We start from the raw sequence: 72,089 nt of genomic DNA, 5'->3' as shown, positions 1-72,089 counted from the left end.
AACTGCTTTTATAAATGATTGATGAAATAGACACAAATATTCAAAACTACATTCTATGATAGAATTATTTGGATTCAGAGGTTCGATCTAGTAGTTAGTAATGGTGAGATGATTTCGTCATTGCACTACGCTTTAGCTACCGTTTTAACTACCATCGGTGAGATGATTTCGTCATTGCACTACGCGTTAGCTACTAATGTATTATATTATATTGTATTATAGTCGACTTTGTAGTTGGTAACGAAGGGATGATTTTGCATTGCGTACGCATTAGCCCCCGTTTCAGCTACCCTCGGAGGGATGATTTTGCATTGCATACGCATTAGCCCCCATTGTAAGAATTATATTGTATTAACCACCACGGTGAGATGATTTTGTCATTGCACTACGCATTAGCTGCCGTTGGTGAGTTGTTTGAAAGGTTCCGGTGTTCTTCATATGAATGATTTTACAGCAGGAATAGACCTGCACAGATTGTTTTCTAATTATGAGTATCTTGTGGTCTATTAAAATGATGAATTTTATTGTTTACAACAAACTAATGAACTCACCAACCTTTTGGTTGACACTTTAAAGCATGTTTATTCTCAGGTATGAAAGAAATCTTCCGATGTGCATTTGCTCATTTTAGAGATATTACTTGGAGTCATTCATGACATATTTCAAAAGACGTTGCATTCGAGTCGTTGAATTCATCAAAATTATTTTTAAGTCAATTATAGTTGGATGTATTATGAAATGGTATGCATACTGTCAACTTTCGATGAAAAGAAAGTTTGTCTTTTAAAAACGAATGCAATGTTTGTAAAATGTATCATATAGAGGTTAAGTACCTCACGATGTAATCAACTATTGTGAATCGTTTATAATCGATGTGGACTTCGTCCGGATGGATTAGGATGGGTTACGATAGTTGGTATCAGAGCGGTGGTCTTAGCGAACCAGGTCTTGCATTAGTGTGTCTAACTGATAGTTGTTTAGATGCATTAGTGGGTCTGGACTTCGACCGTATCTGCATGTCAAAAGTTTTGATTATCATTTAGTGTCGAAAATTATTTGCTTATCATCCTTAAAGTCTAGACATGTCTTACTGCCTCTATTGCATAGACAGTGTATAGATAAATTCATATCTTAGCGTATCTGTTATTGTTACCTTTGCCTGACAGCTTCCGTAGATTCCTCCGTAACTTATGGGATTTTAGTATTATATATGCATATGTAAATTATGTATTGCAGGGTACTAATCTACATCCTATAATCTATTTCTTATCAAAAATCCTTCATCTGATCGTACAAAATGAATCCCTCAACCAGTCCGAGTCCCTTAGATTCCGATAGCTATTCCGATAGTTATTCCGACAGCTATTCCGATATGGATTTCCACTCGAACTCCGAAAGCAGTGTAACTAGAATGGACCAACTAATCAGCCATCATCTATTCTGGATGAATTGGGGCTGGGTTCATAGCCTACTTAGTCATTAGAGACAAGAAGAAGGTGATCCCTTTCATCTACCATATTGTCCTCTTGGCGAAGAACCTGACGCACTTACCGACGAACCTGTCCGAAACACCATTTTATCTCTAATTTCCAGAGTATCTCGTCATGATTATATACTAAACCAAATTCTAGATTTTATTTATCCACTCGTCCGAACCGACAATCACCCCGGTGTAATAGAAGAAGTCAACCAGCTTCGCGCCCGGGTTACGACTTTGGAGAATATGGTGCAAAGATTTCAAACACCAGCGGCAACACCGGCAACAACAATACCACCATCAGCAGCACCAGCAGCTTAACCAGTACCACCATCCACAACATCCACATCCCATGATTCAACAACACAATCTGTATCTCGAGCATTAACGTCATACACACCATAGATACTAAGGAGTACCAACAACAATAACCGATGAAGTATTGATTCATAACTTCATTGGAGAAACATCCTACGGTGATTATTTAATCTCTAAAGTCTTAGAGATTATTTATTCTAGCTCAAACCGAAAAGCAAATGAGATTAATATCATATTAACTCATTAAATCTATATTACATCTGAAGAAAATATATATATGTAAGTATATTTTCATAAAGATTGTAATTAAAATTTCTTTTGTACAAACTGTTAATGGTGAAAATATTTTAACGGGTAGGTAATACCCGAGGAATATTTAGATTTCACATTAATAAGTTACACTGTACATTTTTTGAACCTGATTCAACGGTCATTTACTATCCCACTTACATCCACAAGATATACGAATCCGTTCACCGCAGAATAATCATTTTCGTTCAATTTCATATTTGGATTTTGACCTATCAGAATCCAACAAGTGGCATAATGAAGAAAACATTGGACAAAATAAAATTTGTTAGAAACAAACAAATTAACTATGAAAAAAAAAATTTGTTAAGAATCCACGCTAACTGTTCCTAGCTAACTGATTTCATTTTATTTATCGCAATTTATTTATCGCAATTTAAATTCTCGCAATTTTATTTATCGTCATTTAATTTCTGTTATTTATTTTACGCACTTTAAATATCGGGACACGTATACAAGGTTTTGACATATCATATGACGCATCTATATATATTATTTGGAATAACCATAGACACTCTATATGCAGTAATGATAGAGTTAGCTATACAGGGTTGAGGTTGATTCTATAATAATATATATACTTTGAGTTGTGATAGAGTCTGAGACATGTACACGGGTCACGATACGTATCAATTAATTCGAATATTATATATTAAACTATATATGAATTATTAGACTGCTAACTGTGGACTACCAACATTGGACAATTAAAATAAATTAAAATATTGATTATAACATATGAAACTAAACATTTCTTCAAGTTTGCCACTTGATTTCATCTCAAACCTCACTTGTATCTTGACAATTACAATCTGCGTCCAAATTTTCATGATTCTTGAAAACACCTCAATCGAGAGGATGAACCAACTACACTTCATCTACGGAAGAAAAGATTGATGCATATAGTTATGCACCTGAAAACACTCAGAACTTGAGTAAACATTTAACACGTATCTGTGCTAATTCCTTTAGTGTTATTATTACCAAAAATAACTTGGTGATTCCTTTCAAATTAGCTAATTTTGTCACAGCTCCAGCAAGTCAACTTCGACTTTCATTCGAATTTGCCTTATTATAACCTCGATATATACGTGTCATTTCACCATCATTACTGGGGAATCTTTTATACCCCATCACATTAGCAGTAAACTTACCAATAAATTTTTGACTTTCCGAAGACTCATTATATTCATTAAAAATCCTATCATACGAGAATTGCCCTACCAAATACTGGGAATCATCAATCAGTATTTTAAATCTTGCAGCATTTCTACATTAACAGTTATATGTATACATATAACATTTATCTCTTAGAATTATGATCTTCCATTCTGAAATTCTAAAAAGCACCCAGTCTACAAATCAATACTTCAAATTCTGAAAAAGCTGAATACAGCAGCAAAAACTGTACACGGCCTTAACAGTCGTAGGTATAAAGATAAAGAATAAGTGTGTTGGCAAAGCTCAGAAAAGTTGGAACTGGAAAACGGATTGAGCAAACTATAAAGGAGGCTGTGGACAAATCACAAGGACTAAACCTGTACTTAACGAATTCAGATGATTCTGTATCTGATGAACTCTTCAGTGAATATCTTGCTCCTTATTCATTCTAAATCCTTGTGAAAGGATTTTCTTCATCAACCTTCGATCTTAGAAATTTCAAAATATTGTCATAAATATCTTCGATATTTTTGAAGATATTTTCATAACTATCCTTATCTGAAATCAGTTATCCTTTCACGTTATCTGTATTACACCATAAAGGAAACTGTTTAGTTTCTATATTCTGTAAACCTTCAAGTTTAAATTATGAATGATTTTGAAGTAGTGTTGGGAACTGATGCATGAGTTAGTATAATATAATGACACTTGATCAATGTGATTATATTACAGTAAGTCATACTGAGTTTCTAATGAAACGTGATGATTCACAGATCATAACGTCATCATGTGCCATGTGACACGACTCTTACATTCTATCTAATCTCTAAACATATCGAGAATGATCATATACATAGCATTGTATATGTATATTTTATTTGCTAAAAGCCTAAAGCAGAATTACGCGAATTATAATGCAAAGTTATGAAGTGTTCGCTGAAAATAAGTATAGCAGCTATATTTCCACACAAATAAAGGATTGTGGTTTAATCCGCTGAGTTTCCGCGGATAGTTAAGTAATTCGCAGACCGCGGATATCTCAAATACTATAAATAGGGAGCTGGACCTCTCATTTGTGGGTGGTTGATTCTCTGCCATTTTGCCTAAGCCTTCGTGATTTCCACTTGTGATCTTGCCCAAGGGATTTTTACATTGCGCAAAGGTGAATTATGCTAATTAACAATCAAGACCGGGTCAGGGTAGTTGATCACTTGATAGTTAAAGTGAAAGACGATCATCGGGGCCCAAAATAATCATCAAACACTCCATCCTCCATCATAATCCTATTGCACTCAATCCGTAATTAAGTAACATCATTAATTAAGGATTGATCATCCTCCATCATAATCTTATTGCACTCAATCCGTAATTAAGTTTAAATTATGAATAATTTTGAAGTAGTGTTGGGAACTGATGCATGAGTTAGTATAATATAATGACACTTGATCAACGTGATTATATTACAGTAAGTCATACTGAGTTTCTAATGAAATGTGATGATTTACAGATCATAACGTCATCATGTGCCATGTGACACGACTCTTACATTCTATCTAATCTCCAAACATATCGAGAACATATCTTCCTGATAGTTCTATCTTTTCTCTTGAATTCTAGTAATCCAACCAATCAAGATCGTGCTATTACAAATTCTTTCTTAGAACATTTGTCATGTTCAATCGAAAATTCATACCTACGAATTCTGAATCATTATTCGCTTGACTTAAAGTCGAGAAGAGAAAACAAAGGATGGAACACCAAAATATAAAGGAAATGAAGGAAGTGGATTTATAGTGAAAATCAGAACAGGGTAATCGGGACAGATTATCGCATTTAACCAAAGAGGATCCTAAATTTCCTTAAATATCGAAGAATCAGATCTTATAGATTTCCAAAGATTTTCTTTTAATTCCCTTGAATTCCGAAATTCAAACGTTACTATGTCAAAAGTTAAGACAAACTTGACTTTCTTCAATTCACTCATTTGTGATAGCTTCACTCCTACTCTTCAAATAAATGAAATGTTTTATCTATACTACTCATTGATGATCAAACTCTATTTATCAACTCATACTCGTCATGAAAACATTTTTATTGTTAACCATGACCACCTCACTCAAATTTCGGGACGAAATTTCTTTAACGGGTAGGTACTGTGATGACCCGGGAATTTTCGACTAAATTTAAACTTAATCTTTATATGTTTTCGACACAATAAGCAAAGTCTGTAATGTTGAGTCTCGAAAACTTTTGAACAGTACATGAATGCATTTGCCCTTTTGACCATTCTCAATGATTCACGAACAATTGTTTATAAATAAACATATATGTATATATATATATATATATATATATATATATATATATACATACATATACATGTAAATGTATGTATTGGAAATAATAAAAGATAATTGATCATTAGAATTAAATATGTAAAATAAAATATAAGGTAAGAAAATTATTATTTAAAATAAATCTATGAATAGATATATATGATTTTCTGTAATAATTATTATCATATGAATATTGGAAAATATATATATAAAATTTAAATAAATAAATATACAATAGTTATATATATATATATATATATATATATATATATATATATATATATATATATATATATATATATATATATATATATATATATATATATATATATATATATATATATATATAAGACAATAATATTTTCATATTTAATATGCATACACATATTATATAAAGTATTTATAATAGATATAAAACACATACTATCATATAATATATAATGTGTAATCTTAACATGTTAAATGTAATTACAAGTTAAAAATATAGTTATTATACTAATAATACTATGACTACTTTCATTAATATTAAAAATCAGTATTACTAATATATAGATATGAAGTGTGATAAATATAAATTGTTATAACATTATTATTACTAATATTATTATTACTAATATTATTATTATCATCTTTATAGTTAATATCATCATTATTATTATTTATTATTATTATAATTATTATTAATATAATTATCATTAGTATTATTATTAACATTAATTATTATTTAGTAAATATAAATTAATTATCATTTTTAGATCACTATCTACCCTTTTTAATTTGTCTGCCTAATTGGAGGATTCTTGTAAAACAATCGATTTATTCATAATACATGACAAAATCAGTTAAAGATCTAAATCAACTTTCTATGCTTTTATCTTTTTCTGTTGTCTCTATTGCAAGTCGACATTCTCCCTTTCATTATATGGCAACCAATCATTCCTTAGTGATAAATAAAAATCATTCGATTCCCCAATATCACAATCACTTATACACTACATCAATCGCTACCAATTGTTAGAATTAAATCAGAAAAATTAGAAACAAAAGCTCGGTACCTCTGTTGTTTCACTTTTAAAAATCAAAAACTCAATTTCAAACGATTTTCAAAATGTATAAATGCCAGGTTGTTAGGAATCCATCACTAAAACTTCCTGTAAAACCTCAAATCCCAATTCGTAGTATCGAGCTTTAATTTTGGAGTCAAAGGGTTCATATAAAAAGTCAACCTTCGTGTTCAACACAAAAATTCTCTTTTGTTCTAACGTTTCTGATAAAATTAAGGATTCAGAAACTTTCTATGAATGATGTAGAAACTATTTCATGTTATAATCTTATACCATTACTCGATCAAATTCGAAAATCATTTTTTTTTTCTTTCTTCTCTCTTAAACAGAGACGGCAGGAGCACTTGTTTTTCTTAAATTTTCTTTTTTTTTCAATCCCTTTAATTACTCATTAGTTGTTTATGTGCCAATTAAACGTTTTAATTCAAGCTTTTAAAAAAAAAAACTCATTTTATGTTAATTCGTTGTCCTCTGATCGAAGTGACCAAGTGTGGAAGATGAACAAAATAAATACGGGTTATAATTAAACAAAGTGGGTTTATATCAGGAAAGCAGAATTGGTTCGATGGTTTAGTGTTGGTGCAGGGGAGCGGGAGGTCTCGGGTTCGAGTCCCGGTGGTGACATTCTTTTTGAACTTCTCTTCAAGGTTGTAACTTATTATTATTATTATTATTATTATTATTATTATTATTATTATTATTATTATTATTATTATTATTATTATTAACTATCTTAATTATCATTAACATTATTATTAGAATAAATGTTATTATTATTATTATGATTAAGAATATTATTATGTTAAGTATTGTCACTACTAACATTAATATTAAGAATATTAGTATCATCAATAAGTAATATTATCATTATCATTATGACTAGCATTATCATAAAACATTATTTGTATAATTATTATTATTAATATTATATTATCACTAACATTATGATTATTATTAGAAATTTATGAAAATAAAAGATGTTAATGATGACTAAAAGTTGAACACATGAAAAGGTTAGCGAAAGTAATATTAAACATTTTAGATAGTAGTATAATCATAAGTACGAAAAATGTAATACAAATGTAGATAAAACCATAACTATCGATAATAAATAATATTAGGAATACGTATAAAAACTAATTAAGTCTATAGATTATATATGTATGTGTAACCCATCTCTTATTATTGAAACTTTATTATAATTTTGATTAAAAATTATAATTATTATCATTACTATAAATATATTAATAATAATACTATTATTAATATTATTACTATTATCACCTCTTAATTATCATTTTAACTTCATTAAAACTATCATTATTATATTTATTAGAATTATCAATACTTTTATTTTTATTATCATTATTATTACTATAATAACTATATTATTACTATTATCAATATTACTATAAATGTTATTATTACTATTACAATAAAAATTAGTCATTTCAAATATACATACAAATTATATATATATATATATATATATATATATATATATATATATATATATATATATATATATATATATATATATATATATATATATATATATATATATATATATAATATATAATTTATAATTTAAGATGTAATATATAAAATTTGTTCGATTACGTTTATACGTGTTAATATATATATACAAATGGTATAGGTTCGTGAATCCAAGGCCAACCCTACACTTGTTCAATATCGTCATATTTATTTTTACTACAAAATACAATAGGTGAGTTTCATTTGCTCCCTTTTACTCTTTACATTTTCGGGACTGAGAATACATGCGCTGTTTTTATAACTGTTTCCTAAATGCTTTTGAGATATATTTTTGAACTGAGAATACATGAACTGCTTTTATAAATGATTGACGAAATAGACACAAATATTCAAAACTACATTCTATGATAGAATTATTTGGATTCAGAGGTTCGATTTAGTAGTTAGTAATGGTGAGATGATTTCGTCATTGCACTACGCGTTAGCTACCGTTTTAACTACCATCGGTGAGATGATTTCGTCATTGCACTACGCGTTAGCTACCAATGTATTGTATTGTATTGTATTATAGTCGACTTTGTAGTTTGTAACAGAGGGATGATTTTGCATTGCGTACGCATTAGCCCCCGTTTCAGCAACCCTCGGAGGGATGATTTTGCATTGCGTACGCATTTGCCCCCGTTGTAAGAATTATATTGTATTAACCACCACTGTGAGATGATTTTTTCATTGCACTATGCATTAGCTACCATTGGTGAGTTGTTTGAAAGGTTCCGGTGTTCTTCATATAAATGATTTTACGGCAGGAATAGACCTGCACAGATTGTTTTCTAATTATGAGTATCTTGTGGTCTATTAAAATGATGAATTTTATTGTTTACAACAAACTAATGAACTCACCAACCTTTTGGTTGACACTTTAAAGCATGTTTATTCTCAGGTATGAAAGAAATCTTCCGCTGTGCATTTGCTCATTTTAGAGATATTACTTGGAGTCATTCATGACATATTTCAAAAGACGTTACATTCGAGTCGTTGAGTTCATCAAGATTATTATTAAGTCAATTATAGTTGGATGTATTATGAAATGGTATGCATACTGTCAACTTTTGATGAAAAGAAAGTTTGTCTTTTAAAAACGAATGCAATGTTTGTAAAATGTATCATATAGAGGTCAAGTACCTCGCGATGTAATCAACTATTGTTAATCGTTTATAATCGATGTGGACTTCGTCTGGATGGATTTGGACGGGTTTCGACAGTCGAAACTTCCTAGCTTAATTGGTATCACATCTATCTTAAATGACATTCCAGCCAAATTCAAAGTGCAATCACGGTAAACCTTATCAGTACTCAATAGATTTCCATTTCCTAGCTCTATAGAGTATAAGTTTTCTAATGACGATACAGGATTCTTAAGATTATGGCAAAAATCTCTATACCCAAAGCATCTATCAGCTCCAGAATCGAAAAGTACATAAACATGTTGATTATCAAGAAGAAACGTACCTGTTACTAGCTTAGGATTATCACGAGCTTCATTAGAGTTAATGTTGAAGGCCCTTCCTCTAGCAAGTTCAGTAGTCTTACTAGCAGTTGGGCAATCCTTCCAGAAATGACCTTCCTTTCCGCATCCATAACACATATTCGTTCCAGCTTTACACTCGGCAGCCACATGTCCATTCTTCTTACACTTATCACACTTCTTCATACAATCTCCCGAGTGATGCTTATTACACTTAGCACACAACGGTAAATTTCTTTATAACCAGAACTAGCATTCGGAGTTGCAGTGTTGCCCTTAGCAGTATCTTGTTTCTTAAAGGGCTGCTGGTTGAAATTCTTCCCTGAGTTGCCATTGTTGTTGTTCCATTTTCTCTTGTTATCATAAGCTTTAGTCTCAGTTGAGGCAGGAGTCTTCCCTCACTGTTCAACCTTGTCTATCAACTCACTAAGCATCTCAACAGCCTCTTGTATTGTAGTAACCCGTCCTAATCAACCTGGATGAAGTCTTCAACAGATGGTCCCATTGCGAGGTTCTGACCTCTATATGCCATGAACGACTCCATGTAATGTCTTTAAAATGAGCAAATGCAAAGCGGAAAATTTCTTTAATACCTGAGAATAAACATGTTTTAAAAGCGTCAACCAAAAGGTTGGTGAGTTTATAGGTTTATCATAAACAATAAAATTCATCAATTTGATAGACCACAAGATTTAAATGTGCATGGTACAAATGGGCCCGAATCCTATACCCACCTGTAATGTACATGCGAATTCTTTTAAATACAGTACACATATCTCGTGTACGAAATCATTTTTCAAAATACTTCATAACCGTACACATTTCTCGTGTACAAAATATCATACAATAACCTGTGTATAAAATCATTCTCTCGATACATAACATTCACTTTGCTTTCATTACTTGGCTTGGTAACCGAACTTAACATATAATGCGCATCAATAATATCCCCAAAACAGAACATCTCGTCTGTATAATATATAAACTTCGAAGTACTAAACACCACACTCACTAGCTCTTCTATCTAGTGAACATTCTGGGTGGAGGTGTTAAACCCGGTAGCTACCTTTACGATTCGCGTGAATTAGGGTCATACCCGTTTTCTAATTCTTAGGTTACCAAGCAATAATAATCAGGGGAAAAATATTCACATCAATTAGTGGCAATTATCATGTCCAACTAATTCAATAATAATCAACAGAACTTCTGTCTGTATAATAATTCATTCGAGGAATGTTTTGCTTGTGTCTATCTTGTCAAACATTTATAAAAACATCTCATGTATTCTCAGTCCAAAAATATAGATTTCAAAGGCATTTAATAAATCAGTTGTAAAAACAGCGCATTTATTCTCAGTCCCAAAAATGTAAAGAGTAAAAGGGAGCAAATGAACTCACGATACGATATTTTGTAGTAAAAATATGCATACGACGATACTGAACAATGCAGGATTGGCCTCAGATTCACGAACATATATCATTTATGTATATTAATACATATAATCGTAATCAAACAATTTATATATATTATGTATTAAGATTTACTATTTATATATATGATTCAATTTAAAATATATTTATATATTATTTGTAACTTAATTATAATAACATTTTATTAAAACAAAATAGTATTTAATATTAATATAGATGTATAATATATTTTTACATAAATGTCCTTTATTTATTAAAGTAATATTTTTAATACTAAAATAGTGACAATAATAATAATGATAATAATAATAATAATAATAATTTTAATCATAATTATACAACTAATAATAACCTTAATGATAATACTTAATAATAATACTTATCATGATAATAATAATAATAATAATAATAATAATAATAATAATAATAATAATAATAATAATAATAATAATAATACAAATAACAATAACAATAACAATAATAATAATAATAATAACAATAATAATAATAATAATAATAATAATAATAATAATAATAATAATCATAATAATAACAATAACAGTAATAATAACAATAATAATAATAATAATAATAATAATAATAATAATAATAATAATAATAATAATAATAATAATAATAATAATAATAATAATAATAATAATAATAATAATGGTAATTGTAATACTACCTCAAAGAAGTAGCCCTTAAAAAAATAATGCCTCAACCCAAGCTCAAACACGCGACCTCCCGTTTAAACACAAACACTCCAACCATTACTCTGCTCGTTAATTTCTGTTATTATTATCAATTTTTAATATATTAGCTTATACTATCGTCGCTTATTATAAATCATAGCATCCCAATCAGAATCTGAAGCTGGTCATAGCCCACATAATAAACTAAGCAGGAACACGGCCCAATGGATCTTGCAGCCCAATAGCTTATTATAACAATTTACAAGCTAACAGTTCGTTTAAGCAAATGATTAGAAAATCCTAGAGTTATACATTTCACCAACACTTCCTTATCATCATCGTCGTTTTACTTCCTTTGTTCACTGCTTAAAAGAAACAGAAATATAAACGGCAGTTGTAGCAGCGAAATATCAGCAACAGTTTAATAATCATCATCATCTCATCGTGTTCTTTCAGGTATCGTTACTGTACCATCAAAATTATAATCATCATCGTCGAACAAAACAGCAGTAGTAAAGGTTTTGTGGGTTGTAATTATTCATGAAACAAAAAAATCGAGGTTGCAGGTGGTTTTTCGAAGGTTGTTCAATGGTGGCGGTAAATGGGTCTTGTTGGTTGTTGGTTTAGCTCGAACAGAAATAACAAGTTGCAGGGTTAGTTGTAATGTTTAGTGGTGGTTATCGATGGTGTGGTTTTAAAACGAAACAAGAATCAGGAACGAAACAAAAAAGTAATTCGAATAGCTGCAATACGTGTACAGTAGTAGAGATAGTAATCGATCAATAGAAACATTTTGGGTTTGGGGTGCATTCGAAAATAGGAATAGAAACGCAGCAGTGATTTCGTTGGTGATTGATTGATGGTTTTACGAAGAAGAAGTAGCAACAATCACAGCCCTCGCTGCTGCTCCACATAAACAGAAAAGTGACTGTAGCTGCAACCTTATAAGTGGAACAAAAAAAACAACAGTGGTGATGGTGATTGTGCATGATGAAAAATAAAGATGATGAGTTGGGTTTTATATTGATTAAGTAATGAGGATGGTGGTTTTGGGTAGCTGTTCGTGGTGGTTCGAGTGGTGGTTTTTATTGTGGATGGCAGTAGGGAGAACAACAGCTAATGTAGCTGCAACAGATGCAATATATTTTTGATTATATTCGGGCTATAAGACAGGAGAGTAATAGCAACAAAAAGGAGACTAGGAGCAGGGTTAGATGACGGTTTTGTGGGATGTTTTCAAACAGAAAAATAGAATCAAAACGAGTAACAGTTGGCGGTTTTAAGGTGTTGTCGTGTGATGTAGGGAAAAAACAAGGAACACCGATTTGTCGGATGATGATACTCAAAGATGTTAGTTTGCCTCATGGTTTGTGATTTCCAACCGTGAAATAGAAAAATATAAAGGAAGGTGGTAAAGTGGTTTGGTGATCATGTGTAATAGATGGGGTATACATATATATCATCTATCCATAACGTAATTGTATTAATAATAATATAATATTATGTAATAAAGTAAAAGAAGAAAGCACTGAAGGGTTATTTTGGGTGGGTGTTTGTCGACTAGAAACAGGAAAGAAGAGAAGGAATGGTTGGTTTTATGTGTACTCCATGTATCATGTAAACATATATAATACAATATATTGATAGTGGAGATCATAGAAACCAAAAACAGTAATATGGGTTATAGCATTCATAATTCAAACGTGCATAATTAACTTAATAATAAACTCAGCAGCCTCAAATTTTTTTTCTTTCTTACCGACAGTTAGATATTTTTAATTCGCTAAGTGTTATATCGTGCCCGTTGTTAATCAGTAGCGGATAAAAGTCTTCAGAAAAATCCCAAATTTTTAGATTAACTATATTTATTTATTTTGGTCATTATGGTATAAAATTCGATCCTTAATTTGTTAAATAAAAATTACATCAACTGTCCCTCTCAATTCTAGGTAAAATATAAAAAGTGTTAAAATTTAATAACTAGATCCTAAATACATTCTTAGTAAGCCTAAAATTTATAGAACTCATTTGCGTATCACCGTTTATTTTAAAATTACATAAGTTTGAATTTAACTTGCTTAATATCCATCGAATGGCATTTGAGTGTTACTGGCGTTTACTAAATAGATTTGAAATTATAAAATATATATTTAATATACTTTATTTATATATAGAGATATATTTTAAATAATTATTATTATAATATCAAATTTTATTTTATTTCACATAATAAATTCTAATAATTAAATCATATAATATTTCAAATTATTATTATATATTCATATATTTAAATATATATGTATCTATTTACAAATAGTTGTTCGTGAATCGTCGAGAACAGTCGAAAGGTAATTGAATATATGAAACAGTTCAAAAAAAATTTGAGACTCAACATTACAGACTTTGCTTATCGTGTCGAATTCATATAAAGATTAAGTTTAAATTTGGTCGGAAATTTCCGGGTCGTCACATGTATAGTTCTCGGCTTTGAAGTAGTCACACCGCTTTGAATATTCTCGGTCAAACCCTTCGCATATAGAGTGATCTTGCGGCGTTCGGGAGTAACCATATGCGGACACATAAGAGCAAGCTCAAAGAATCTCTTGTTGTAACTGGCCAAATTGGTACCCACTAGCTTCAAGTTTTGGAGTTCCTGCTCTATCTTAACAGTTTTAGTGTAGGGACAATACTCTTCGATCATCCGTCGTTTCAAATCCTCCCATGGAGTCTCAAAATCCTGATCCATTCCTACGGAATTTACATAAGTATTCCACCATGTCAAAGCGCCATCAGATAGCTTACATGATGCAAACTTCGTTCTATCCGCATCTCTACAACCGCTGATACGGAACACAGACTCAAGCTTCTCAAACTAACGAGTTAATCCAACTGGACCTTCGGTGCCATTAAACGAGTGTGGTTCACAACTCAAGAAAGTCTTATACGTACATCCTGCTTGTCCATTGTTTTGAGGGTTAGCTGCATCCTGATTTCGCTGATTCGTAGCGTTCACATTGTTGCTGTTGGTTCCATTACGGAGTTCTACCACGACCTCGGTCAATCCTTCGGAGATCCAACGACGAACATCAGCTTGGGAAACTTTCTTGGGCGGCATTATCTTTCTGGTCAAGATAATACATTCGGTTAGCGTCAATGAAATCGACATATGAAAATTATACTAGCAACGGGATGATGCATAGTAGATAATATTAAATCATAATGATTCTAGTAGGTCTAATGATAAGTAATAGCGATACATAGCGTTTAGTAGTAGCAGTAGTAAAGACAATGTACACTAGTAGCATTATCACTAATTAACAAAAGCAGTAGCAACACTAAGCATGATCAATCATTAATAAATCCAACACTTAATGTAATAAAATCTCATTCATACATCATGCATAACCAACAAAAGTAACATATCTTCTCATGTCATAAGCAAAACCACATAAGTAAAATCACATCTAGCAATGTATGTGCGAATATCAATTAATAAACAGTAATATTCAAATAGTATTCAATAGCGTGGAACAAGTCTAAACGAGCGATCTCTATTTGCGTTTTTGGAACTCCTTCAACAAATACTCGACCATCTTCTCCAAATTCTCGACTCGCAAAGTGAGGTCAATGGGTTGTTGTCATTAGCAGCAGCTCTGGAGGTACCAGGTTTAGAAGTAGATGTAGAAGCATCGTACGGATGGTAACGTTGACACATCTTTAGTGACTGACTGTTATAGCGAAAACTCTTACAAAATGGGTTGTTGCCTGGAGCAGGTCCTTTCGGCATCCTACGGTGGGATCTCGGTCCATAGGGGTTAACATAGTCGGGATTAAAAAAAGGTGACTGGGGAGAATCAGGTATTCCAGGTTCAGATCTGGATTCGGTTTCCGAGTCTTCCTTGGGATTCTCTTCCAGTTCTTTTCCCTTGGGCTCATCCTCGTGCTCGGTTTCCATCTCGGGTTCTGTCTCGGTATCATCTACAAACTCGAGTATCGTATTCCCTTGTGCTTGCACGGTTTCCTCGGATTCCGTGTCGGAGTCGGTAAGAATGATAGGATTGGAAGAAGTCATCTAGCACTCAAATAAACACAAAGTTAGTTCATCTAGTAATCATGTCATCATAGGAATCATGTAACATAGCAATTAATCTAACTAGGGTTCATGCAATTTAACAAGTCTAAGGTTACAGTCTAGACACATTAGACGTCCTAACGTTAGACTCTCTAATGCAGCCTAGTCCTAGGTAACCGATCTGCTCTGATACCAAATGTAATACCCCGTCAGAATCCACTAACAGAATTGATAGTGCTCCAAATGAACATATATTTAGGCACAATATCCTTCCAATATGTAAAGCTTTTAGTTGTAATTGTTCTATTTTTATGTAATATTCGTTTAAATAAATAAGTGCGAAGACAAAAGAAGAAAACGACGATTTAAAGACGCAAATGATCAAAAAGCTCAAATGTACAAGATATAATTCAAGTGGTTCAATTTAATGATAAGAAACGTCTAAAAATTACAAGAGTGCAAGCCGCGAAACCTAAAGTACAAGATATCCCTGCGTACGAAAGGACGTTCGAAAATCCGGAACCGGGACCTGAGCTAACTATCAATGCACGACGCAACGGACCTAAAATTACAAGTCAACTATGCACAAGAATATAATATATATATATATATATATATATATATATATATATATATATATATATATATATATATATATATATATATATATATATATATATATATATATATATATATATAATTAATATAAATTATATATATTTAAATAAAATGTCGGCAAAACTAGAAAACAAAGTGATTGAGCTGGATCCAACTGGCCATGCGATCGCATTACCTGGCTGCCTTATTCCCATGCGATCGCATGGCAGGGAAATGGTGGCCAGGTCCTATAAAAGCCAGCGAATTCGACGAGTGTTTAACATCTTTTTCTTTTCCTTCTCTGTAACGAAAACAAATATATATATTTATAATATTAAGTTTAAATTAAGTTTAATAATAATTGGTTTAATGTAAGAAATGTTTTAAGGTTTTGTAAGTCAAAAATTCTGTCCGTGCAACGCTACGCAATTAATCACCACTGTAAGCTATGTTTTTCCTTTTTAATTTAATGTCTCGTAACTAAGTTATTATTATGCTTATTTGAGCCAAAGTAATCGTGATGTTAGACTAAATATTAAGACGGGGTTATTAGATTTTGTACCATAATTAAGGTTCGGACAAAAGACCGACACTTGTGGACATTGGACTATTGACTATTAATAGATAGAGGGTATTGTCTAATCGAATGACAACTCATTAGAATCTGTCGAACCTATCTTCAAATTAGTTAATCTAATGATTATTAAAATGATTATGTATGTTCTATTTATTGACGTTTATACGACATCTTTTACGATCATTTAATTAATTATTCGGGTTGGGTAATTAATTATTCATTCTGATCAAGTGGGTAAATTAATATTCATATCTCATTAAAACATGGGTGGATTACATACAAGGATAATTGGTGTAATTGTTAAAAAAATATTAAAACCTTGGATTACATGCAGTAGATAACCTGGTGTAATTATTAACAAAGTATTAAAACCTTGTTACAGTTCGAATCCCTAATTAGTTGGAATATTTGACTTCGGGAATAAGGTTAATTTGACGAGCATTTTATAATTATGACCGATGGACTATTATGGACAAAAACCAGATAGGTATCAAATAGACTAGGACAAAGAACAATTAACCCGGGTAACAATTAATTAAAATCAAAACGTCAAACATCATGATTACGGAAGTTTAAATAAGCATAATTCTTTTATTGTATTTCTCATCGTACTTTTAATTACTGTCATTTTATTATTCGCAATTTTATATTTCGTCATTGTTATTTATTTTACGCATTTTAATTATCGTCATTTATCTTTACGCTTTATTTAAAATCGACAAACCGGTCATTAAACGGTAAACCCCCTTTTTATAATAATATTACTACTTATATATATATATATATATATATATATATATATATATATATATATATATATATATATATATATATATATATATATATATATATATATAGGGGCAGGATCAATGGGGAAGTAACCAATCGGGGGGAAGCGGGGGAAGCAAAATTATTATTTTTTTCGTTTTTTTTGGAATTTTTTTTCCGGCATCAAGATCACACGAAAATATGAACATTTAGAAGAGACACTTCGTGATGAATGTTATTATTTAGGCGGGAAAACGATCTTAAAAAATAACATTCAAGATAATATTGTTCGTAAAGAATATGAACGTTTTTTTTTCATGTTTTGTGAAGTAAAATTTAGCCCGATTTAGAGTTTAGGGTTTAGGGTTTTGAGTTTAGAGTTTAGGGTTTAGGGTTTGGTGTTTTGGGTTTATTCCATAAACCCAAAACACCAAATCCTAAACCCTAAACCCTAAACTCTAAACCGTTCTTGTTAAAAACTCAATCTAAATCCTAAATCTAAACCCTAAATCTAAACCCTAAACCCTAAATTTCTAAACCCTAATATCTAAACCCCAATAGCTAAAACCTCAATATACGCTCGAAAAACACGATAATTGTTATATATTACTTCTTCGAGCATTTTCCCGCCAAAATAAAAACATTTATCAAAAAGTGTATCTACTAAATGTTCATATTTTCATCTCATCTATAATGTTCGTGAACAAAGTTTTTTCAAAAAACGAAAAAAAAAAGTTTTTTGCTTCCCCCTGCTTCCCCCCGATTGGTTACTTCCCTCTTGATCCTATCACTATATATATATATATATATATATATATATATATATATATATATATATATATATATATATATATATATATATATATATATATATATATATATATATATATATAGTTAATAAAAATATAGCGTTAAACTCAGCTAGCTCCCTGTGGAATGAACCGGACTTACTAAAAACTACACTACTCTATGATTAGGTACACTGCCTATAAGTGTTGTAGCAAGGTTTAGGTATATCCATTCTATAAATAAATAAATAACTTGTGTAATTTGTATCGTATTTTGTAATAAAAATAATACTATTTCGTATACACCGCTGCACACATCAAGTTTTTGGCCCACTGCCGGGGAACTAGCAAAACGCTATATTTTTACGCTATATTTTAGTAAAACTATATTTTTGTAAAAATATATTATTTCTTATTTCATAAAAATATTTTGTATTTATAATAAGTGTTAAAAATAATAAAAAGAAAAAAAGTTATATATATTTTTAAGACTTTATTTATAAAATTAAAAAGTACTTTTATTTTTAAGATTTTAAAATATAAGCTAATTATATTTTATATAAATAATCTATAAATATTTTCTTTATTAAAATCAAAAATCAAATAAAAATATAAATTGGGCCGAGCCTGTTAAAAGCCCGAATGAATTTAGGATTTGTTGGGCCATGCGATCGCATGACCCGGACGACCAAACCTCATGCGGTCGCATGAGATGGTCTGACAGGCACAATACCTAGGACTCATTTATTTCATGTAGGGTTTTTAATTTATTATTATTATTATTTAGGGTTTAAGTTTATTAATTAGTTTTTAGTTCTAGTTTTTATATTTAAATTGTGATATTAATTTTATATATTATTTTTAATTATATAAAATTAATTCTTTTATAAAATAATAATATAAAAATAATATCTTTATAAAATTTGTATTTTTATCATTTTAGTTATAATTTGTATTTTTATCGTTTATTTTGTAATATTTATCGTTCGCTATATAGTTTTAAGTTTAGTATTTTGCCATAGTTATTTTTATATTTCTAGTTTTTAGACTTTACCGTAAAATCCTTTAAGTGCTTTTTCTTTATATTAAGATTTAGGCGCTTTAGAATTTTGCGACGCCATTTATATATTTTAGTGCCTTTTAAGTTATTGCCGTTTTGGATATAGATTTCCTTTTAAACTTTAATACCTTTAGGCGCAACTTTTTAGATTTAGTTTTTAGACTTTTAAGTTTAGGCGCTCTACTTTCTTATTTTTATTTTTCGATTTTTTATTTTTCGACGTTCTTCGACGTATTCTTTTTCTTTCTTATTTCTCGACGCTCTAGTTTTTAGGACATAGATTTTTATTTCAAAAGTTCGACGAAAAAATTATTTTAAGCAGTTAAATTGATAGACATTCAAATTTTCTGGTTCGTAGTAATAGTTGGATTTGTTAGTGGCGAATTGTGGGCTTCCGATTTAAAGGGTCCTGACTACCTGCTGCATCTATTGGCTATTCAAAACGTGGGCAAAATCAGAAAAGTCTATTAATTTGATAACTTATATAATTTTTATCTTTTATAACTAATAGGATATTCAGTGAATGCACCGAGCAAAACGTTCACCACCTTTCATACGTTCACCACCTGTAACTCGATCAAGATATCTTGCCAATATTGTTTTCTTTAGAATCATCATCTAGTCGACCAAGTACTCCAATTCAAATTTCCGATAATCCTTTTTTTGAACCCGACCTCACAATTGAGAACCCGAAGGATATTCAGGGACAATTTAGAGATCCTGAAACACTAATCATTCCTCCTGAACCACAAATCACTCATCCAGAGATTGTCGAGGAAGAAACCATTAAGTCAGAATCCTCTAGTGATTCAGATTCAACAAATTCAATCATGGAAAATTCGGAACCTCTAAGTATGGAAGACCGAATGAGAGCCACACGCATTGGCCAAGGTCATGCCATTATTAAGCCAGACATTAATGCGCCAGATTATAAAATCAAAGGACAAATCCTACACATGGTAACTAATCAATGCCAATTTAGTGGTGCACCGAAGGAAAATCCAAATAAACATCTTCGAACCTTTAATAGGATCTGTACTCTATTCAAAATCAGAGAACTTGAGGATGAACAGATCTATCTCATGTTGTTTCCCTGGACTTTAAAGGGAGAAGCCAAAGATTGGTTAGAATCATTACCTAAAGGGGCGATTGATATATGGGATGTTTTAGTTGAAAATTTTCTTAAACAATTCTTTCCGGCATCTAAAGCCGTGAGACTTCAAGGAGAAATTGTTACGTTCACGTAAAAGCCAAATGAAACATTATATGAGGCGTGGACAAGATTCAGAAAGTTGTTGAGAGGATGTCCTCAACATGGTTTAGACACTTATCAAATAGTACAAATATTCTACCAAGGATGCGACATTACTACACGAAAAGACATCGATATAGCAGCTGGTGGTTCCATTATGAAGAAAACCGCAACTGAAGCTTATAAAATTATTGATAACACTGCTTCCCACTCACATGAGTGGCATCAAGAAAAATATATCGTTAGATCATCTAAAGCGGCCATGACTTTGATTCCGTTTTTGCAAAAATAGATGCTTTCGAGAGACGAATGGAAAAGATGAATAAAGATATTCAAGCAATACGAATCAGTTGTGAGCAATGCGGTGGACCACACTTAACGAAAGATTGTCACATTGAATAAACGATGGAACAATGTGAATATGTTTCATACATGAACCAAAGGCCGGGAAATAATTATCAGAATAATTATCAACTGCCAAGGCCAAACTTTAATCGAAATCAAAACATTCTTTACAATCCAAATGGACCCAACAATAACTCATACAATCAACAAGGTCCGAATAACCAACCAACTCAAAACAACACTTTAAATCAACAAAGACCTGGCTTGTATAAACCACCACAACAAACCGAAGAGAAAAATCCAAATCTGGAAGAAATGATGGCAAAGCTAATGGAATCTCAAACACGATTTATTACAACTCAAACCCAAATGAATGAGAGGTTTGATCAGTCATTAAGAACTCAACAAGCTTCCATTTTGAATCTAGAAAAACACGTAGGTACTCTTGCTAGCATGATGAGTGAGAGGGAACAAGGAAAGCTACCAAGTAATACTGAAATAAATCCTCGGAATGAGAATGTTAATATGGTTTCAACAAATTCTGAAAAACCAGTATCAGAAGATGGGAATGTTTTAGATGTGAGTAACAATGAAGAAGTTACAACACCACCACCACCCGAGTATGTAAAGCCAGTGGTGCCACCATACAGACCACCCATCCCGTTTCCAAGAAAAGGAGTTGAGTATGAGCAAGTAATAGTTAATAAAGTTTGTGATACCTCTGGAAAGAAGAAGAAGAAGAATAATAAGAAAATACAAGAAACAAAAACCGTAGAAGTAAACCCAGTAAAGACAGTTCCACCAAAACCTCCACCCAGGTTGGGTGATCCGGGTGAATTTATTGTTCCTTGTCTACTTAGTGATTGTGTCATGTATGATGCACTAGCAGATTTAGGGGCGAGTGTGAGTGTTATGCCTCTTTCATTATATAAGAGATTAGTAGTAGGTGAGTTAAGTCCAACAGAGATGAGTGTTCGACTCTTTGATCAAACCATTAAGCACAGAGTTGGAATTGCTGACGACCTACCCGTTCAAGTGGGTAATTTAACCTTTTTAGTCGAATTCATTGTCATTGACATAGAAGAGGACTCAAACATTCCTCTAATTTTAGGTCGACCATTCTTAGCGTCCACCGGGATGTTATTTGATGTAAGAGAGGGTAGAATGACACTTAGTGATAGTGAAAAATCGATCACATTTGTGAGTCGAAAGTCTAAATCTCCACCAACCAAAACCGTTGAACCGATAAAAATGATCGATGAGAAGCATATTGTTTTATCAACTCCAACGGTAGTACTTAACAATAATAAAACGCCTAAGTGTGGGGAAGATGAAGTAACACCTAATAATGACTTGATAACAAAGAACCCCGTTGTTGATACGAAATTAAATGACCCCGTTATTAACAGTTCAATGAAGAAACTTATTAAACAGATTCGCAATGCTAGAACCAAGGGGAAATTTAAGTTATGTAACCGGTTAGTATCAAATCTTTCGCCTAAATAAAAGGCGAAACTAGTTGAATTTGTGGATATTACACAGGAATCTGACCAATGGCTTAAAGCAAAAGTCACAGATATGCAAGTTGATTATGGTCCAAGAGAAATTGACAATGAAGTTAATCACAAATTCGACACCACATCTACCTAAGTGTGGGGAGATTCAAATGTTCTAAGAAGTAATGCTGTCTAGGGTTAGTTGTTCTGTTCTCGTGTAGTTCCGAGAATGGAATTCAATTGGTCTTTTCCACTAGCAGACACTAAAGAACTAGTTTTCTCCCCCCATTCTGAATTTTTGTTTTGTAGGTTTTGTATGAAATTAAGACGCATTTTTAAATTTAAGTTTTGTGTGAAAAAAAATTACTTTATTTCATTAAGTTTAAAAAAATAATTTTTAAAATTCATCGTAAGTTGAAGACTAGGTCATGGAACCGAAATTGCTTTACCCGAGGGCGGGGCGAAAAATTTTGTTATTATTATTTTTAATTTTATTGATCTAAAGTATACCAAAAAAATTAAAAAAACCCAAAAATCTTTGCTTTTAAACAATCGCTTTAAAAACGACAATTTTTAAATTTTGTCGAGGGACGGACTAGGTAAACGTACCGAAACTATCTAAAGTAAAAGGAAACAAAATTTTAAAAAATTAATCATTTAAATTGTTTTAATAAATAAAGGTTTTATATATATATATATATATATATATATATATATATATATATATATATATATATATATATATATATATATATATATATATGTTTGTAGTTTATCTTATGTACAAAACAGGATAAAACAACGCATTTTCAAAGACTGACATTAAAGTTCAGCAAAAGCTACTAATTTTGACGACAAGACGCAAAATATCAAATGTGATATAAAATAATATGTTTGCAAACTCGGTATTTTTAATCACTTTTCTACACTAATCATCCTCATGAATTTATAATTGTAGTCAGATTTCAATCAAATGAGGGCATTGTATGATCTCAAGTGTGGGGAAGGGTTATAAATTCTCTTAGGTTTACACTTAGTTTAATTGCCAAATGTTGTGAAAATTTGAAAAATTTTCAACTAAATGAATTCAAAATCATGTTTATACATATTTATGAACGATAAAACTAGGTGTTAATACCGAAATTATTGTTACCTCGGAGAGAACAAAAATGGAGAAACAACCCAAAACGCTTGAATTCATTTAAAATAAAGGAGAATAAAAAGGCAAAGAAAAGAATAAATTAAAGCTAAGTGTGGGAAGAATTTACCAAGTTCTTCAAAACATATATCACATATTTGTACAAGATTATTGCAGGTACTTTTGCTTTGGACTAAACTAATCAGTTTTACCCGATTTATTGTAATACATTTGAAAGAAAGATGGATCTACACAATGAATCAATTCCATCATTAAAAGGAAGTAAAGTCTTCCGAAAAAGACACATGCTTCTTGATTTAGGTCAGGAAGTTGTCATCCAGACCAGCTGTAGGTTGACGAAAAATCTAGAAAAGTCATCTCTAAAATCAGCAGGAAATCCACAGACCTCAACATCAAACAGGGTCGCCAAGTGGTCAGACTTATCCTAGCCATGAGAGGATCTGTCTCGTAAAATGGGAAGGGTGCAGTGCAAATTAGCTTGATAAGACTAATGAATCAGACCCCCAGAAAGGATAATCTCCTTAAAGATTAAAAATCGGCTTTTAAGCCTGATATTACTCAATCCTTGAGATTGACTTTAAAGATTGAGAATTACAAACTGTTGGAATTCAATGATATCTAAACTCGAGTTTGAACGAGAAAATATTTTGATCAAAATAAAACCGATTTGTTTTCTAAAAACCTATTTTCAATGCGTTCATTACCATTGAACGTAAAATCCTAAGAATTCACTGGAATTCATTAGGTCACCTGAACCAAATCGAGTATCAACCGTAAGAACGGTGGTTGCATAGCATGGTCAAAGACAGGACCTTGTGCCAGACCGAAAAATTATAGGGTGATCTTTACTATTGCTCTTACAAAGGATAGTAATTGCATCCGACACGTTGTAATCCATGAACATCTGCATGTCATTAGACATTGCCTTAACAGTTGCTTGTTCAACGCTTTCCTTTACAACCGGACGGTAGTTTACCGAAAGGTAATATACGGAACAAGTATACTGGACGTGTTGCTTTCTTAATACAAGGATTAGCAAGTGGGTGACACAAAACCACAAGTGTTTGAGCTAAAATTTTCAAAACTGAAACCCACAAAACCCACAAAAATAATTTGCAAACATCGGTGAAGGGTTATTCCGGAAAACTTATCTAGGGTAAAAGCTAGAATGAATTTTCAAAAGATCAAATGTTTTCATAAAGATCCAATTTCCTTAAAGGATCTAAATTTTTATAGTCATGTGGGACTGTAAACCACATCGTTACTATCATTGTTCATACCGCCGTATCAAAATCACTGATGTATAAAGTGTGAGAAAAAAAAAGTGATTCGAGTGAAGTGTGATTTTATTTTAAGTTATGTATTGCTTGAGGACAAGCAACGCTCAAGTGTGGGGATATTTGATAGTGCTCCAAATGAACATATATTTAGGCACAATATCCTTCCAATATGTAAAGCTTTTAGTTGTAATTGTTCTATTTTTATGTAATATTCGTTTAAATAAATAAGTGCGAAGACAAAAGAAGAAAATGACGATTTGAAGACGCAAATGACCAAAAAGCTCAAATGTACAAGATATAATTCAAGTGGTTCAATTTAATGATAAGAAACGTCTAAAAATTACAAGAGTGCAAGCCGCCAAACGCAAAGTACAAGATATCTCTGCGTACGAAAGGACGTTCGAAAATCCGGAACCGGGACCTGAGCCAACTATCAACGCGCGACGCAACGGTCCTAAAATTACAAGTCAACTATGTACAAGAATATAATATAATATAATATAATATAATATATATATATATATATATATATATATATATATATATATATATATATATAATTAATATAAATTATATATATTATATATATTTAAATAAAACGTCGGCAAAACTAGAAAACAAAGTGATTGAGCTGGATCCAGCTGGCCATGCGATCGCATGGCCTGGCTGCCTTATTCCCATGCGATCGCATGGCAGGGAAATGGTGGCCAGGTCCTATAAAAGCCAGCGAATTCGACGAGTTTTTAACATCTTTTTCTTTTCCTTCTCTGTAACAAAAACATATATATATATTTATAATATTAAGTTTAAATTAAGTTTAATAATAATTGGGTTAATGTAGGAAATGTTTTAAGGTTTTGTAAGTTAAAAATTCTGTCCGTGCAACGCTACGCAATTAATCACCACTGTAAGCTATGTTCTTCCTTTTTAATTTAATGTCTCGTAACTAAGTTATTATTTTGCTTATTTGAGCCAAAGTAATCGTGATGTTAGACTAAATATTAAGACGGGGTTATTAGATTTTGTACCATAATTAAGGTTTGGACGAAAGACCGACACTTGTGGATATTGGACTATTGACTATTAATAGATAGATGGTATTGTCTAATCGAATGACAACTCATTAGAATCTGTCGAACCTATCTTCAAATTAGTTAATCTAATAATTATTAAAATGATTATGTATGTTCAATTTAGTGACCTTTATACGACATCTTTTACGATCATTTAATTAATTATTCGGGTTGGGTAATTGATTATTCATTCTGATCAAGTGGGTAAATTAATATTCATATCTCATTAAAACAGGGGTGGATTACATACAAGGATAATTGGTGTAATTGTTAACAAAGTATTAAAACCTTGGATTACACGCAGTCGATAACCTGGTGTAATTATTAACAAAGTATTAAAACCTTGTTACAGTTCGAATCCCTAATTAGTTGGAATATTTGACTTCGGGAATAAGGTTAATTTGACGAGCATTTTATAATTATGACCGATGGACTATTATGGACAAAAACCAGATAGGTATCGAATAAACTAGGATAAAGGACAATTAACCCGGGTAACAATTAATTAAAATCAAAACGTCAAACATCATGATTACGGAAGTTTAAATAAGCATAATTCTTTTATTGTATTTCTCATCGTACTTTTAATTACTGTCATTTTATTATTCGCAATTTTATATTTCGTCATTGTTATTTATTTTACGCATTTTAATTATCGTCATTTATCTTTACGCTTTATTTAAAATCGACAAACCGGTCATTAAATGGTAAACCCCCCTTTTTATAATAATATTACTACTTATATATATATATATATATATATATATATATATATATATATATATATATATAAAATAGTTAATAAAAATATAGCGTTAAACTCAGCTAGCTCCCTGTAGAACGAATCGGACTTACTAAAAACTACACTACTCTACGATTAGGTACACTGCCTATAAATGTTGTAGCAAGGTTTAGGTATATCCATTCTATAAATAAATAAATAACTTGTGTAATTTGTATCGTATGTTGTAATAAAAATAATACTATTTCGTATACACCGCTGCACACATCAGGAATATTAACTCCTGGTCCCACAGTTTAGTGGTCACGCCCTCTATATGTGACTTTTCCGAAAAGTATTCGCATCACTTATCAAATCAAGTCATTTATTAAAGAAAATGTAACTTGAAAATGTTTGACATAAATGACTAATGTATATGAACTCAAAACATCTTGAAACAAAATAGTTTAAATGCGAATATTTGTTCTTGAAATGAAAATGATAAATATGCTGGACGCCGTCCAGTTCTATCAGCAACCAGCATAATAACTTCAATTAAGCGGAAGCACTACCTCTATGTACCTGAGATGAAACATGCAAAACGTCAACGAAAAACGTTGAGTGAAACTACAGGTTTAGTAAATAATTTCGTAAGTTAGGCCACAAGATTTTCTTAGGAAACATCATAGGAAAAGTATACATTATCATGAGCACTTGATTATAAAGCTTTAACCTTTGCGTGAGCCGAGCACACGTCTTTAGTTTACCCTATCATTGCATACACCGATCAAGTGTACGAGTAATAACAAAATAGACGCCTGTCATGTTTAGGCGAGGTCTGTCAAACCTAACGGTACCGTCCCTATAAGTCGAGCTTACAAAGTAACTAATATAATCAAGCTAAGGGATATTTGATCTGAACTCATATGTATAGTCATTTAAGTTACTTGTGCCTAATATGTAAAACATTTGTAAAAAGCATGCATCTTATCCCTGTAAAAATATAGTAGGGATCGTAGACTCGCCTTAGCAAAAGCACTTGTAATTTCTTAGTAAAACGTACGGTTGTCAAACAATCTCGATTGAACAACGTAACCTAAATAAGTAAATCATCTTAAGTATACACTTATAGGTCAAAACATGTCAACCCATAGTGTACGCAAAGTGCTAGTGCTCAGACTGACTCAACGAACAAGTAAAAGTCAACTAATCCAAGCAAGTCAACAAAAGTCAACCAAAGTCAATCCTAAAGTTAACTCGGTAAAAGTGGTCAACTAAAGTCAAACATCTCAGTAGGTCACACAAACATGATCAATAAGTCAAACCTAGGTCAAGTATCACTTTACAAGTCATAATTAAGCACATTGCACTTTTGCACCTTAGAACATGCCTTAGAAATTCGTACGTCGTAGAAAGATCCAACTATAGCTCATAGCACATAAATCATTAAATCATGAACAACTCCAGATCTTAACTACACTTAAAATATATTCCAAAAAGTACAGCCAAAGCCTCATACAATAAATAAAAGTCAGAATTCATAAGGGGTCTAATCATAGTTCATTACAGAAATTTCTGCCCGCGCGTCAGCTTTTAAACATTTTTCATAAAATATAGAAAATATATTTTGATGAACGACCAATTGGAGTCATCTCAAAATTTTAGTGATAAAATAATCTGAAACATTGCTTTAGCCAATTTGTAATGTTTTGCAAACCTTTACAGAATCGTCAGTTTTGTTCATCAAACAGACATATCATTTAGACGAGCATAGATCTCATGGAAAATCACGTTCTTGTAAGTCCGCATACAAATGAAACATGTCAAGTAACATATAAACTAACATATTCCAGAATATCAAAGTCTCAATCAATTCCTAGTTCACTCTAACAATTTTTATGTAACTTTGAAAAACGATTCAGCTCACTTTAAAAATCAAATCTTCGTTTTGACATAACGGGAGCATTACTTAACCTTTTGACGCAAATATTAAGTCTAAATTGCATAAATTTTCACAAGGAATACAGTAGTACACTTTATATAAGCTAAAACACAAAGCATGCAACTCAGAAAATTCGTATATCATGCAAACCCTAACGAAAACTTCGATTAAGCATATCTTGAGCATAAGATAACGAAATCACGCAAAATCGAAGTCTAAAATTAATAACTTTTCGATATCTTTCTAATTAAACATATTACAAGACCAGATATCATGTCAATTAAATTAGATCATTAAAATACAAATTCATTTTTCATACATACAACGTTAATTACGCAATCAAACGATAAAGAACGACACTAGACACCATTAACTGAGCACTAGACTTGATTACACCATGTAATTGAACAAAAAACTGAATTAATAAAATTAGGGTTACTAGTTATACCTCAAATGATTAAATTGATCACACAAACGTGTAGAGAACGATCAAAGCAACAACGTTCGTGTACGGGGTTCCTTCTAATTTCAACTTGTGATGGTGGTTGTGGGGTGGTGATGGCCGACGGCTTCCAAGAGGGGAGAGGGAGCAAAATTTCGGCCAAAAAAACAAAGGGGAGGGTTTAAGGGATTAAGCTTCTATTTATAGTTAGATTTAGGGCCTTAATTAAGTAACTAGTCACCTTGTAGCCCAAGTAATAGTCCAATTAGGGGGGTTCATGGGGGGTTCGGCCATATGGCCCTATAAGGGGTGTCCTGGTCTCGTTTTGCTTAATTACTTGAATGCGCGTGGTCCGTTTCGTGTGCCGTTAACCGTACCGGGTCTCCGGAACATTAATTAGTCGTTGAAACAAAATCACCGGATTTAATTCATTAAATAAATAATAAATTAAATTAGTTTTTCTTAAAGTAAATAATTATTGAAAATAATTATTTCGTCATATTTCTGAGTTCCGTAAACTGAAAAGCTTTCTAGGCGATTAACTTAACCGTAACGTTTTCTAGTTATTTCACTTTTCGAAATAAGTTCATAAATTAATATAACGTACTAATTCAAGAATCTCTCTGATAAGTATGCATTTAATTCTATTAAACACACAAGTCTAAGTAACCACCATTAAATACTTAACGGACAAGTAACGATAGTAAACGAAAAAAGTTGGGTTGTTACATATAATAATATACTTAATTAGAGAATATTAAATTTTAATTGGTTAATTGAATTTCAATTCTGAAATTGAAGCCTTAAAATCCCCTTGCTTATTATATTTAAGATAAAATTTAATAATTATTTTTATTTAATATTAAACTACCAAGCAAATCACGGCTCTTCTATAGATGATTATCATGTAATAATTTTATTTTATTTACGTTTTCATGTTTCTAATTATAATGTACATTTGATCGATAACATCTGTAATTGTCATCACTTCTAACGATTTTAAAACCTAATATTTACAATTTCCGTCTAAAGGACGGGCTCATAAAACTAGTTTGCATATAAATTTAAAACAATAATATATTCAAAGACTACACATACTATATATATATATATATATATATATATATATATATATATATATATATATATATATATATATATATATATATATATATATATATATATATATATATATATATTATTAAAAAAGAATGTTCATTTTATAATTTTGCATGTTAACATATCAAATAATCTTATATTCCACACACTTCAAATTTCGGTTATTATATTGACTTTTTATCAACCGGCATAATCAAATCCAAAAATATGTCTTGGTACAATTGATTATCAAATTCTAATGATCTAAAACGCATAATCAAACACTCCTTATAATTTATTTTCCCACCCTTAGATAAAATAACTTATTTAGAATCAAAGTACAACTATCATCATATACAAAGATGTCAACAACCACATCAGTTGATAGTTGGGTCAACAACCTGGCCCATAAACAACATAGCTCCACTTGTATCCTCTTTAATCATAAACAAAAACGGATGATCTGCCACAAAGTCAACCTTAGGATAAGTCCTTCCCAAGGATGCGAATACAAAGACGGTTGCAGTGACTGCTGCAGCTTCTGTACCTTCTTCGTTCACCTCCACAAATGATTTATGTTGAATGCTCGAAACATATAACTTTTCATTTGCATAAGAGTTGACCATTTCACTTAAACCTTCAGTGCTGGTGAAAGGCAACAAGAGGCCTAATTCTTTCAACATGTCAGAAGCTTCAAACCCAAATGAGATCTTAAACTTTGGGACCAAAAATTGCCCGACCTCTACTTTTTGGTGTGGAATGTGACGCTCCAAAAAGTCAGATTGCGAGCCAACTTTCTGTATCAAAGATGGGAGTCCGTCTTTTGCATCTGGGAGGAAGATGCACATTGTGAAACGGCGTTTATCTTTACCAGTTTCATATGGAAGACACAATACTTTGAAATCATCATATTTACGTAGGAACTGTTTTTTCTTGGTGGTCATGAAGGGTACTAGAACTTTGCTACCATCAAAAAGGTGAAAATCATAGTTTTTTGTCTTTGACGGATCAAACTTCTCACTCCAGGCTCCTTTAAAATAGATTGCATTTGCAAAGATGAGCCTAGTAACGTTGTTAACCGCGCCAGCAGGAAGTATGTCTTTGATGTGACCATTAGTTTGTTTTTCGGCCCACAAATTCACTTCTTTAGCCACCTCAATAGCCTTCAATAAACAGAGACGTACATGCAAGTATTAGCAATCACTGTATATATAAGGCAATTAAATATGTTTAAGGTTATAAAAGTCGCTAGTTGGGAACATTTAGAAACTAATCGGGCATGTCGGAGACTAGTCATAGACTAAGACTAGTTGTACGTTGATCAACTTGGACTTTTAGCTTTATTTGACTTGCTTTGACCTAATAAATCCGACTTTGAACTGATTAATTCCGACTTTAACTGAATAAATTAATCTTTCGACAACTTTGATTGAATAAATTGACCAAATCGAAGATTGGTCGGGGACTTGGTGGACTACTAAAAGTTTCGCCTAGTCGGGACTAGTCGAGGCTAGTCCGGGACCTCCATGGATGTTTCAAAGTCATATACTATGAGGAACAAACTCACATAATTATTTGATCCGGCGCTTTATTAATTATTACTAAATTTTATTTTACTACATGATGATTCTACTTCTATGAGTTTGATTATTTTTAGCAGGAACTAAGCAAAATATTGAGAATTTAAACATTCTAAATAATAAAGTAACAAATGCAAGTAACATAGAACTGACCCTGGTTTTGAAATCGACTTGATTACAAGTAGCTTTATGAACAGTTTCCACAACCTGTTTAAAAGAAGGTTTAAGAGAAACAGTTTGCTCAACCCAAACCCCATTTGCCAAAGACAACTGTGGCCCACCAACTGGGCTACCGTCTAACATGATCAAGGACACAACTTGTGAAGAAAGAGCGTTGAGTTCATCGATGTTTTTTGCTTTCAAAAATGATAGCAATTGGTCAAGTGTTTCGCCTTTGGAACCTGCCACGATCAAATTTAAAACGACATGGGTTGAAAGCGGAGAGAAAACAACGTTTGAGTTGTGGGATTTGTTTAGCAGGTGGTTTGAAAGTGTGATTGAAACATGGGTTTGGTTTCTAATTGATGATTGAGTGTCCATTTTTGTGAAGGAATTTAAAGAAAAAAGCTTGAGTGATTAATGAGATGGTGTAATTGCTATTGTGGTGGTAACCAAGTGGTAACACTATATATATCTGATGTTTTAGCAACGCTGTTAAGGAACCTGGCTTTGACTACGTACGTATTTTGAGTAGAAGTATGAAAGTGTATATTTTTATTGATTATTGATCATTTAAGTAATAATGTAAGTATACTTCTTCCATAAGATTCATCCAGATGAAATTCAAACATGATTTATATAAGAAATTAGTCAGCATCTCACATTAATATTATTGTTAATTTATTTTTAACGTCATCTTTTATAAACAACCATTCTAGCTGCTATCTAGAGGGCCAAAAAAAAAAAAAAAAAACAATTAAAGACCTATTCTCCAAAGACTAACGACTGAAGATGATCGAAGTCATCCCAAATGTCATCTTAACAATTAAAGTTATTTTGTTTTTAAATATGAAGAATTAAAGAAACTATTGCGTGGCCTCATTACCGTGTCTGTGTCATTAAACTTTTAATTGTAGATCCGTTTATTTAAATCCTCTTGCATTCAGACGATGAACATAGACCAGTAATTGCAAAAAACGTTAGGACTAAGGGTCTGTTTACTTGCCACTTAAAGTCTGTTTCTATACAACTTTTAATTCAGTAAGTAAAATTGATATTTCTTTGTCACTTAATCTGCCATTTAATCTGAAATTTGGTCTGCAAAAGATATGGAATCAGACACCCCTCCACACCCCTCGAGGCAAATGAAAATAGAGTCAAATTCAGGAAAAAAAAAAAAAAAAAAAAAAACATCCCAATCTAGTTATTTACTAGAATTAATATATACACGTCTCCAAAAAGATGGTATTCAAAGAAAGTATGCAAATCCAACATCAATATCAATATATGATATGCACAAGAAATATAAGATGATAGAATAAAGATGTCCAGGGGATGTACATTATGTTCCCAATTGCCAAGGCCTAACCTTGAGTTCTTCGGCTCGAACAACTTTTTCGCCGGGGTCTACCTGGCCTCCTCTTCTTGTTTTTTGGTCTGGTTAATTTGTAAATAGAACGTATTTTTGGAGGCGGTTGTTCACTCTGGCTTGAATCTTCAGAAACCGAAACTAACGCTGTTCTATTGCTGTTTTCTTTGGGTACTAGGAAATTCTCAATTTGATGAAGATTTACAGCCCCGGTATTATCTTGTGGAGGCTTCTTTGCTCTACGGTTGTATATCAAGATCCCATCCGTACTCTAGATGAACATAACCATGAATTCAAATGAATGTTATTGTTTTCGTTATACAAGTAACGCGTGAAAACTACTCTAAAGATAGTTGAGTGGTTGGGGTCTTGATATCCTCGTAAGAGGTCTCAATAACCAAGTTAAGCTACGTACATCTCAGTAAAAATAATCATCCTCGTCGGATAGCATAAGGAAAACCTTATCCGTTTATTAGAAATTGAACATATCCCAAAAAAAACTCCTTAATAAATAAACGGGTCATAATTGCTACCTCAAATCAAGGAAATGTTATTTAACAGTTTCAAGAGAATAAAATTTGGGATAAACGAGTTGCAAGCATTACTGATGTGCAAGGATGTTATTCAGATCCTACTTTAAATAAATAAAGTTTTTAAGTATAGTTTGAATCTTCAGTGACCAAAAAGTTCACCTACTTCACTAAAGATGATATTGCATTTCTACGAGGGGGAAAAAAAATACAAATACAGAATGTGTGGGCAGTAAAAAAAAAAAAAAAAAAAAAAAAGTTGAAACTCACTCTTTTCCTTAAAGTAACAGGAAGCTCTTCATGACCCAAGTCTTCATCATCTGGTTTGACCAAATCTTCAACCGTGTTTAATTTCATTAGCTGAGATGCAAAATCAGCAACTACAGATGGTCCATTCATGTTTGTTGGAAAATCAGATTCCTTAACAGAACATGTCAACACATACGTAGATTCATGCAAGATCATGTCTTCCGTGGACGAGATCCTTTGAGCGTTATCGGTCATTACAGTGTCAAGTCTGTTCTTCATTTCACACAAGTGTGACTGTGCAACTTCAATCTTCCAAAGTATTCGTTCTAATGAATAATCATATCTGAAGTCAAGAGATAACAATTCATCCAGAACTCTAAATTCATTACCACCATTCTTATCGGTTGATGGAGAAGGAGCTGCCAGTGGAAAAATATAGAATTAGAAATTTGATCCAATGATTTTTTTGAAACTATAATATAGATTAACCATGAATCTTGGTGAATGACATTGGTTTCCGATAGAACTTAATAATTCCAAGTGGAAAATATTCATCTATGAATTTTTGAGAAACGTGAAATCAAAGTAGGCGATAAAGTAATCAAATTATGAGAAATTGAATAAATAGTTATATACTTATATATATGATTACATCATAAAAGCTTAATTGTTGCATTTGAAATAATCATAAAAATTAAATAGGTTGGTATAATTAAAACTTTCTTAAAGGCGGTGTAACGGTCTAGGTTTCATGGGGTATAAACAATAAGATTAGCATTAGAAGCAAAGCTATTAAATAATCATCATACGATATAATCTATAGAGATAGAGATACATTCTAACTTACCTAGATTAGGTTGAGCATCATCCATCGTTGGACCATGAGTGAGAGACCTGCAAGTAGCTGCACATAAATTATATCAATCTCATAAACCACCATATAGGGTAGCAATTTCGACTCATTTACTTATGAATGGGTTGAATAGACCAAACAAGCCCATAGTCACGCAAAGTTTTTTAGAATGCATAAACCTCCATTATTCTCATTGAAAGATCTAGAATATTATTGTGATATTTATGCAATAATAACAGTTTTTCTAATCATAATTAAGGACCAAGTTTCTATAAAATAATAGAAAAGGGTTGGCACGTCCATCCAGTATGCTGCGAACTGCTTCAAGAGTTCAACTAATAGCAAAAATGACCCATTTCAATCTGAACCCACTTTGACCCATAACCATACCAACTCGATCTGACAATCTTCGCTAAAACCATCATCCACTGTTAGAGTTCAAGTAGTATATAAGAATTAGAGGAGTATTTACCATAATATGAGAACAAGTTATGTTGTGACATATACTCTTCGTTGTCTGTCTCTTCATGTCTTTTTCGTCTCTTTCTCTTCATGGGTTTCGTTCTTTGAGGGTCATGAACAAATGGGATTGACTATGAACACCGACCTCCTAATTCAAAGTTCCCATATTGCAAATGTTTTGTTTGATAGTAACCTTCCAGTTCTTTATCATATTCAGCTGTTAAAGTCTGTAACTTCCTAAGCTGCAGTTCGACCCATTTACAACGCCACATAATTGGTTGGACAAACTTTCTCCAATGAGATGTCACCCTTTTCTTCCTGAAAACATCCCAATCTAATGCATCATATTATATCATTATATAGAACATAATAGTTAAACCATGTTAGCATGACTGAAGTACATATTAAAACTAGTTAGCACATTAATATAAAGCTAATTTTGGTTAGCGTTTCTCACGAAAATAGTTACGTGGTCCTGTTGGCTAAGTTTATAATTGATATATTTGGAGAACAGATTAAAAGTGACGCGTGAATAGAAATTGAACAAAGCTTATACATGATTATATACTTATACATGATTACATCATAAAAGCTTTATTGTTGTATTTGAAATAATTATAAAAATTATATAGGTTGGTATAATTAAAACTTTCTTAAAGGTGGTTTAACGGTCTAGGTTTCATGGTATAAGCAAAGCTATAAAATAATCACCATAAGATATAATCTATAGAGATAGAGATACATTCTAACTTACCTAGATTAGGTTGATCATCATCCATTGTTGGACCGTGAGCGAGAGACCCGCAAGTAGCTGCACATGAATTATATCAATCTCATAACCACCATATAGCTGTAGCAATTTCGACCCATTTACTTATGAATGGGTCGAATAGACCAAACAAGCCCATAGTCACGCGAAGTTTTTTAAAATGCATAAAACCTCCTACATTGTTCTCGTTTAAAGATCTAGAATACTATTGTGATATTTACGCAATAATAACAGTTTTTCTAATCATAATTAAGGACTAAGTTTCTATAAAAAGATAGAAAAGAGTTGGCACGTCCATCCAGCACGCTGCAAACTGCTTCAAGAGCAAAAATGACCCATTTCAATCTAAACCCACTTTGACCCATAACCCGATATGACAATCTTCGCTAAGACCATCATCCATTGTTTGAGTTCATGTAGTATATAAGTATTAGAGGGGTATTTACCATAATATGAGAACAAGTTATGTTGTGACATATACTCTTCGTTGTCTGTTTCTTCATGTCTTTTTCGTCTCTTTTTCTTCATGGGTTTCGTTCTTTGAGGGCCATGAAGAAATGGGATTGACTTTGCACACAGACCTCGTAATTGAAAGTTCCCATACTGCAAATGTTTTGTTTGATAGTAACCTTCAAGTTGTTTATCATATTCAGCGGTTAAAGTCTGTAATTTCCTAAGCTGCATTTCGACCCATTTACAACGCCACATAATAGGTTGGACAAACTTTCTCCAATGAGATGTCACCCTTTTATTCCTGAAAAATCCCAATCTAATTCATCATTATCATTATTATTATTATATTATTATATATTATATATTAATATATTAATTAATATATTATATATAGAACATAATAGTTAAGCAATGTTAGCATGACTGAAGTACATATTAAAACTAGTTATCACATTAATACAATCGTTTTGCAAACAGAGCAACTTTGATATAGACATAAAAAACATTAAGCTAATTTAGGTTAGCGTTTCTCACGAAAATAGTTACGTGGTCCTGTTGGCTAAGTTTATAATTGATATATTTGGAGAACAGATTAAAGTAGTTTCTAGTGTTACCATTACTATCATGATGATATATTAGCAGTTAAAACTGTCCTAAAAATTTCAAGCTGAGAACACTGTCTAACATGGTCCAGTACAAAATTCCAATCAAGCACTAAAAATTTCAACCCCATTCGACTGCCGTAGAGCTCAGATCAATGTAAATCTAAGCTAATGTGCAACCCAAAATATAATCAATGTCCTACATAAGATGAGCGATTCAGATAGCATGTTATAACAAATCCATTTTTAGTAGGTGCCTAAATGAAGCAGGTTAACGTTTCGAGTTCACGCATTTTCTCCATAATTTATAATGTGTCAGTTTGACTACAGTAGCCCTATTACTAAAATAATTTAGAAGGATGCATGCATTGAAAATAGACTTTGAAAGAATATAAACCAGTTCAACCCACTTGGCCCATTCCCTTTTAACTAATTTTTTAATTCGACATGATTAACAATGAACACAAACCAAACAGCATAAGTAAATGGAAAAAAAAAAAAAAAAAGCCTTTACTAAAAACAGCGATAAGTCAATACTTCGTTAAAAAGGAACAATTATCCTAGAATTTCGAATGCCATAAAACTCATCTAGCAGAACATTTCCAATTAGTAGTACAAGACCTAAAAAAGACAAGACATATAAGGAGATATGACCAAAAAAGACATTAAAGAGACAATACCTTACTGGAAACTCGTAAGCTGATCCACCGAAACCTCGCATTGGCGCAACATCCCCGCGAAATTCTGACATAACCTCACTATCACTTCCAAATTCAGAATTTCTGACATCATCATATGTGTCATCAAAAGAAGTTGAAGAGGCAGTTGCATCACCAGACTGAAGTTGAACCGAATGACGCTCATCATCATTTGCACAATTTATTATATCAACCTCTACATCCTCGTCATCATTCGTAAAGTTTACTATGTCAATTTCCACATCCTCATCGTCATTTGTACAGTTTATTATGTCAACGTCCATATCCTCATTTTTACAAACTTTTATATCCCGCGCATTCAACAAAGTTCCTGTATCAGATTTGTCCATGTAGTTGGTTTCAGGTTTCGTGCTGTTATATTTTGTCGTTGGCATAAAAGTAGAATAGTCTTTACTAGTCGAAGCTTCCATTGCGGTTTACTTTCTTTCTTTCTTCAAGGTTCAAATCAGGATCCATAATATAATATCACACAACTATGATCATTTTCAATTATTTAAGTGTGTTCTTAACAAGACTTAGCTCAGTTGTGTAAAGCTAAGTCGTGTAAAGCGGTCAAAGATTGCATAAATTCTTCAGCTGCAGCAAAAAAAAAAAAAAAAAAAAAAAAAAAAAAAAAAAAAAAAATTTACTGAAAATCGCACTATACATTTTAACAGGTGTGTTGAAATGTAAAAAAATAACCCCCTGAAATTGGTTGAAGTGCCACATATTACAAACCCCAATCTGTCTTAGAAAAAAAATAAAATAAAAAAAGATTAGGGTTTCAATTATTAACCTAATTTTGTTATATAATTTAAGGATTTTCACATTTCTGGAATCAGGATTGATACGGTGTACCTAAAAATCAATCGAATTGATAAAATTATCTTACGGTTATCGATGATTGTTCAAAATATTAGATTATTATGAAGTAAAGCGATAATAGAAACCGAACTGACTGACTTTGTGATATGAATAAATAGAAAATGAATACATACCTTCTTGACCTCTCCAAGATCAATAGAAAATTTGCAAATGAGAATAATTTACAGTGAGCTGAATTCAGTCTTTTCAACTTTTTTGACGCGTATTAGTAACTTAATTTAGATTAAGATTAGATTTAGATTTAGATTTACATAAATATAATATGTGTTGTGATAGAAGTAGATCATCAATCAATTTTTATGTTTATCGTACGATAAATCAATTTCAATGCTAATCTTATTTATAAAAAGTTAATGTCGATTCATAACGTAACGAGCAAGCTACTAATCGTAAATATCAAGGACAGGTGATCAGTACACCACCAGTTTTTAGCCGTACACTACCAAATATGCATTATGATGTTATACTGTACAATACTGTAAAGCATGTTTAGTGGTGTACGGCTAAAAATTGATGGTGTACGAATCATCACCCCTCGTTAAAACTTTACGACCTCGTATCTATCTATCTATCTATCTATCTATCTTCTATCTATATCTATTAGTAGGGTTTTGGCCGTGCATATGCACGGCCCAGACTGCAAGAACTCATTTGATGTAAATGTTGATCGATTTGAAGATTCTGGCAGTTCTGGGATGTTATGTATTTCAATATATGTTCGGAGTTGTCTATATTATTGGCCTCGATGATCATAAGCCTTCTATTTTTCCATCTTCTAATTGATTGTGTCTGTTTGCGCTTTTGTTAATGATTTTCGATTTAGTTTCACACTAATTTGAGTTATTGTCGACTATCATGAATGAAATGTCCCGTTCATATTGATTATAAACGTTCCATATTAATTGATTTCGTTGCGAGGTTTTGACCTCTATATGAGACGTTTTTCAAAGACTGCATTTGTTTTTAAAACAAACCATAACCTTTATTTTATCGACAAGGTTAAAAAGTCACCATTTAAATTATCCAGAAATGATAATCTAACAAATATCACACATACACACTACCAATACATATTGGTTTACAAATATTAATATGTTACAACAAAATAAATCTCGAATGCAGTTTTAAACAATATTATACAAGCATGCTGACACCAAATCTTGTCCATATAATAGCATGCAACAGCGGAAGCTCTTAATAATCACCTAAGAATAAACATGCTTTAAACGTCAACAAAAATGTTGGTGAGTTATAGGTTTAACCTATATATTTATTAAATCGTAATAATAGACCACAAGATTTCATCTTTCAATAACATGCAATCTGCATAAAAAATCATTTGTATGGTTGAACACCTGGTAACCGACATTAACAAATGCATCTAGAATATCCCCATATATAAATATCGAAATACTAAAGCAGTTCAAATTCTCTGACTGGGGCTTGTCAATGGCTCATAGATCTATCTTTAGGATTCGCGTCAATTGGTGGCAATTATAATAAACACCAATTCTTAGGTTACCAAGTTCAACAAGGGCGATATCCGGTATAACGATTCAACATAGAATGTAGTTTCAATACTTATGCCTATTTTGTAAATCATTTTCAAAACTGCATGTATTCTCATCCCAAAATATTAGATTTTAAAAGTGGGACTATAACTCACTTTCACAGATTTTTACTTCGTCGGGTGATAGTGCTCCAAATGAACATATATTTAGGCACAATATCCTTCCAATATGTAAAGCTTTTAGTTACTATTGTTCTATTTTTATGTAATAATCGTTTAAATAAATAAGTGCGAAGACAAAAGAAGAAAACGACGAATTGAAGACGCAAACGACCAAAAAGCTCAAAAGTACAAAGTACAATCAAAGTGGTTCAAATTATTTATGAGAAACGTCTCAAAATTACAAGAGTACAAGACGCAAAACGCAAAGTACAAGATATTAAATAGTACGAAAGGACGTTCGAAAATCTGGAACCGGGACCAGAGTCAATTCTCAACGCGCGACGCAACGGACTAAAAATTACAAGTCAACTATACACATGAATATAATATAATATATAATTAATTCTTAAAAATTATATATATATATATATATATATATATATATATATATATATATATATATATATATATATATATATATATATATATTATATTATATATTAAAACCGTCGGCAAACAAGAAAACAAAGTATGTGAGCTGGATTCCTGCTCCATGCGATCGCATGGCCTGGAGGCCTAATTCCCATGCGATCGCATGGCATACTTTTTCTGGCCACATTCTTATAAAAGGCGCAGTTTTGGTCGAATGTTATACATCTTTTTCTATCCTCTCTATCTCTCACGTAATATATATATATATATATATATATATATATATATATATATATATATATATATATATATATATATATATATATAAAATTTTAATTTTAATTTTAATTTTAATTTAATAATAATAAGGGTATGTTAGCGAATGTTGTAAGTGTGTAAGTCGAAATTCTGTCCGTGTAACGCTACGCTATTATTAATCATTGTAAGTTATGTTCAACCTTTTTAATTAATGTCTCGTAGCTAAGTTATTATTATGCTTATTTAATGCCGAAGTAATCGTGATGTTGGGCTAAATATTAAGATTGGGTAATTGAGCTTTGTACCATAATTGAGGTTTGGACAAAAGAACGACACTTGTGGAAATTAGACTATGGGCTATTAATGGGCTTTATATTTGTTTAATTGAATGATAGTTCGTTAATTTAATATAAAGATTTACAATTGGATGTACCTATAAATAACCATATACACTCAATCGGACACGATGGGCGGGATATTTATAAGTACTAATAATCGTTCATTTAACCGGACACGGGAATGGATTAATAGTTAATGGACTTATTAAAACAGGGGTGAATTACATACAAGGAAAATTGGTGTAATTATAGTTTAAGTCCCCAATTAGTTGAAATATTTGACTTCAGATATAAGGATAATTTGACGAGGACACTCGCACTTTATATTTATGACTGATGGACTGTTATGGACAAAAACCAGATGGACATATTGAATAATCCAAGACAAAGGACAATTAACCCATGGTAATAAACTAAAATCAACACGTCAAACATCATGATTACGGAAGTTTAAATAAGCATAATTCCTTTATTTCATATTTCATCGCATTTTTATTTACTGTCATTTTATTTAATTGCACTTTTAATTATCGTACTTTTTAATTATCGCAATTTTATTTATTGTCATTTTATTTATCGCATTTTAATTATCGCAATTTAATTATTGTCATTTACTTTACGCTTTAAATTAAGTTATTTTTATTTTTAATATTTTACATTAGGTTTTAACTGCGACTAAAGTTTTAAAATCGACAAACCGGTCATTAAACGGTAAAAAACCCCCTTTTATAATAATAATACTACATATATATATTTTTTTATATTTTTACAAATATAGTTTTAAAAATATAGCGTTAAACTTGGCTAGCTCCCTGTGGAACGAACCGGACTTACTAAAAACTACACTACTGTACGATTAGGTACACTGCCTATAAGTGTTGTAGCAAGGTTTAGGTATTTCCACTCTATAAATAAATAAATAACTTGTGTAAAATTGTATCGTATTTAATAGTATTTCGCAATAAAAATATAACTATTTCGTACACCTCCGCTGATCACATCAAGTTTTTGGCGCCGCTGCACGGGAACTCTTAAACGCCGAAGCGAAACGCTATATAAAAAAAAGATTTTTATTAAGTTTTAATTTCTTTTTGTAAAAATACGTTTTAAATATTAAAAATACAAAAATATAAAAATAAAAACAAAATATATATATTTTTAAGAGTTGTTCAAAATAAAAAAATAAAATAAAAAAGTTTGTATTTTCTTTTAGTTACAAAAACTAATAGGTGGTTTTTTTTTTAAATTAAGTTTTTATTTATTTTATATAAATATTCTATTTAAATTAAAAACAGAAAAAATAAAAAAAAATAAAAAAATAAAAAAAAATATATATATATATATATATATATATATATATATATATATATATATATATATATATATATATATATATATATATATAACTATAAACGGGCCGTACTGTAGCAGCCCAAGATCAGAGCTGGATCCAGAAGTCATGCGATCGCATGGCCCGTATGCATGAAACTCATGCGACCGCATGAGGGTTGCTGACACGCCTGATACCTCTGCCGACAGCATTAATTACGGATTATTATTAATTATTATTAATATTAAACCCTAATTAGGGTTAATTATTATATTAATTAATTTTAGTTTTAATTAATTTGTAATATTTAGTTTATTATAGTTTTAATTAGTTATAAATTAATACTTTTATAAAATAAATAATATACAAATAATATTTTTATAAAAATTGTATTTTTTTACAACTTTAAGTTTTATTTTTATATTTTATATCTTTTTATTCGTAATATTTGTATTTTTATCGTTCGTAATTAGTTTTTAATCTAGTATTTTGCCGTAGTTATTTTTATTTCTAGATTTTTATGTTTTGCCGTAAAATCCCTTAAGTGCTTTTTCTTTAGACTAAGATTTAGGTGCTTTAGAATTTTGCGACGCCGTTTTAAGATTTTAATACTTTTTAAGTTATTGCCGTTTTGGATATAGAATTCCTTTTAAGCTTTAATAACTTTAGACGCAACTTTTAATTCTTAGTTTTTAGACTTTTAAGTTTCGACACGCTACGTTCTTTTTATTATTTTTCGACCTTTTATTTTTTGACGTTTTTCGACGCGCTCTTTTTCTTTCTTATTTCTCTACGCTCTAGTTTTTAGGACCTAGAATTTTCTATTTCTTCTCTAAAATTTCTTTAAACTTCAACGAAAAATTATTTTAAGTGGTTAAATTAATAGACATCAAAAGTTTTCTGGTTCGTAGTAATAGTTGGATTTGTTAGTGGCGAGTTGTGGGCTTCCGATTTAAAGGGTCCTGGCTACCTGCTGCATCTATTGGCTATTCGAAACGTGGGCAAAATCAGAAAAGTCTATTAATTTGATAACTTATATAATTTTTATCTTTTATAACTAATAGGATATTCAGTGAATGCACCGAGCAAAACGTTCACCACCTTTCATACGTTCACCACCTGTAACTCGATCAAGACATCTAGCCAATATTATCGCCGTTGATTTTTCTTTAGAATCGTCATCTAGTCAACCAAGTACTCCAATTCAAATTTCCGATAATCCATTTTTTGAACCCGAATTCAAATTTGAAAACCCGGAGGATATTCAAGGACAATTCCAATATCCAGAACCACTAATCATTCCTCCTGAACTACAAACCGTTAAATCAGAATCCTCTAGTGATTCGTATTCAACAATTTCAGTTATGGAAGTAACGGGACCTCTAAGTATGGAAGATCGAATGAGAGCCACACGCACGGGCCAAGGTGATAATGCTAAAAACGAACATATATTTCATAGCATTATTCCTCAAGAAAGACAAGCTTTTAGTTACAATTTTTAACAACCCGTCCTAATCCTCCTGGACGAAGTCATCAACATTTGGTTCCATTGCGATGATCGACTCCCAGTAATGTCCTTAACATGAGCAAATGCACAGCGGAAGACTTAATTTGTACCTGAGAATAACATGCTTTAAAACATCAACATAAAGTTGGTGAGATATATAGGTTTGATGCTAGCAGCGTAATAACTATGGACCACAAGATTTCATATCATATAATTAAACATAATACACTCGCAAGTGTATGTAAAAGTAGTTGAGCACTTGGTAACCATACTTAACATTTAAATCAACGCAGCATATTCTTAAATAATCACTACACCGTACCAAGTGTAGTATACAGAAACGAAGTACTGTGCAACCGTTGAAAACTGGTCGTCCAGCCCGGTTGGGGTTATCAGGCCCGATAGATCTATCAACAGGATTCGCGTTTACATTCCTCAGGTAAATATTAGCTATCAAGTATAAAGAAATATGTCATGGTACAACTCAACATAGAATTTATTTTTGATCACTTGTGTCCATAACGTAATTCATAAAATGCATGTATTCTCATCCCAAAATGTTTAGAGTTAAAAAAAAAGGGACTATATACTCACCATGCTGTATTTTGTAGTAAAAATACATATAACATCGTTGATCAAATATAAGGTTGGCCTCGGATTCACGAACCTATAACATTTGTACATTTATTAATACACATAATCGTAATCGAACTTATATATTATACTTAGTGATAATTTTTATATTAATAACTTATATATTTTATTATATATTCAATTTGTATGTAAAAGTATTAATATATTAAATTTATGGGTGTTAAATATATTTTTATATAATCACACTCTCTGTTTACAAAATACTAGTTATAGTAACACTAGAATAATTATGACGATAAAAAAAATAAACTTAAGAATAGTGATACTTTTAGTAATAATGATTATAATAATAGTAATACTGATAATAATAATAACTATAATAATAATTTACTACTAATGATAATAATGATAATAATTTTTAAAATAATAACACTAATATTGTTTAATAATAATGATAATAATAATAATAATATTAATGATAATAATTTTTAAAATAATAATACTAATAATGATAAGAATAATTATAATACTACCTTAAAGCTTTTTCCCAAAAACAATTCCTCATACAAGACTTGAACCTGAACCTGAGACCTCTCGCTCATCCCCCAACCAACACCCAGGACCATTCTACTGTTTCTTGTTTTTCTGCGTAAATTCTCGACATCTATTTATATATCCCGTACCCTTTATTTATCAACTCAATCCAACAGGAACTGAAGTTGGGTCACAACTAGTAGGCTAAAATCTCGGCCCAACAGACCCAAGATTAATTCGCCCAAACGGCCCAATTAAAACAAAACATAACGGCCCAAATTTTTTATACATTTTGAAATTTATAACTGATATTTAGAACTAATTGCTATCAATCCCTTTTACAACTTGTTTTGTCATCATCATACGTCATTATCCATTATCTTAAATAATCAGATACATCACCGACACTTTCACCTAAAACTTTGTAATAATTAATTAAACATGATCACATGTATCATCCTCTAAAGTTCGTTGTTGTAGCAAAAAAAAAAGAAGCAAGTACAGCAAGAGCATAACAGCTATATAAAGGGTTTTTGATGACAAGTTGATCGAAGGATAAATTTAAGAGGGAGAGAGATAAAGATGGTTGTGTCGACGATGGTAGTCTTCAAGAAACAGGAAAGATGTTTAGTTGTTTTGGGTTTGTTATAGGACAAAAGTAGGAGTATTCGATGGGTGTAGCGGTTGTGTGGTGATCATGGTGGTGGGTGAGCCGTAGGTGGTTGTTCATGATGGTCACGTTGATGGTTATAGTAGGGTGATGGTGACTTCAAACGAAAAAAAGAAATGGTAACAAGCATGTGTTAGTGGGTTTCGTTTTAAGGTGATGGGTTATAGGGCGGTGACGGGGTGGTTGTTATGGGTTTCGAATAGGAAATAGTAACAGTGAGCAGTAGCAGTTGCAATTTGTTTCCATCGTGCAGGTGTTCGTGACTGAGATGTTTATTGTGGTTTCTATAGTTTGACATAGAAACAGAAACAGGGATTAGTTTAAATGGGTTTCATGGTAGAGTAGGGTTGTAGGGTGGCGGTTGAGGTGATTGTACATGGTGGTGATTGTTTTGGGTGCTTGAACTTGAACAGAAACAAGGGTGGAGAGAGAGAATGAGAGTGAGTGAGGTTGAGGTGGTGATGGGTTTGATCTCAACTGTACGGGTGGTGGTGGTGATAGATTATGGTTGTTCAAGAGGATTAGGATTGATCGTGGGTTATATATATCTATCACCTATATGTGTATATATATATTTATATATGTAAGAAAGATAGTAAGAGAGAGATAGTTGATAAATGAAATTGAAGAACTTGAATGATTTAGTGTAAAGATTTATAAAAGGATCGAATGTTTAGGGTTGTTGATAGATGACAAACAAAATCACGAGCAGAATAGGAGGGGAACAGGAACAAGTTAATAAGTCTGATTGGGGTAGTAAATTACCCGTAATTTATGCCTTTTATTTTCCATTTTATATTTAATTAATATTACTAATTAATAATTATATCAATAATAATAATAGTAATACTAATCTTAATGATAATAATATCAAAATAATAATTAAGATCATGATTTTATTACTAGTTATAATATTTATGTTATTAGAAATGATAATTTATAATTATAACAATGATTTTTATAAAAGTAATAATTTTAATAAGAGTATTAGTATTAATAACCATAACACAAACATTTATATATCACAAACTTCATATCTATAGGTTATATATCTAATATAGTATTATCAATAATACTAATATTGTTTTTAACTATTGAAGATACTACAACAATTATATTCTGACTTTTAATTACATTCTATATGATAAAATTATATATTATTAATCATATAATATTTAGTGATTATTTATAATATCATATATTGAGTATCATGTTATATATCTTTTAGTATATTTTACATTATACATATAATAATAATTATGTGTATGAAAATATATATAATATATATATTCATCATACTTTATATATATATATATATTCCATAATTAATGGTTCGTGAATCGTTGGGATTAATCAGAGGTCGAATGTAATTGGATACATGACATAGATTTCAAAGCTTTCGAGACTCAATATTACAGATTTTGCTTATCGTGTCGGAAACATATAAAGATTAAGGTTTAAATTTGGTCGGAAATTTCCGGGTCATTACAATACCTACCCGTTAAAGAAATTTCGTCCCCGAAATTTGATAGAGGTCGTTATGGATAACAATAAGAATGTTTTCATGACGAATATGAGGTAATAATGGAGTTTTATCATTATTGAGAGATATAGATAAAACGATTTGATCAAGTGAAGCTCACGAGTGAAGCTATCACAAAAGAGTGAAATGAGTAAATATATATATTCGTTTCAACCGATGACGTAGTTATTATTGACTTCCGGGATTTAAGGGATTTAAAGAAAATCTTACGTAATAAGATCTGGTTCTTCAGCGATCAGGATCTTCTTTGATTATATGCAATAATCTGTTTCGATTTCTTTGTCGAATATTTCACTATAAATCCACCTCCTCGTTTCCTTATTTTCCACAACTCACATCTTCTACTCTTTCTCCTTAATTTCTACTTTAAAACATTCGTCAATATGCTCCATCCAATTCTAATTCTTGATATACTCCTAATTTTTACATCTGTCATTCTTCTCTTTCATCTACCTCCGGAGGATTTTATTTACTTCTACTATTATCTTGGGGTTATAGTGTTTTTAATCTTCCCGTCCTCGAGTCAAGCGAGCAATGGTCTAGAATTCGTAGGTATGAACATAGTTAATGCTCTAAGATAGAAATGGTAATGGAAAATTTTTGATTTGTCAAATTACCAGAATATCCTGGAAAAGACCGAATCATCAAGAAAATATTTTCTTGATATTTTCATAGATTAGATAGAATGTAAGAGTCGTGTAACATGGCACATGATGATGGTACTGTGAATCATCACCTTCCATTAGAAACTCAACATGACTTACTGTAATATAATGACGTTGATCAAGTGTCATTATATTATACTAATTCATGCATCAGTTCCCAACACTACTTCAAAACATTCATATTTTAAACTCGAAGGTTTCAAAATTTAGAAACTAACACAGTTTCTTTTATGTTGTAAAGCAGATATTACGGAGAGATACATGATCTCAGATAAGAATAGTTGTGAAAATATCTTCAGAAATATTGAGGATATTTATAATAAAAGATACAATAATATCTTTAAATATCTAAGATCATAGGATGCTGGAGACTATTGTTCGCAAGGGTTTAGAGTAAAGAGCAAGATACTCGCTAAAGACTTCAGCAGTATTGAATTATTTGAATTCTTTGAAGTCAAACTTATTCTTTGTGATTTGTCCACGGGTTCCTTCATAGTTTCGCATAATCTGCTTTTCAGTTCTAAATTTTTCTATTGAGCGTTTCCATCACTCCATTCTTTATCATCAACTTTTGGCCATTAAGACCATCTACATCATGCTGCTTCGTCAGCATTTTCAGAGTTAACGGATCTGGGTAATCGGTTATCAAACTGAGGTGATTTCAGGAGAATTGTGTTTTTAGACGATTAAACGTTGATGGTAATATGGTGGAATATAAAAGGTTCACCGGTAACGATGAGGAAAGCCAATCGTATATATCAAAGTTATAATAAGACTTATTCGAATGAAAGGTCGAAGTTGTTCTGTTGAAGCTGTGACAAAATTGTCCAATTTGAAAAGGAATTGTAAGGTTGTTTTTGCTAATAAATGATATAGAATTTGATGCGGTATGTGTTAAACTATGACTTTGGGTTCGAGAGTTTTTCAGGTGCATAAATCTTTTCTTCCGTAGATGAAGTGCGATTGGTTCATCTTCCCGATTGAGGTGTTTTCAAGAATCATGAAAGATTTGAACGCGGATTGTGATTGTCGAGGTACAAATGAGGTTTAAGAAGAAATCAAGTGGCAAACTTGAAGAATTGTTTAGTTTCATATGTTATAGTCAATATTTTAATTCATTTTAATTGTCCAAAGTTAGCAGTCCAATAATCCAATTGTCCAATAGTTCAATGGTCCGATAGTTCAATAGTTCAATATATATTCATATATATATAATATTCGAATTAATTTTAATACGAATCGTGACCCGTGTACCGGTCTCAGTATTGATCACAACTCAAAGTATATATATATTTTGGAATCAACTCCGACCCTGTATAGCCAACTCCCACATTCACATATAGAGTGTCTACGGTTGTTCCGAAATACATATATAGATGGGTCGATATGATAGATCGAAACCTTGCATACGTGTCCCGTTATTTTTAGTGCGTAAAATAAATAAATATATATCATGACCCGTGTACAACGTATTGTCTCAGAATTAATCCGACGTATTGTGTACATGTGTCCCGATTTAAAGTGCGTAAAGGTAAATAACAGAAATAAATTGCGATAAATGTAATACGGAATTAACAGTTAGCTGGGAACAGTTAGATATGAACAGTTAGCGTGGAATCTTAACAATATTCATCATAGTTAATTTGTTTGTTTCTAACAAATTTAATTCTGTCCGATGTTTTCTTCATTATGCCACATGTTGGATTTTGATAGGTCAAAATCCAAATATGAAATTTCAATGGAAATGATTGTTCTGTGGTGAACGGATACGTATATCGGTGGTTGTAAGTAGGATGGTAAATGACTGTTGAATCAGATTCGAAGGATGTACATTGTAACTTATTAATGTGAAATCTAAATATTCCTCGGGTACTACCTACCCGTTAAAATATTTTCATCATTAACAGTTTGTACAAAAGAATTTTTAATTACAACCTTCATGAAAATATACTTGCATATATATTTTCTTCGGATGTAATCATGGATTTAATGAGTCAATAAAATATTATACTCATTTGATTTATCATTGATACTTGATTACATGATCTCTAAAACATTAGAGATTACATAATCGCCATGTCGAACGAAGATAAATGAGGTAGAACGATACGTAAAGCGAAGATAATCGATGTAGAACGATATGTAGAACGAAGATCATACTCGAAGTACAGATAGTGATATTGAAGCGTGTAAGGTTGACATCCGAGGTACAGTTTGTGATGTTGAGGTTGATATCCGAGATACAGATTGTGATGTTGAGAGTTACGACGCGGTTGTGGTTTGGGGGTGATAAGAGTACTGTTGACGTTGATGATGGTGGTGCTGATTATGCTGCTGGTGCTGCTGCTGATGTTTGTAACCTTCGCACCATATTCTCCATAGTCGTAACACGAGCGCGAAGTTCATTAACTTCTGCTAGTACACCGGGATGATTGACAGTTGGGGCGAGTGGATGAATAAGATTTGAAATATGGGATAGTATATAATCGTGACGAGACACTTTGGAAATGAGAGAGAAAATGGTTTCTCGAACAGGTTCGCCGGTAAGTGTTTCAGGTTCGTTGCCAAGAGGGCAATTTGGTGGATGGAAGGGATCTTTGATGTGAAATGATTTTCGGATGTCGAATGATATTCTAACTATATAGAATATCTATATCTATATATATAATACTAAAAATTTCGTAGACTACAGAGGAACCTACGGCATATGTCAGGCAAGTCTACAAATGCGCTAAGATAGGTATTTTATCTATACACTATTAATGCACTAAATGCAGTAGGACGTGTCTAGACTTAAGAATGATAAGCAGGCAATTCCCTAAGGATGATAAGTAGATGATTTTCGACTAGATATGATAAACAAAACTTTTGACATGTAGACACGGTCAAAGTCCAGACTCATTAATGTATTCTAACAACTACTAGTCAGACACACTAATGCAAGACCTGGTTCGCTAAGACCAACGCTCTGATACCAACTTTAACAACCCGTCCTAATCCTCCTGGATGAAGTCATCAACATTTGGTTCCATTGCGATGATCGACTCCCAGTAATGTCCTTAACATGAGCAAATGCACAGCGGAAGACTTAATTTGTACCTGAGAATAACATGCTTTAAAACGTCAACATAAAGTTGGTGAGATATATAGGTTTGATGCTAGCAGCGTAATAACTATGGACCATAAGATTTCATATCATATAATTAAACATAATACACTCGCAAGTGTATGTAAAAGTAGTTGAGCACTTGGTAACCATACTTAACATTTAAATCAACGCAGCATATTCTTAAATAATCACTACACCGTACCAAGTGTAGTATACAGAAACGAAGTACTGTGCAACCGTTGAAAACTGGTCGTCCAGCCCGGTTGGGGTTGTCAGGCCCGATAGATCTATCAACAGGATTCGCGTTTACATTCCTCAGGTAAATATTAGCTACCAAGTATAAAGAAATATGCCATGGTACAACTCAACATAGAATTTATTTTTGATCACTTGTGTCCATAACGTAATTCATAAAATGCATGTATTCTCATCCCAAAATGTTTAGAGTTTAAAAAAAAGGGACTATATACTCACCATGCTGTATTTTGTAGTAAAAATACATATAACATCGTTGATCAAATATAAGGTTGGCCTCAGATTCACGAACCTATAACATTTGTACATTTATTAATACACATAATCGTAATCGAACTTATATATTATACTTAGTGATAATTTTTATATTAATAACTTATATATTTTATTATATATTCAATTTGTATGTAAAAGTATTAATATATTAAATTTATGGGTGTTAAATATATTTTTATATAATCACACTCTCTGTTTACAAAATACTAGTTATAGTAACACTAGAATAATTATGACGATAAAAAAAATAAACTTAAGAATAGTGATACTTTTAGTAATAATGATTATAATAATAGTAATACTGATAATAATAATAACTATAATAATAATTTACTACTAATGATAATAATGATAATAATTTTTAAAATAATAACACTAATATTGTTTAATAATAATGATAATAATAATAATAATAATAATATTAATGATAATAATTTTTAAAATAATAATACTAATAATGATAAGAATAATTATAATACTACCTTAAAGCTTTTTCCCAAAAACAATTCCTCATACAAGACTTGAACCTGAACCTGAGACCTCTCGCTCATCCCCCAACCAACACCCAGGACCATTCTACTGTTTCTTGTTTTTCTGCTTAAATTCTCGACATCTATTTATATATCCCGTACCCTTTATTTATCAACTCAATCCAACAGGAACTGAAGTTGGGTCACAGCTAGTAGGCTAAAATCTCGGCCCAACAGACCCAAGATTAATTCGCCCAAACGGCCCAATTAAAACAAAACATAACGGCCCAAATTTTTATACATTTTGAAATTTATAACTGATATTTAGAACTAATTGCTATCAATCCCTTTTACAACTTGTTTTGTCATCATCATACGTCATTATCCATTATCTTAAATAATCAGATACATCACCGACACTTTTACCTAAAGCTTTGTAATAATTAATTAAACATGATCACATGTATCATCCTCTAAAGTTCGTTGTTGTAGCAAAAAAAAGAAGCAAGTACAGCAAGAGCATAACAGCTATATAAAGGGTTTTTGATGGCAAGTTGATCGAAGGATAAATTTAAGAGAGAGAGAGATAAAGATGGTTGTGTCGACGATGGTAGTCTTTAAGAAACAGGAAAGATGTTTAGTTGTTTTGGGTTTGTTATAGGACAAAAGTAGGAGTATTCGATGGGTGTAGCGGTTGTGTGGTGATCATGGTGGTGGGTGAGCCGTAGGTGGTTGTTCATGATGGTCATGTTGATGGTTATAGTAGGGTGATGGTGACTTCAAATGAAAAAAAGAAATGGTAACAAGCATGTGTTAGTGGGTTTCGTTTTAAGGTGATGGGTTATAGGGTGGTGACGGGGTGGTTGTTGTGACAACCCGGAAATTTCCAACCAAATTTAAACTTTATCTTTATATTATTCCAACACGATAAGTAAAGTTTGTTAAGTTAAATCTCAAGAATTTTAAATTGTGTTCATACATTCATTATAACCTCGACCAAATTCCGACGATTCACGAACCGTTATATATAAATAAATATGTATATATATGTATATATATATTATAACTTGAGAATATTAATAAAGTATTAAACGTATAATACTTTACATGAACGTATTTGTTTCAATATGTTTATCGATGGAATTAGAAGATTGATGATGTAGCGTGAGGGTACGAAATAGTATTATTTTTACTAGGAAATACTACAAAATATGACACAAGTTTTATTAATTTACGGATGGGATATACCTAAACCTTGCTACAACACTATAGGCAGTGTACCTAATCGTAGAGTAGTGTAGTTTTTAGTAAGTCCGGTTCGTTCCACAGGGAGCTAGTGATTACGTACTATATTTTTATAAAACTATATTTATATAAATATATATATATATAAGTAGTAATATTATTATAAAAGGGGGGTTTTTACCGTTTAATGACCGGTTTGTCGATTTTATATTTTTAAGCGTAAAGATAAATGACAATAATTAAAGTGCGTAAAATAAATAAATGACGATAAATAAAATAACAATAAATAAAATTGCGATAGAATATGAAATAAAAGGATTATGCTTATTTAAACTTCCGTAATCATGATGTTTGACGTTTTGATTTTAATTAATTGTTACTCGGGTTAATTGTCCTTTGTCATGGTTTATTTGATACCTATCTGGTTTTTATCCATAATAGTCCATCGGTCATAAATATAAAGTGCGAGTGTCCTCGTCAAATTACCCTTATACCCGAAGTCAAATATTCCAACTAATTAAGGATTTAAACTGTGACGCAGTTATCACTTCTGTCAACAATTACACCAGTTATCACTGTATGTAATCTACCCCTGTTTTGATTAGATATGAATATTAATTTACCCACTTGATCAGTTTGAATAATCAATTACCCAACCCGAATAATTAATTAAATGATTATAATAGATTCCATATGAACGTCACTAAATAGGACAACCATAATCATTATTAATTATTAGGATAATTAATTTGAAGATAGGTTCGACAGACTCCAATGAGTTGTCACTCAATTAGACAATACCCCCCATCTATTAATAGTCAATAGTCCAATTTCCACAAGTGTTGGTCTTTTGCCCAAACCTTAATTATGGTACAAAGCCCAATTACCCAATTTTAGTAATTAGCCCAACATCATGATTACTTCGTTTTAAATAAGCATAATAATAACTTAGCTATGAGACATTAATATAAAAAGGTTGAACATAACTTACAATGATTAAAAATAGCGTAGCGTTACACGGACAGAATTTCGACTTACACACTCAAACGATCTCTATCATAAATCTTATTATTATCATAATTTAAAATTAAAATTAAGATTATTGTTATATCTTATTACATTAACATTATGATAGAGATTTTTAGATATTGATATTGATAATAGATTTTTAGGATAGAAAAAGGGATGCTTTTAAATTGATCGATAATCATCGCCTTTTATAGGCAAAATATGAAATTGAATTTTCATTTACGACCCCTGAACTATGCTAAATTAACAACTTTTTATTATTTAATATTATTCTTATTATGAATTATTTAAATATTATATTTTATTCTTTTGCATAGTTGACTCGTAATTTTTACACCGTTGCGTCGAGCGTTGAGAGTTGACTCATGTCCCGGTTCCGGATTTTCGAACGTCCTTGCGTACTATTTTATATCGTGTACTTTGCGTTTTGTAACTTGTACTCTTGTCATTTTTAGACGTTCTTCATCAATAATTTGAACCTTTTTAATTGTATCTTGTACTTTTGAGCTTTTTGGACCTTTTTGTCTTCAATTTGTCGAATCTGCCTTTTGTCTTCGCACTTATTTAATATAAACGAATATCACTTGAAAATGGAACAATTGCAACTAAAATCTTGTCTTTCTTGGGGGATAATGCTATGAAATATATGTTCCTTTTTAGCCTTATCAATATCCCCACACTTGAGCGTTGCTTGTGCTCAAGCAATATAGTCTTGAAATACTAGAATCACTTCTTTATTCTTCACACTTTGTACATCAGTGATTTTGATATGGCGGTATAAACAATGGTAGTAACGATATGGTTTACAGTCCCACATGACTATAAAAATTTAGATCCATTAAGGAAATTGGATCTTTATAAAAACATTTGATCTTTTGAAAATTCATTCTAGCTTTTACCCTAGATAAGTTTTCTGATTTGATCCATCATCGGTGTTGCAAAATATATTTATGGATCAATATTTTGGCTAAAACTTTTAGGTTCGTGTAATCCACTGCTATCCCGGTATCGGAAAGCACACATCCAGTTTACTTGTTCCGTATATTACCTTTCGGTAAACTACCGTCCGGTTGTAAAGGAAAGCGATGAACAAGAAACTATTAAGGCAATGTCCCGTGACATGCAGATGATTATGGTCTTATTAACGTGTCGGATGCTAGAACTATCCTTGGTAGGAGCGATAGTAAAGATCATCCTATAATTTTTCGGTCTGGCACAAGGTCCTGTCTCCGACCATGCTATGCAACCACCGTTCTTACGGTTGACACCCGATTTGGTTCAGGTGACCTAATGAATTCCAGGTGAATTTCTTAGGATTTTACGTTCAATGGTAATGAACGCATTGAAAATGGTTTTTCAGAAAACAAATCGGTTTGTATTTTTGATCAAAATATTTTCTCGTTCATGCTCGAGTTTAGATATCATCGAATTCCATGAGTTTGAATTCTCAATCTTTAAGGTCAATCTCTAGGATTGAGTATTATCAGTCTTAAAAGCTGATTTTTAATCTTTAAGGAGATTATCCTTTTCTGGGGATCTGATTCATTAGTCTTATCAAGCTAATTTGCACGGTGCCTCCCCATTGTACGAGATAAATCCTTCTCATGGTTAGGATAAATCTGACCACTTGGCGACCCTGTTTGATGCTGAGGTCCGTGGATTTCCTGCTGATTTTAGTGATGACTTTTCTAGATTTTTCGTCAACCTACAGCTGGTCTGGACGACAACTTCATGACCTAAATCAAGAAGCGCATGTCTTTTTCGGAAGACTTTACTTCCTTTTAATGATGGAATTGATTCATCGTGTAGATCCATCTTTCTTTCAAATGTATTACAGTAAACCGGGTAAAACTGATTAGTATCGTCCAAAGCAAAAGTACCTACAATAATCTTGTACAAAAATATGTGATATATGTTTTAAATTGAATAGCTTGGTACATTCTTCCCACACTTAGTTTCTTTCTTTGCCTTTTTATTTTCTTCTATTTCATTTTAAATGAATTCAAGCGTTTTAGGGTGTTTCTCAATTTATGTCCTTTTCGAGGTAACGATAATTTCGGTATTATCACCTAGTTTTCATCGTTCATAAATATGTATAAACATGATTTTGAGTCATTTAATTGAAAATTTTTCAAATTTTCACAAAATTTGGCAAATAAACTAAGTGTAAACCCGAGAGAATTTATAACCCTTCCCCACACTTGAGATCATGCAATGCCCTCATTTGCATGAAATCAGACTATAATTATAAATTCATGAGGGTGATTAGTGTAGAAAAGTGATTAAAAATACCGAGTTTGCAAACATATTGTTATTTCACATTTGATTTTTTTGCGTCTTGTCAAAATCAGTAGCTTTTGCTGAACTTCATGACAGTCTTTGAAAGTGCGCTGTTTTACCCTGTTGTGTACATAACATAAAATACAAACATATATATACATATTTTTGAAGTTTGGTACATAACCCCACGTTCAAAAATTTATAATATATAATATTTTTGGCATCCTTTAGATCAATAAAATTAAAAATAATGATAACAAAATTTGTCGCCCCGCCCTCGGGTAAAGCAATTTCGGTTCAATGACCTAGTGTTCAACTTACGACGAATTTTAAAAATCATATTTTTAACTTAAAGAAATAAAGTAAATTTTGTTTTTTAAAATCACAATAAAACATAAATTAAAATGCATATTAATTTCAAATAAAACCTAAAAAAAATAAAAATTCAGAATGGAGGGAGAAAACTAGTTCTTTAGTGTCTGCTAGCGGAAAAGACCAATCGGATTCCATTCTCGGAACTACACGAGAACAGAACAAATAACTTTAGACAGCATTATCTTTTTAGAACATTCGAATCTCCCCACACTTAGGTAGCTGTGGTGTTGAAATTGTGATTAACTTCATTGTCAATTTCTCTTGGTCCATAATCAACTTGCCTATCTGTGACTTTTTCTTTAAGCCAGTGCCCGGCTTCTTCCGTAATATCCCATAATTCAACTAGCTTCGCCCTTTCTTTAGGCGACAGATTGGATACTAACCGGTTACATAACTTAAAGTTCCCCTTACTTCTAGCATCAATAGCCCATTTAAAAAATTTCTTCATTGAACTGTTAATAACGGGGTCATTTAATTTCGTATCAATAACGGGGTTCTTTGTTATCATGTCATCATTAGGTGTTACTTCATTTTCCCCACACTTAGGCGTTTCATTATTGCTAAGTATTACCGTTGGAGTTGGTAAAACAACATGGTTCTTACCAATCGTTTTTGCTGGTTCAACGGTTTTGGTTGGTGGAGATTTAGTCTTTCGAATCATAAAGGTGATCGATTTGTCACCACTACTAAGTGTCATTCTTCCATTTCCTACATCAAATAACGCCTTGGTGGACGCTAAGAATGGCCGACCTAAAATTAGAGGAATGTTTGGGTCCTCTTCTATGTCAATGACAATAAATTCGACTAGAAAGGTTAAATTGCCTACTTGAACGGGTAGGTTGTCAGCAATTCCAACTGGGTGCTTAATGGTTTGATCAAAGAGTCGAACACTCATATCCGTTGGACTTAACTTACCTACACCTAATCTCTTATATAAGGAAAGAGGCATAACACTTACACTTGCACCTAAATCTGCCAGTGCATCATACATGACACAATCACTAAGTAGACAAGGAACAATAAATTCACCCGGATCACCTACCCTAGGTGGAGGTTTTGGTGGAACTGTCTTCACCGGGTTTATATTTACGGCTTTTGTTTCTTGCACTTTCTTATTCTTTTTCTTCTTCTTCTTTCCAGATATATCACAATCTTTATTACCTATCACTTGCTCATACTCAACTCCTTTTCTTGGAAACGGGATGGGTGGTTTATATGGTGCCACCACTGGCTTTACATACTCGGGTGGTGGTGGTGTTGTAACTTCTTCATTGTTACTCATATCTAAAACCTCCCCAACTTCTGGAGCTGGTTTTTCAGAATTCGTGGACACCATATTAACATTCTCATTCCGAGGATTTACTTCAGTATCACTCGGTAGCTTTCCTTATTCCCTCTCACTCATCATGCTAGCAAGAGTACCTACGTGTTTTTCTAGATTCAAAATGGAAGCTTGTTGAGTTCTTAATGACTGATCAAACCTCTCGTTCGTTTGGGTTTGAGCCGTAATAAATTGTGTTTGAGATTCCATTAGCTTTGCCATCATTTCTTCTAGATTTGGCTTTTTCTCTTCGGTTTGATGTAGCGGTTTATACAAGCTAGGTCTTTGTTGATTGAAAGTGTTGTTTTGAGTTGGTTGGTTATTCGGACCTTGTTGGTTATACCAGTTATTTTCGGGTCCTTTTGGATTGTAAAGAATGTTTTGATTTCGATTGAAGTTTAGCTTTGGCGGTTGCTAATTATTTTGATAATTATTTCCAGGCCTTTGGTTCATATAGGAAACATTCTCTCGTTGTTCCAATGTTGGTTCAATGTGACAATCTTTCAATAAGTGTGGTCCACCGCATAGCTCACAACTGATTCGTATTGCGTGAATATCTTTATTCATCTTTTCCATTCGTCTTTCGAAAGCATCTATTTTTGCTGAAACGGAATCAAAGTCATGGCTAGAATCGGCTCTAGCCACTTTAGATGAACGAAAAATATCTTTTTCTTGGTGCCACTCATGCGAGCGGGAGGCTGTGTTATCAATAATTTTGTAAGCTTCAGTTGCAGTTTTCTTCATAATGGAACCACCAGCTGTTATGTCGATGTCTTTTCGTGTAGCAACGTTGACACCTTGGTAGAATATTTGTACTATTTGATAAGTGTCTAAACCGTGTTGAGGACATCCTCTCAACATCCTTCCGAATCTTGTCCACGCCTCATATAATGTTTCATTTGGCTTTTGTGTGAACGTAACAATTTCTCCTTGAAGTCTCACGGCTTTAGATGCCGGAAAGAATCTTTGAAGAAATTTTTCAACTAAGACATCCCATGTGTCAATCGCCCCTTCAGGTAACGATTCTAACCAATCTTTGGCTTCTCCCTTTAAAGTCCAGGGAAACAACATGAGATATATCTGTTCATCCTCCACTTCTCGGATTTTGAATAGTGTACAGATCCTATTAAAGGTACGAAGGTGTTCGTTAGGATCTTCATTCGGTGCACCACTGAATTGGCATTGGTTAGTTACCATGTGTAGGATTTGTCCTTTAATTTCATAATCTGGAGCATTAACTTCTGGTTTAATAATGGCGTGACCTTGGCCCGTGCGTTTAGCCCTCATTCGATCTTCCATACTTAGAGGTTCTAGATTTTCCATGATTGGATTTGTTGTATCCGAATCACTAGAGGATTCTGATTTAACGGTTTGGGGTTCAGGATCTTGGAATTGTCCTTGAATATCTTCCGGGTTCTTAGTTGTGAAATCGGGTTCAAAAGATGGATTATCGAAATTTGAATTGGAGTACTTGGTCGACTAGATGACGATTCTAAAGAAAAATCAACGGCGGCGATATTTGTTAAACGATGTCTTGATCGAGTTACAGGTGGTGAACGTATGACCGGCGGTGAACGTCTTGCTCGGTGCATTCACTGAATATCCTATTAGTTTTTAAAAAGGAAAGAAAAATTATATAAGTTATCCAATCAATAGACTTTTCTGATTTTGCCCACGTTTCGAATAGCCAAAAGATGCAGCAGAGGGGCAGGATTCGTTTGGTCTCAATATAATTGAGTACTGTTTGGCTCCAATAACCCGGTCCACGTACAAATCCAACTATTACTACGAACCAGAAAATTTTGATGTCTATCAATTTAACCACTTAAAATAAATTTTCGTAATTTTAAGAAATTTAGAGAAGAAGTAGAAAAAAATCTAAGTCCTAAAAACTAGAATGGCGAGAAATAAGAGAGAAAAAGAGTGCGCGTCGAAAAATGTCGAAAAATAAAAGGTCGAAAAATAGGCGTCGAAAAATAAAAATAAGAAAGTAGCGCGAAAAACGGCGTCGCAAAATTCTAAAGCACCTAAATCTTAGTCTAAGGAATAAGCACTTAAGGGATTTTACGGCAAACCTAAAAATTCTAGAAATAAAAATAACTATGCAAAACTAAACTTAATACTAAAAATTGTAACTATAGTCTAAAAATCTAAAGGTAATAAAACTTAAAAAAAAATTATTATTTATTATTTTTAAAAAAAAAAAATTTTAAAATTTTTTTTTTTAAAAAAAAAGAATTTTTTTTTTAACAATTTTTTTTTTTTTTTAAAAACGAATTTTTTTTCTTAAAAAAACGTTTTTTTTTACAACTTTTTTTTTTTTTTAAAAACGATTTTTTTACAAATTAATAATTTTTTTATAATTATTATTTTTTTTCAAAACTTTTTTTTTAATTCATTTACTATTTATGAATAGTAAATGAAAAGAAATTAATTAATTTACTATTCACATGAAAGCGATATGATAGAAATTATTAATTACAAGTTACGTAATATACCCCTGAAGTATTTAATAAATACGACTTTTTAAAACTTTACGTATCAAATTTTGATTCTAAAATATTATTATATTATTATATTCTATTTCAATATTATTATATTATTATATTCTATTTTAATATTATTATATTATTATATTTTATTTCAATATTATTATAATTAAAAATATAGCGTTTTAGCGCTCCCCGGCAGCGGCGCCAAAAACTTGATGATGTAGCGTGAGGGTACGAAATAGTATTATTTTTACTAGGAAATACTACAAAATATGACACAAGTTTTATTAATTTACGGATGGGATATACCTAAACCTTGCTACAACACTATAGGCAGTGTACCTAATCGTAGAGTAGTGTAGTTTTTAGTAAGTCCGGTTCGTTCCACAGGGAGCTAGTGATTACGTACTATATTTTTATAAAACTATATTTATATAAATATATATATATATAAGTAGTAATATTATTATAAAAGGGGGGTTTTTACCGTTTAATGACCGGTTTGTCGATTTTATATTTTTAAGCGTAAAGATAAATGACAATAATTAAAGTGCGTAAAATAAATAAATGACGATAAATAAAATAACAATAAATAAAATTGCGATAGAATATGAAATAAAAGGATTATGCTTATTTAAACTTCCGTAATCATGATGTTTGACGTTTTGATTTTAATTAATTGTTACTCGGGTTAATTGTCCTTTGTCATGGTTTATTTGATACCTATCTGGTTTTTATCCATAATAGTCCATCGGTCATAAATATAAAGTGCGAGTGTCCTCGTCAAATTACCCTTATACCCGAAGTCAAATATTCCAACTAATTAAGGATTTAAACTGTGACGCAGTTATCACTTCTGTCAACAATTACACCAGTTATCACTGTATGTAATCTACCCCTGTTTTGATTAGATATGAATATTAATTTACCCACTTGATCAGTTTGAATAATTAATTATCCAACCCGAATAATTAATTAAATGATTGTAAAGGATGTCGTATAAACGTCACTAAATAGGACATCCATAATAGTCCATCGGTCATAAATATAAAGTGCGAGTGTCCTCGTCAAATTACCCTTATACCCGAAGTCAAATATTCCAACTAATTAAGGATTTAAACTGTGACGCAGTTATCACTTCTGTCAACAATTACACCAGTTATCACTGTATGTAATCTACCCCTGTTTTGATTAGATATGAATATTAATTTACCCACTTGATCAGTTTGAATAATCAATTACCCAACCCGAATAATTAATTAAATGATTATAATAGATTCCATATGAACGTCACTAAATAGGACAACCATAATCATTATTAATTATTAGGATAATTAATTTGAAGATAGGTTCGACAGACTCCAATGAGTTGTCACTCAATTAGACAATACCCCCCATCTATTAATAGTCAATAGTCCAATTTCCACAAGTGTCGGTCTTTTGCCCAAACCTTAATTATGGTACAAAGCCCAATTACCCAATTTTAGTAATTAGCCCAACATCATGATTACTTCGTTTTAAATAAGCATAATAATAACTTAGCTATGAGACATTAATATAAAAAGGTTGAACATAACTTACAATGATTAAAAATAGCGTAGCGTTACACGGACAGAATTTCGACTTACACACTCAAACGATCTCTATCATAAATCTTATTATTATCATAATTTAAAATTAAAATTAAGATTATTGTTATATCTTATTACATTAACATTATGATAGAGATTTTTAGATATTGATATTGATAATAGATTTTTAGGATAGAAAAAGGGATGCTTTTAAATTGATCGATAATCATCGCCTTTTATAGGCAAAATATGAAATTGAATTTTCATTTACGACCCCTGAACTATGCTAAATTAACAACTTTTTATTATTTAATATTATTCTTATTATGAATTATTTAAATATTATATTTTATTCTTGTGCATAGTTGACTCGTAATTTTTACACCGTTGCGTCGAGCGTTGAGAGTTGACTCATGTCCCGGTTCCGGATTTTCGAACGTCCTTGCGTACTATTTTATATCGTGTACTTTGCGTTTTGTAACTTGTACTCTTGTCATTTTTAGACGTTCTTCATCAATAATTTGAACCTTTTTAATTGTATCTTGTACTTTTGAGCTTTTTGGACCTTTTTGTCTTCAATTTGTCGAATCTGCCTTTTGTCTTCGCACTTATTTAATATAAACGAATATCACTTGAAAATGGAACAATTGCAACTAAAATCTTGTCTTTCTTGGGGGATAATGCTATGAAATATATGTTCCTTTTTAGCCTTATCAAAGATAATATCGAATGATTAATTTATCAGATACATTATGATATGATTACGGGTCTATGTTATGAGGTCCACTGTGATTTAAGAAATCTATTCTTTTTGACAAAATTCGGAAAATGGTAAAGTGATTTATAAGTAAGAACGTGAAGTGTAAATAACTTAGATGTTGGATATCGACAAGTTATGTAACTCGACATTTTTCATTAAGATGATTTCATACGTTTATTTAACCTTTGAACTTTATCCCATGCTTCACCAACAAACTGTAATTTAAAAACTTGAAACCTATTATGAATATATATGATTCTACTTTTCTAAAACATTTTATGATATAACGATTTCCATTATTTTAACCTTTAAACAAAATGATTCTTAAAAATATATTTGGTTTTGGAAAACAAAATTATTATATTTATTTGATTTAGTTTCAAACGTACAAAAACGTTTTCAGCTTAAAAAGAACTTTATTATTAAAACGTATATAACTTTTATAAATATCTAGAACTACTTTTGACAACTCATTACTTAACCAGTATGATAAAGATAACGATATTTATATTTTATTTTATTAAATATATATAACGATTTAAATTAATATTATATATATTTATACGCGTATTATACGTACATAGTTTTATACTTTTACTATACTTAAACTTTATCTTTACTTTATTTTTACTTTACTTTACTTTAACTTTAATAATTCACTTTAATAATTCATACTTTAATAATTCACTTTAATAATTCATACTTTAATAATTCATACTTTAATAATTCACTTTAATAATTCATACTTTAATAATTCACTTTAATAATTCAAAAATCTATTATAAATAGAATTCAATAGGTTTCATTATTTCATAAGAAACTTGAAAATATTTTTCTCTAAACTCTCTCAATCGATTTACATATATATATTTACTCCGTATTATTTCAAGATATTATTAGTATACATAAAATATTACGTCAGAGTGCTGTCCGAGTGATTTCGAAATTGTTTTTTCGAGTGGGATTGGATTAAGGAAATTATGGGTTATAGCTATGGAGGTGATTGGGTATGGTTCATGGGTATGCTCGTGAGATCAATATAGTGTTTATCATCTCCGTTGCGTCTACGTACCTTTCCTGCAATATTGAATCTCAATATTGATACGTGAGTACTCATAATTTAACTTTTACATACTAATAGTGTATCCCTGACTAGTGCTCGAGTATATAGGATTATGCATGTTTGTACTTTTGATATTGCCTTTAGTTAGGTTATGTTAAATCCTGAATTAGTTATACATGTCGTTGGAAAGCTAGCGAAAAATTAAGAACTTTTCATTTAGATATCGAATGATTTCGATGAACAGATTTGAAGTTATAGTCCATCGAATTTTTGTATTATTATTAAAAATGATTATTATTATCGTCGTTATTATCGTTGTTCTAGTTTTATCTTATTATTATTATTATTATTATTATTATTATTATTATTATTATCTTTATCAATAAAAGGATTTATCATTAAAAATTGTTATTTTTTTTATTATTACTATCGTTATTATCGTTAAAGTTATAATTAGTATTATTATTATTATCCAATTATTATTATTATTATTATTATTATTATTATTATTATTATTATTATTATTATTATTGGTATTATTATTATTATTATTATCATTATTAATATATATATATATATCATTATTTAAAAATGGTTATTGTTATTGTTATTATTATTATTACTATATTATCATTAAGATAATTATTAGTATTATCGTTAATAATGTTATAGTAACTATCATTATTAATATTAGTGTAATTAAAACAAATATTTGTAACACCTAATTATTTTGATTACTATTTTTATCATTATTACGAACACGATATAAAAGACGATTAAAAGCTATTAAACGAAACGATTAGGAAATAATGGGTAAGAGTATCATGATGAAATTAAAATATTATAAGATATTGATTTAGATAAAATTATCGTTCTTATTATTTTTATCATTACTATTATTATTAAAATTATCATTAGTATTAAAACTATCATTTTAACAAAAATTATCATTTTAATAGAAATGTCATTGTTACTATAAAATATCATTATTATTATTATTATTTTAAATAGAATTATTATTTTAAAGATAATATTAAAAATTATCGTAAATATTAGAGTTATCATAATTAGAATTATCGTTTTATCATAATGTCATCTTAGTAATTATAAATATTGATATTTTTATAATAATAATTATTATTACAAAATAATACAACTTTTACTTACTATCATTATAGATATTATTTTATCAAATAAATATTTGATACAAACATATTTTACTACGTGTAATAACTTACTTTAATAATACCTATCATATTATCTTTATAATATTAAATGAACCCTATAAATTTTATTACTTAATATATATAAAAGTATATTTTATTATATAAATATAATATAAAATTTTATTTATTAATAAATAAATTATATTATTTACTCTAATAAATCTTTTAAAAATATTTAAAAATATAACACGACGATATTTAAACTATATATTAATCATGTATAGATTTTTGGAAATTATTTTGAGTCAAATTTACTTTTGTTGACTTTTGCATATTAGTCTCGAGCATTAGGATTGTGGTACACTATGACTTGACCTAATTTGTTAGACAAATATTGACCAACACATAAATATATATAATTAATTTAGGTTCGTGAATCCGAGGCCAACCTTGCACTTGTTCAATGACGTTATATGTATTTTTACTACGAAATACAGTATGGTGAGTTTCATTTGCCTTTTTACCCTTTATATTTTTGGGACTGAGAATACATGCGCTTTTATAAATGTTTGACGAAATAGACACAAGTAATTGAAACTACATTCTATGGTTGAATTATCGAAATCGAATATGCCCCTTTTTATTAAAGTCTGGTAATCTAAGAATTAGGGAACAGACACCCTAATTGACGCGAATCCTAAAGATAGATCTATTGGGCCTAACAAACCCCATCCAAAGTACCGGATGCTTTAGTACTTCGAAATTATATCATGTCCGAAGGAGGATCCCGGAATGATAGGGGATATTCTTATATGTATCTAGTTAATGTCGGTTACCAGGTGTTCACCATATGAATGATTATTTTTTGTCTCTATGCATGGAACGTATATTTATGAGAACTGGAAATGAAATTCTTGTGGTCTATTAAAATGATGGAAATAAATGATTATGATAAACTAATGAACTCACCAACCTTTTGGTTGACACTTTAAAGCATGTTTATTCTCAGGTGTTAAAGAAATATTTCGCTGTGCATTTGCTCATTTTAAAGATATTACTTGGAGTCTTTGATAGCATATTTCGAAGAACGTTGCATTCGAGTCATTGAGTTCATCAAAGATTATTATTAAATCAATTTATAGTTGGATAGTGGATATTATGAAATGGTATGCATGCCTGTCAATTTTTGATGTAAAAAAAGATTGTCTTTTAAAAACGAATGCAATGTTTGTAAAATGTATCATATAGAGGTCAAATACCTCGCAATGTAATCAACTATTGTGAATCATTTATAATGTATATGAACGGGTCCTTTCAGTTGGTATCAGAGCGGTGGTCTTAGCGAACCAGGTCTGCATTAGTGTGTCTAACTGATAAGTCATTAGGATGCATTAGTGAGTCTGGACTTCAACCGTGTCTGCATGTCAAAAGTTTTGCTTATCATTTCTAGTCGGAAATCATCTGCTTATCATCCATAGGAAATTACCTGCTTATCATTATTAGTCTAGACACGTCTTGCTACATTAATTACATGAGTAGTGTATAGACAAAATTCATATCTTAGCGTATCTGCTAAATCATATCTTATCGTATCTGTTACTTTAAACTTTGCCTGACATATCCCGCAAATTCCTCCGTAATCTATGAAATCTTTTGATCTCTATATATAGATATCCTATGTAAATAGAATACCACCCGATAGCCGAAAAATCATTTTATATCGAAAATCCTTTATCCAATCGTACGAAATGGAATTTGTCATCAGTTCAAGTCACTCGGATTCCGAAATGGAATCTCACTCAAGCTCCGAAAGCAGTGTGACCGGAATGGATCAACCAATCAGTCATCACCTATTCTGGATGAATTGGGGATGGGTTCGTAGCCTCCTCAATCATTAGAAACAAGAAGAAGGCGATCCTTTCCATACACCACATTGCCCTCTTGGCGAAGAACCTGAAGCACTTACTGGCGAACCTGTTCGAGACACCATTTTCTCTCTCATTTCCAGGGTATCTCGTCACGATTATATACTACATCAAATTCTAGATTTTATTTATCCGCTCATTCCGACCGACAATCATCCTGGAATAATAGAAGAAGTCAACGAACTTCGCGCTCGGGTAGTGGCTTTGGAGAATATGGTGCAGAGATTATAAACACCAGCAGCAGCACCAGCAGCATAACCAGTACCACCATCATCAACGCCAACAGTACCATTACCACCTCCAACCACAACCGTGTTGTAAACCTCAACTTCACAATCTGTCCCACGAGCATCAACATCATACGCACCATAGATACCAAGGAGTACCAACAACAATAACTGACGAAGTATTAATTCATAACTTCATTGGAGAAACATTCCTCGATGATTATATAATCTCTAAAGTTTTAGAGATTATCTAATCTAGCCCTAACCATAAATCAGTTAAGCGAACCAAAATGATAGAAGGAAGAGTAGAAACCCTGACAAAAATGGTGTGTGATTAACAAGTTAAACTTGTTTTACCAACAGCATCAACAGTATCGTCAACGTCACCAGCATCGTCAGTACAGTCAACATCAGAATCAACAACACCTATAACATCACAAACTCCGTCAGTTCATGAATCACTGTGGACATCATTACGAATCAATAACATGTATATTGTATCAACAAGTTATGAAGAATTAACTCATTCCCTCTGAAGAAATTATATATATATTTTTTGAAATAAAAAATAAATCTTTCCGCGCTAAGCTATTGTGTGTGAATCTTAACTACACGGTTAATTCATATTACAAATATGCAATAATGTACGTCCTTCGGCTGTAACTTAACTAGCGTTAACTACAATCTCTGTCGCAATTCAACAAATTCCAATTCATAATAAATCAAGTATATATTTTATTTTACACTTTCATCATTGATGTAACCGAAACTTTTCAGATAACATCATTCGTACTTTGCGAAGTTCACAAGAATTTAACGAAAACCAACATCACATCTCAACAAATAACGAAGTATTGATTCATAATTTCAATATTATTGAAGAAATACTTATGTAACCTCTAAAACCTTCAAGGAATTATTCAATTCTAGTTCCAACCGTAAATCGAATGAGTTTAATTTAGTATTAACTCATTAAAATCTATGTTACATCTGAGGAGAATATATACATATATATTTTCATAAAGACTGTAATAAAATTCTTATGTACAAAATATTAATTGTGAAATTTTTTTAACGGGTAGGTATTACCCGAGGGATATATATAAATTCACAATTAATATGTTACATTCTTCGAATCATATTAAGCAAATTATCAATTATACTTCCTACTTTCACAATAATATACATTCTTTCATAGAAATCAAAACAACCATACTCATTCAAACCCAATTACGTATTTTGATTTTAAAATCTCAGAATTCAATTCGAGATATAACCGGTACCATTAATTTTAGATTCCTACATCTTTCAAAGCTATACTTTGACTTCAAAAGTGTGTTAGAACATCAAATGTATACAAACGATTACAATCTATGTTCAAACCCTTCGAAAATCTCTGAAGACACTTCAAATAATGAGCAATCGAGATGATGATCCAACCACATATTACCCACAGTTATGTACTTAAAAAGCTCTCAAAACCAAAGTCATAATTCAACACATATCTGTGTCAGATCTTTTGGCATTTATTAGCCAAAATAACCTTGCAATTCCTTTGCAAAGTAGCAAATTATATCACAGCTCCAGCAAGACAACTTCGATTTTTTCATTCGGAGTAGCCTTATCATAATTTTGATATATGTGAGTACCCTTTTGTTACCGGAGAACATTTCATATTCCACTACATTAGCAATAAACTTACCAACAACTTCACTGATCTTGGGCATTCCGAAGAATCTTTATATTTATCGAAACCTCATCATTTACTCATCTGCCTCTTGTAACGAGAATTGCCATACGAATCATTGGGAATTAGCAATCAGTATTTTGAAATCTCACAGCATGTTGACGCCAACAGTTATACATAACGTCTATTTCCAAGGCTTACATACTTCGAATGTGAAGTTTCTGAAAAACACTCTGAACCGCGAACTAGTTCTCGAAATGCTGATGAAGCAACAAAAACTGTAAACGACCTTAGCAGTAAAAAGTTTGATGATAAAGATTAGTGTATTAACAAAGCTCAGAAATAGAGAAGTTTTGAAACTGGAAAACGGATTGAGCAAAGTATGAAGGAGGCTATGGACAAATCACAAAGACTGAACCTGCCTTCAAAGAATCCAAATGATTCAGTGTCTGCTGAAGTCATTAACGAATACCTTGCTTCTGACACTAAACCCTTACAGACAATATTCTTCATCATCCTCTGATATTAGAAATTCTAAGATATCATCGTATCTTTCATTATAAATATCCTCCATATTTCTGAAGATATTTCCATAACTATTCTTATCTGAAATCATTTATCTCTTTGCGCTATCTGTATTACATCAAAAAGGAAACTGTTTAGTTCCTATACTCTGTAAACCTTTGAGTTTAAAATATGAATGTTTTTGAAGTAGTGTTGGAAACTGAAGCATGAGTTAGTATAATATAATGACACTTGATCAACGTGATTATATTACAGTAATTCATGCTAAGTTTCTAAATGGAACGTGATGATTCACAGATCATAACATCATCATGTGCCATGTTATACGACTCTTGTATTCTATTTAACCTCTAAAATATCAAGAAAATATTTCTTGATGATTCGGCCTTTTCCAAGGTATTCTAGTAATTTGACAAGTCAAGATCGTGCCATCACAATTTCCTTCCTAGAACATTAACAATGTTCATTCCGAAATTCATATCTGTGAATTCTGGACCATTACAAGCGGTGCTTAATCGCAAGAAGAAGAAACGAAAGGACAAAACTCCAAAATAGAAATTGGGGTATAAATTGCAGCAAATAAAAGAGAGCATTAACTGTAGATGACAATGATTATAGAAGATAGAAACATAGACTTTGAAATATAAGGGAAGATATAAAGCCCAACGACAAACCAAAAATTATAAACCATATATATCGATGCATATAGCAATATAAAGACACGGGAGAACTAGAAACACTATAAACCCAAGAGTATAGTAGAAGTAAATAGATTCTTCCGGCGGTAGATGAAAAAGAAGAATGACCGATATGAAAGTTATAAGTATATCGAGAATCAGAACTAGATGGAGCATATTGATGAATACTTTAAAATATGAGTTGAGGGGGAAAGAATAGAAGGTGATGAAACATGACTAGGAACTTAAAAATCAACAGATTTAACTCACACAATGACGGAATAAGTGAATCAAACCCTCTAGTGAATAGGTTAAGAATTTTGTGATTAATTTAGTCATACCACAACTAAATCAAGTGTGATTAGATCAACACCTAGAGCTATTATTCACCACCTGGGTGATTTGGGTTGAGAGAGAATCGGAGGAGCTCACCAGATCTGAGTGTGTGTAACAAATGAGAGGCTTAACCTAAAAATGAAGAACATAAGACTTTATATACCCCTGCTGTTGACTCACCCGTACGATTCATCCATCACACATACGAGTTGGCTTCATCAGCCGTACGGGTGATCACTCACTCGTGTCTTCTCATTTAGGTTGTAATTGTGTTTTAGCTCAGCATCAATCGTGCGTATGAGCCTGTCAGCCGTACGAGTGAGGCTTCACTCGGACGTCTGACTAAGTCTAACATAGTCAAACATCCACATCTCATTCCTGCAGTTGCTGTAACCACATACAAACACGGATATGATAATAACGAACGATCATGGTGGCTTGTAAACTGTTGTACCTGCAATGGACGTGGGTAGATGTCTAGGGACTTGCACAAAATGCATCAACAGAAGGTGTGAGTTGTAAGAAAAGGAAGGAGGTGAATTTATAAGAAAATCTCCGACAGAACAATTAAAATGGACAATCGCATTTAAAGCGGATCCTAATTCCTTTTGTTACCGGAGAATCAAATCTTATTACAAAGATTTTCTTCAAATCCCTTGAAATTTG

The 72,089-nt window shown here is 31.4% G+C and overlaps 2 protein-coding genes and 2 non-coding genes across 7 annotated transcripts; 1 reads left to right on the top strand and 3 right to left on the bottom strand.

Annotated features, from left to right (window-relative positions):
• Positions 1–20,888: 20,888 nt before the first annotated feature.
• Positions 20,889–20,995, bottom strand: LOC139850799 (small nucleolar RNA R71). The gene has a single exon (XR_011760179.1). It is a non-coding gene; the product is annotated as a small nucleolar RNA R71 (small nucleolar RNA).
• Positions 20,996–30,859: 9,864 nt separating this feature from the next.
• LOC139846618 (serpin-ZX-like) lies at positions 30,860–32,602 on the bottom strand. The gene is made up of 2 exons (XM_071836093.1): positions 32,216–32,602; positions 30,860–31,645 (listed from the first exon to the last, which is right to left on the bottom strand). The coding sequence occupies exons 1-2, from the start codon at positions 32,600–32,602 to the stop codon at positions 30,860–30,862; spliced, it is 1,173 nt and encodes a 390-aa protein (XP_071692194.1).
• An 851-nt stretch (positions 32,603–33,453) lies between these two features.
• On the bottom strand, positions 33,454–39,380 carry LOC139847375 (uncharacterized). Of its 4 annotated transcripts, XM_071837043.1 has the most exons (6): positions 39,205–39,380; positions 38,909–38,950; positions 38,189–38,803; positions 36,900–37,207; positions 36,439–36,495; positions 35,779–36,002 (listed from the first exon to the last, which is right to left on the bottom strand). In XM_071837043.1, the coding sequence occupies exons 3-6, from the start codon at positions 38,635–38,637 to the stop codon at positions 35,989–35,991; spliced, it is 828 nt and encodes a 275-aa protein (XP_071693144.1). In that variant the 5' UTR covers positions 38,638–38,803; positions 38,909–38,950; positions 39,205–39,380; the 3' UTR covers positions 35,779–35,988. The 4 variants fall into 4 exon arrangements, with proteins under 4 accessions (XP_071693145.1, XP_071693144.1, XP_071693142.1 ...); XM_071837044.1 differs by lacking the exons at positions 36,439–36,495; positions 36,900–37,207; positions 38,909–38,950; positions 39,205–39,380 and adding exons at positions 33,454–33,861; positions 34,391–34,788; positions 35,217–35,273 and having other exon boundaries at positions 35,695–36,002; positions 38,359–38,493; XM_071837041.1 differs by having other exon boundaries at positions 38,189–38,950.
• A 20,446-nt stretch (positions 39,381–59,826) lies between these two features.
• On the top strand, positions 59,827–59,933 carry LOC139850882 (small nucleolar RNA R71). Its single transcript, XR_011760258.1, has one exon. It is a non-coding gene; the product is annotated as a small nucleolar RNA R71 (small nucleolar RNA).
• The last annotated feature ends 12,156 nt before the right edge of the window (positions 59,934–72,089 follow it).

Source organism: Rutidosis leptorrhynchoides, chromosome 5, assembly GCF_046630445.1.
Source record: "Rutidosis leptorrhynchoides isolate AG116_Rl617_1_P2 chromosome 5, CSIRO_AGI_Rlap_v1, whole genome shotgun sequence".
NCBI lineage: Eukaryota > Viridiplantae > Streptophyta > Magnoliopsida > Asterales > Asteraceae > Rutidosis > Rutidosis leptorrhynchoides.
Note: the sequence above shows the minus strand (reverse complement) of the source record. Positions and strands in the feature narration are given on the sequence as shown.

Bases quoted from the DNA above. Each gene is read 5' to 3' on its own strand.
- LOC139846618 (XM_071836093.1), bottom strand. From the start codon at position 32,602: ATGGACACTCAATCATCAATTAGAAACCAAACCCATGTTTCAATCACA. The intron at 31,646-32,215 runs GTCAGTTCTATG...TGTTTATTGAAG, and splicing joins AAGTCGATTTCAAAACCAGG to GCTATTGAGGTGGCTAAAGA.
- LOC139847375 (XM_071837041.1), bottom strand. From the start codon at position 38,637: ATGGAAGCTTCGACTAGTAAAGACTATTCTACTTTTATGCCAACGACA. The intron at 37,208-38,188 runs GTATTGTCTCTT...GGGATTTTTCAG, and splicing joins GCTTACGAGTTTCCAGTAAG to GAATAAAAGGGTGACATCTC. The intron at 36,496-36,899 runs GTAAATACCCCT...ATTCATGTGCAG, and splicing joins TAACTTGTTCTCATATTATG to CTACTTGCGGGTCTCTCGCT.